Here is a 72,089-nt window from a genome sequence, read left to right as displayed (position 1 = left end):
GAACTTGTCTTGTCTTACGCTGTTAAGTCGTCTCCGACCCATAGCAATGCCATGGACACTTCTTTTCCAGAGCATCCTGTTTCCATCTGCAGTCGTTCTGGTAGTGTATCCATAGAGCTTTCTTGGTAAAAACATGGAAGTGGTTTACCAATGCATCCTTCTATGCAGTTAACCTGAGTCGTCGCCCTCGACACTTTCCCATGCCGCTGCTCCCCAACACAGGTGAGTTTTGGCTTGTTGCAGATTGCCTTCCACTCGTTAGCCACTGCCCAAGCTAGGAATTGAATGGATATGCCTCTGTTCGACTCTCCCTCCCATAGCTGAGAGGAAAGAGTACTGCAAACTCTCCACGTTTGACCCTGAGAGGGGGAGAATCAACTAGGAGTAGTTGATTGGGTGTAACTTTTCCCTATCTAGGGAGTGCACTGAAGATGTCAAACCGTCCTAAGAGAACTGTCATTTTGATGCAATGTGGCCAAGTGGAAGGAACACAAACCTAGGATTCAGAGGATGTGGGTTCTTATCCGGGCTCTGCCACTGAACAATAATAATAATAATAATAATGATAATAATAATAACAATAAACAATAAACAATAACAATAATAATAACAAACAGTCGTATTTGTTAAGTAATTTGTGCCAAGCCCTGTACCAAACACTGGGGTAGATCAAAGGTAATCAGGACAGACCCAAATCCCTGTGCCACAGGCAATCCCTCAGCCGCTTTGCGACCTTGGGCAAATCACTTAACTACTTAAATTATCTGTGCCTCAGTTTCCTCATCTTTAAAATGGGGATTCAATACTTGTTCTCCCTCCCACTAAGACTGTAATTTCCATGTGAGACAAGGACTGTGTCCGACCTGATTATCTGGTATCTGTCCCAATGCTTAGTACAGTGCTTGACATACAGTAAGCACATAATAAATACCACAGTAATAGTAAAAATAATAATTTGCTTTGTCCTCCTGTCAACCAATCTCTTCATCCAATTCAACCCAAATCATACCCCCTTTTGGGGTTGGGGATCTGGTGCTGGCCCAACTCTAGTAGAGTCTGACATTAGGAAGCATGATAGAGCACAGGCCTGGGAGACAGAAGGTCATGGGTTCAAATGCCGGCTCCACCACTTGTCTGCTGGGTGGCCTTGTCAAGTCACTTCACTTTTCTGTGCCTCAGTTACCTCATCTGTAAAATGGGGATTGAGACTATGAACCCTGCGTGATACAGGGACTGGGTCCAACCCGATTTGCTTGTATCCACTCTAATGCTTAGTACATGCCCGGCCCATAGTAAGTGCTTAAAAAATACCATAGTTATTCTATACCTTTCCTCTGTGAAAGCTGCTGAAGTTGGGCTTATGTGGTCTTACTTCAGTTTGTGACCTCTAATACGGTGATTTGGGGAAAGGTGTGGTGGGATGATCTCTTTTGACTAAACAGAGCTGGACAGGAAGATTTGACATATGTTATAAAAATCAAAGGCCTAGAAAAACATAGATAATTATAGGCTGAGGGAAACTAGCTTTACATTCATTTGAGCACACAAAACACAATTACTGCTCACTCTCCACTGGTTCCTTCCCCTCTGTCTTCAAACACGCCCACGTCTCCCCCATCCTAAAAAAACCTTCTCTTGACCCCACCTCCCCATCTAGTTATCGTCCTATCTCCCTCCTACCATTCCTTTCCAAACTCCTTGAACGAGTCGTCTAAACGCGCTGCCTCGAATTCCTCAATGCCAACTCTCTCCTCGGCCCCCTCCAAACTGGCTTCCGTTCCCTACATTCCACGGAATCTGCCCTCTCAAAGGTCAACAATGACCTCCTGCTTGCCAAATCCAACGGCTCCTACTCTATCATAATCCTCCTCGACCTCTCAGCTGCCTTCGACACTGTGGACCACCCTCTTCTCCTCAACATGCTATCCAACTGTGACTTCACAGGCTTTGTCCTCTCCTGGTTCTCCTCTTATCTCTCTGGCCGTTCATTCTCAGTCTCTTTCGCGGGCTCCTCCTCCCCCTCCCATCCCCTTACTGTGGGGGTACCTCAATGGTCAGTTCTTGGTCCCCTTCTGTTCTCTATCTACACTCTCTCCCTTGGTGAACTCATTCGCTCCCATGGCTTCAACTATCATCTCTACGCTGATGACACCCAAATCTACATCTCTGCCCCTGCTCTCTTTCCCTCCCTTCAGGCTCGAGTCTCCTCCTGCCTTCAAGATATCTCCATCTGGATATCTACCCGCCATCTAAAACTCAATATGTCCAAGACCAAGCTCCTTATATTCCCTCCCAAACCCTGCCCTCTCCCTGACTTTCCCATCACTGTAGATGGCACTACCATCCTTCCAGGCTCACAGTCCCACAACCTTGGTGTCATCCTCGACTCTGCTCTCTCGTTCACCCCTCACATCCAATCCGTCACCAAAACCTGCCGGTCTCACCTCCGCAACATCGCCAAGATCTGCCCTTTCCTCTCTATCCAAATCGCTACCCTGCTGGTTCAATCTCTCATCCTATCCCGACTGGAGTACTGCATCAGCCTTCTCTCTGATCTCCCATCCTCCTGTCTCTCCCCACTTCAGTCTATACTTCACGTTGCTGTCCGGATCATCTCTGTGCAGAAACACTCTGGGCACGTTACTCCCCACCTCAAAAATTTCCAGTGGCTACCAATCAACCTACGCAACAGGCAAAAACTCCTCACTCTCGGCTTCAAGCCTCTCCATCACCTCGCCCCCTCCTACCTCACCTCCCTTCTTTCCTTCTACAGCTCAGCCCGCACCCTCCATTCCTCTGCCGCTAACCTCCTCACTGTGCCTCGTTCTCGCCTGTCCCGCCGTCGACCCCCGGCCCACGTTCTCCCCCTGGCCTGGAATGCCCTTCCTCCTCACATCCGCCAAGCTAGCTCTCTTCCTCCCTTCAAAGCCCTACTGAGAGCTCAGCTCCTCCAGGAGGCATTCCAGACTTAGCTCCCTCCTTCCTCTCCACCTCCTCCCCCTCCCCACCCCCCCGGCCCTACTTCCTTCCCCTCCCCACATCACCTGTCTATATGTTTGTACATATTTATATTCTATTTATTTTATTTTGTTAATATGTTTTGTTTTTTTGTCTGTCTCCCCCTTCTAGACTGTGAGCCCACTGTTGGGTAGGGACCGTCTGTAGATGTGGCCAACCTGTACTTCCCAAGCGCTTAGTACAGTGCTCTGCATACAGTAAGCGCTCAATAAATACGACTGAATGAACGAATGAATCAGTGAGATCACAAGGTCATGTTATAATCAATCACTCAATCAATGGGATTCATTGAGCATTTACTATGTATAGAGCATCGTACTAAATGCTTGGGAGAGTACAACACGCGAGAATTAGCCGACACATTCTCTGCCCACAGCAAGCTTACAGTCTAGATTGGGATAAGGACCAGATGAAGGTATAAAATACAAAATTTGGGACAAAGTTGGATGTGTCTCACCACTCCTGGAAAGCAGCGTGGAAAGCGGGGCAGTAGTGTGGCTCAGTGGAAAGAACACAGGCTTGGGAGTCAGAGGTCATGGGTTCTAATCCTGGCCCTGCCACTTGTCAGCTGTGTGACTTTGGGCAAGTCACTTCACTTATCTGCGCCTCAGTTACCTCCTCTGTAAAATGGGTATTAAGACTATGAGCCTCACGTGGGACACCCTGATCACCTGTATTCCCCCAGCGCTTAGAACAGTGCTTTGCACATAGCGCTTAACGAATACCATCATCATCACTACCTTAGCTCACTGATCTTCTAGAACCCAGCCTTCACACTTCACTCCTCACTCCAGTTTACTCTCTTTACTTTTATCTCATGTATCTCAATGCCAATCCTTTTCCCATGATCTCCCTCTGGCCTCAAACAGCCTCCCCCTTCATAATGATCTCACATCCTCCTGTCTCTCCCTGCTTCATCTGTTCACTCTGCTGCCTGGATTATCTTTGTACAGAAAGGCTCTGGCCATGTCACTTCCCTCCTCAAAAATCTCCAGTGGTTGCCTATCAACTTTCGCATAAAGCATAAACTTCTCACTATCGGCTCCAAAGCTCTTCATCACCTAGCCCCCTCCTACATCACCTCCCTTCTTTCCTTCTACAGCCCAGCCGACACACTCCACTCATCTGCTGCTAACCTCCTCACTGTGCCTCGTTCTCGCCTGTCCTGCCATCGACCCCCGGCCCACGTCCTCCCCCTGGCCTGGCATGCCTTCCCTCTGCACATCTGCCAAGTTAGCTCACTTCCTCCCTTCAAAGCCCCACTGAGAGCTCACCTCCTCCAGGAGGCCTTCCCAGACCAAGCTCCCCTTTTCATCTGCTCCTCCTCCCTTCCCCATCGCCCCCAATCCATTCCTCTGTCCTACCCCCTTCCCTTCACCACAGCACTTTCGTATATTTGTACGTATTTATTACTCTATTTTATGAATGATGTGTGCATTCCCGCCCGAGGACACCGAGGCCCCTGAGCTGCTCCCCCCACCCCCATCATCACTAGACTCACGCCTCGAAGCCACCTCCACTCTGTCCAAGTAGACAACTGGGAGGGCGGGACATTGTATCCCACTGCTTCCGCCCCCCGCCCCATAAGCGACCTTCTTTGAGGAGCCCCTAACTTCCTTCTTCCTGGACCAGATATGACTGATTTCCCCTCCCCGCTCCCCTCCCCGGGGAAAAAGGCACTTCTTATCACTGAGTTATTTTAACAAAAACTCCATTCGCCCCTAGTCAGCCCACCCATGTTCTTTGGCTGTTTACTCCTCTTCCCAGGTGTTTCCTCTCCAATGACACCCCTTAAAAAGTTCTGCTCTACTCCAGAACTGCCGTCCATAGGATTCCATCCTCCACCACCTCAGAGACATTTTTGCTAAGAACCCCTGGACTCTCCTTGCCATTAGCATTTATTTGATTTGACTGACCCATGGACAATTCGTCCTTCTGTTTTAGGCATCTTCTGCCTATTTCATGGATGCTTCTGCATGTTAATTGTTAACTGCTTTCTGTGATGTTATCATCTGCTTATTTTATTATTCCTAGCGCATGTTAATTATTAACGGCTCTCTGTGATGTCATCACCTGCTTATTTTATTGCCATCGCATATTAATTAACTGATCTCTGTGATGTCATTATCTGCTAATTTTATTACTGCCATCCCATGATAATTGTTAACTATTCTCTGTGATGTCATCTTTTACTTATTTTATTATTCTTACTGCATTATTGCTACTGCATGTTAATTGTTAACTACCCGCTGTACTGTCATTTACCTTGCTGACCTCACCATGAACTATCAATTCCTCTGCTCCTAAATCCCCTTCCCATTCCTCACCTTCCCCTACCCCTCTTCCACCCAGCTCTTTCCCTGCCTTTCCCCTGTCCCCCACTCTTCACCTTCCCCCCTGCCCAGAATCCCTCTGTACCAGCTCCAACCCTCAGCCCCTCAACTCCAATCCCCTCCCTCCACTCCTCCCCGCCCCCACCACATCCCAGTTATCATTTCTCATCGCCACCCCTCTTCCCCCTCTCTCCGGCAAAGGTCCCCGCCAACTCATTCCAATTCAAACCCTCCCCACCCCTCGTACCATTCCCCCTCCCTCCTCTCCCTCCGCAGCTGCTGCCAAGTGTGGCCTTTGGAACCCCCGCTCCAATATAGGTAAGCTTCCTTTCATCCTTGACCTGTTCCTTTCCAGCTCTCTCTTCCTCCTCACCCTACCTGAAACATGGCTCACTCCAGATGACACAGTCTCTTCTGCAGCTCTCTCCAGCAGAGGACTCTTCTTCTCTCACGCCCCCAGACTCACCAGAAAAGGAGGAGGTGTAGGCTTCCTTCTCATACCCCAATTGTAAAATGGGGATTAAAACTGTGAGCCCCATGTGGGACAACCTGATTATCTTGTATCTACCCCAGTGCTTCAAGCGCTCAATGAATATGATTGAATGAATGAATGGATGTCGCTTTCGCACTATCACTCCTCCCCTATCCTTTTCCTTCCCCTCCTTTGAAGCCTATATTATTCGCCTCTACCACCCACTCCAGATTCTTGTAGCCATCATCTACCGCCACCGGGCCCCACCTCCAACGTTTTTAACAATTTTGAACACTTTCTCACCTTTCTTCTCTCCTTTTCCATGCCCACTCTGATCCTTGGAAACTTTAACATCTATATGGATGTTCCTGGTGACTCCTCTGCCGCCCACCTTCTTTCTCTCCTTGACGCTGCAAACCTCCTGCTCCACCTCACCTCGCCCACTCACCAACTTGATCACACCCTCGACCTCATCATCTCCTACCGCTGCACTATCGCCACCCTCACCAACTCTGAAATCCGTCTCTCTGATCATAACCTTCTCACCTGCCTCCTCACTCACACTCCTCCCCCTTGTAAATCTATATTAGTACCCCACAGAGACCTCTGCTCTCTCGACCCCATCCATCTTTCACAGCGCATCACACCCTACCTCGCCTCCCTATCCTGTGTACCCAATCTTGATGACAAGATTACTGCTCTCAACTCCACCCTCTCTACTCAACTCAACTCGCTTGCTCCCCTTTCCCTTCACTGCTCTCGTACCACTAACCCACAGCCTTGGATCACTGCCACTGTCTGCCTCCTTCGTTCTGATGCTCGACCTGCTGAACGCTGCTGTCGAAAGTCTGAACACCAAGCCAACCTTGTTTACTTCAGGTTTATCCTTTCCTGCCTTATCTCTGCCCTCACCTCTGCCAGGCAAAACTATTTTCCTCCCTTATTGACACCCATGCCCATCATCCCTGTCAGCTGTTCTGTACAGTTACCTCCCTTCTCAGACCCCCTGTTCCTCCCCCTCCTCTGTCCCTCAACCCGAAAGATCTGGCCTCCTACTTCATTAGTAAAATTAACTCCATCAGGTCTGAGATCACCCAAGTCACCCCTCCCCCCTCAATCCCCCCCTGCTCTCAACGCTCTCCACTACTCTCCCATCCTTCCCAGCAGTATCTTCAGATGAGATCTCCTCCCTCCTCTCAAATGCTACTCCATCCACCTGTGCTTCACACCTCATTCCCTGTCATTTTACTGTATCAGCCTCCTCTCCGATCTCCCATCCTCGTGTCTCTCCCCACTTCAATCCATACTTCACACCGCTGCCCGGACTGTCTTTGTCCAGAAACTCTCTGGGCATGTTACTCCCCTCCTCAAAAATCTCCAGTGCCTACCAATCAACCTACGCATCAGGCAGAAACTCCTCACCCTCGGCTTCAAGGCCTCCATCACCTGGCCCCCTCCTACCTCACCTCCCTTCTCTCCTTCTGCAGCCCAGCCCGCACCCTCTGCTCCTCTGCCACTAATCTCCTCACCGTGCCTCATTCTTGCCTGTCCCGCCGTCGACCCCCGGCCCACGTCATCCCCCTGGCCTCCCACCCCACATCCGCCAAGCTACCACTCTTCCTCACTTCAAGGCCCTACTGAGAGCTCAACTCCTCCAGGAGGTCTTCCCAGACTGAGCCCCCTCTTTCCTCTCCCCCTCCTCCCCCTCTCCATTTCCCCTGCCTTACCTCCTTCCCTTCCCCACAGCACCTGTATATATGTATATATGTTTGTACGTATTTATTACTCTATTTATTTATTTATTTTACTTGTACATATCTATTCTATTTATTTTACTTTCTTAATATGTTTTGTTTTGTTCTCTGTCTCCCCCTTCTAGACTGTAAGCCCACTGCTGCGTAGGGACCGTCTCTATTTGTTGCCAACTTGTACTTCCCAAGCGCTTAGTACAGTGCTTTGCACACAGTAAGCGCTCAAGAAATACGATTGATTGATTGATTGATTGATTTTATGAAATCTCTCGGCCCTTCCCTCCTCCCCTCCTTAGCGTCCATATTCAACCGCTCCCTATTCACTGGTTCCCTCCCCGCTGCCTTATCTTTCATCCCAAACCCTGCCCTCTCCCTGACTCTCCCATCACTGTAGACAACACTATCATTTTTCCCATTTCACAAGCCCGCAACCTTGGTGTCATCCTCGACTCCGCTCTCTCGTTCACTTCTCTAATCCAATCCGTCACCAAAACCTGCCAGTCTCACCTTCTCAACATCACCAAGATCCGCCCTTTCCTCTCCATCCAAACCGCTACCTTGCTGGTTCAGTCTCTCATCCTACCCCGACTGGATTACTGCATCAGCCTCATCTCTGATCGCCCATCCTCCTGTGTCTCCCCACTTCAGTCTATACTTCCCCCTGCTGCCCGTATCATCTGTGTGCAGAAACGCTCTGTGCATGTTACTCCCTTCCTCAAAAATCTCCAGTGGCTGCCTGTCAACCTACGAATCAAGCAAACACTCCTCACTCTCGGCTTCAAGGCTCTCCATCACCTCGTCCCCTCCTACCTCACCTCCCTTCCCTCCTTCTACAGCCCAGCCCACACTCTCTGCTCCTCTGCCGATAACCTCCTCACTGTACCTCGTTCTCACCTGTTCCGCCATCGATCCCGGCCCACGTCCTGCTGGCCTGGAATGTCCTCCCTCCCACATCTGCCAAGATAGCTCTCTTCCTCCCTTCAGAGCCCTACTGAGAGCTCAGCTCCTCCAGGAGGCCTTCCCAGACTGAGCCCCCTTTTTCCTCTCCTCCTCCCCATCCGTCCCTCTGCCCTACCTCCTTCCCCTCCCCACAGCACTTGTATATATTTGTACAGATTTATGACTCTATTTTATTAGTACATATTCACTATTCTATTTATTTTGTTAATGATGTGCATTATAGCTATAATTCTTTTTGTTCTGACGATTTTGACACCTGTCATTATGTTTTGTATTGTTGTCTGTTTCCCCCTTATAGACTCTGTGCCCGTTGTTGGTTAGGGACCGTCTCTATATGTTGCCAACTTGTACTTCCCAAGTGCTTAGTACAGTGGTCTGCAGACAGTAAGCGCTCAATAAATACGATTGAATGAATGAATGAATATATAGCTATAATTCTATTTATCCATTCTGATGGTATTAACACCTGTCTACTTGTTTTATTTTGTTGCCTGCCTCTCCTTTCTAGAATGTGAGCCCATTGTTAGTCAGGGACCGTCTGTATATGTTGCCGATTTGTACATGCAAACGCTTAGTACAGTGCTCTGCACACAGTAAGCGCTCAATATGTACGATTGAATGAATGAGTGAATGAATGAATGAATGAATGACAGGCTACCTCTCTCCCAAACTTTAAAGCCCCACTAAATTCATATCTCCTCCAAGAGTACTTCCCTGCTTAAGCCCTCCTTTTTCTTATGTTCTCCCTCCCTTCTATATTGCCTATGCACTTAAATCTGTATGCTTTAAGCACTTTGATATTTACCCCCACTCAGCCCCACATACCCTTATACTGTATTGCTTCCCATACCTGTAATTTACATTAATGTCTGTCTCCTCCATTATATCGTAAGCTCCTTGAGAGTAAGGATCGTGTCTACCAATTCTTCTGTACTGCATTTTCCCAAGTGCTTAGTACAGCACTCTGCACACAGTATTTAGCAATTGCCATTGATTGATTAATAGATTGATTATGTGGGGAACCAATCCCTTGGTAACAGAAGGAAAAATAAGATAACATAGAAGGCATTAATGCTAGAAAAATCCCAGGGAATGTATATATGCATTGTTTTTGGACCAAAGATATCCTTCAGGACTGTTGTTAGAACTGGTCATTCCCGACCTTCATTTAAATGATTTCCACCTAACAAATAACCGAAGAGATTTTAGAGTACAAGAATAGGGGTTATCCTGACCAACCTTTGATTTAAAATCCTAAAGTCTCTTGAGAGATAAAGATCTCTAGAAGGAGTATACTTTCTCATTACTTTCATCTGAACCAGAGCTGGAACTTCTGGTCAGCCTTCCAGAGGGTTCCTAATAGGTTTTTAACTACAAAATTTGTACAATCTACAAATTACAGAACTACAAAATATTCACGGGCTTGGGAGTCAGAGGTCTTGGGTTGTAATCTCAGCTCTGCCACTTGTCAGCTGTATTACTTTAGGCTAGTCACTCAACTTCTCTGTGTCTCAGTTACCTCTTCTGTAAAATGAGGATTGAAACTGTGAGCCCCATGTGGGACAACCTGATAACCTTGTATCTATCCCAGTGCTTAGGACAGTGCTTGTCATATAGTAAATGTTTAACAATTATTATTATTATTATTATTACTACTACTATTATTATTATCACTACTATTATTATTATTATCTTTATCATTATTATTAAAGAATGGAAAGAGAACCGGACTGGGAGTCAGGAGAGCTGGATTCTAATTCTGGCTCAGACACATGCCTGCTCTGTGGCATTGGGCAAGTCACTTAGCTTTTTAATGCCTCTATTTCCTCATCTGTAAATTGGGGATTCATTGAGTGTTCTGCCTCCTAACTCAGCTGTGAGCTCCATGTGGGACAGGGACTGCATCTGATCTGATAATATTATATCTTCTCCAGTGTAGAGTTCAGGGGCAGGGACACAATAAGCATGTTACAAATAATACCATTACTGTCATTGATTGCATGGCTCCACAGTGGTCTGCCTGCCAGAGTTTTCATTAGAGATGCAGTTTTATCTGAGGCTTTGTTTTATTGCATCACTGAAGCACTTCATCCACTTCGCTTGCCAAAAGGCTGCCCAGTTTCAGCTCACTCCAGAGCAGCAGCTGACTCAATCTTGCAATTCCACATCTCCACTCCCTAGGGAGACCCTCACTGACAATCAATCAATCAATCGCATTTATTGAGCGCTTACTGTGTGCAGAGCACTGTACTAAGCGCTTGGGAAGTACAAGTCGGCAACATATAGAGACAGTCCCTACCCAACAGCGGGCTCACAGTCCAGAAGGGGGAGATAGAGAACAAAACCAAACATACTAACAAAATAAAATAAATAGAATAGATATGCACAAGTAAGATAAATAAATAAATAAATAGACTAATAAATATGTACAAACATATATACATATATACATATATACTGGTGCTGTGGGGAAGGGAAGGAGGTAAGATGGGGGGATGGAGAGGGGGACGAGGGGGAGAGGAAGGAAGGGGATCAGTCTGGGAAGGCCTCCTGGAGGAGGTGAGCTCTCAGTAGGGCCTTGAAGGGAGGAAGAGAGCTATCTTGGTGGATGGGCAGAGGGAGGGCATTCCAGGCCCGGGGGATGACATGGGCAAGGGGTCGATGGCGGGACAGGTGAGAACGAGGCACGGTGAGGAGATTAGCGGCAGAGGAGTGGAGGGTGCGGGGTGGAATGTAGAAGGAGAGAAGGGAGGTGAGGTAGGAGGGGGCGAGGTGATGGAGAGCCTTGAAGCCCAGGGTGAGGAGTTTCTGCCTGATGCACAGATTGATTGGTAGCCACTGGAGATTTTTGAGGAGGGGAGTAACATGCCCAGAGCGTTTCTGGACAAAGACAATCCGGGCAGCAGCATGACGTTTGGATTGAAGTGGAGAGAGACACGAGGATGGGAGATCAGAGAGAAGGCTGATGCAGTAGTCCAGACGAGATAGGATGAGAGCTTGAACGAGCAGGGTAGCAGTTTGGATGGAGAGGAAAGGGTGGATCTTGGCAATGTTGTGGAGCTGAGACCGGCAGGTTTTGGTGATGGCTTGGATGTGAGGGGTGAATGAGAGAGTGGGGTCTAGGATGACACCAAGGTTGCGGGCTTGTGAGACGGGAAGGATGGTAGTGCCGTCAACAGAGATGGGAAAGTCAGGGAGAGGGCAGGGTTTTGGAGGGAAGACAAGAGTTCAGTCTTGGACATGTTGAGTTTTAGGTGGCGGGCAGACATCCAGGTGGAGATGTCCTGAATGCAGGAGGAGATGCGAGCCTGGAGAGAGGGGGAGAGAGCAGTGGCAGAGATGTAGATCTGGGTGTCATCAGTGTAGAGATGATAGTTGAAGGCGTGGGAGCGAATGAGGTCACCAAGGGAGTGAGTGTAGATCGAGAACAGAAGGGGACCAAGCACTGAACCTTGGGGAACCCCCACAGTAAAGGGATGGGAGGGGGAGGAGGAGCCTGCAAAAGAGATGGAGAATGAACGACCGGAGAGATAAGAGGAGAACCAGGAGAGAACGGAGTCTGTGAAGCTAAGGTCGGAGAGCGTGTTGAGGAGAAGGGAGTGGTCCACAGTGTCGAAGGCAGCTGAGAGGTCGAGGAGGATTAGGATAGAGTAGCAGCCGTTGGATTTGGCAAGCAGGAGGTCATTCATGACCTTTGAGAGGGCAGTTTCTGTGGAATGTAGGGGATGGAAGCCAGACTGGAGGGGTTCGAGGAGAGAGTTGGTGTTGAGGAATTCGAGGCAGCACGTGTAGACAACTCGTTCAATAATTTGGAAAGGAATGGTAGGAGGGATATGGGGCGATAACTAGAAGGTGAGGTGGGGTCAAGAGAGGTTTTTTTTTAGGATGGGAGAGACATGGGCATGTTTGAAGGCAGAGGGGAAGGAACCAGTAGAGAGTGAGCGGTTGAAGATGGAAGTTAAGGAGGGGAGAAGGGATGGAGCTAGAGATTTCATGAGATGAGAGGGAATGGGGTCTGAAGCACAGGTGGCCGGAGTAGCACTTGAGAGGAGGGAGGAGAGCTCCTCTGAGGATACTGGTGGGAAGGATGGGAGAGTAGCAGAGAGTGTTGAGAGCCGGGGGGTTGGACAAGGAGGGGAAGTGACTTTGGGGAGGTTGGACCTGATGGATTTCATTTTGTTAATGAAGTAGGAGGCCAGATCGTTGGGGGTGAGGGAAAAAGAAGGGGGAGGAACCGGGGGCCTGAGAAGGGATTTGAATGTACAGAAGAGCTGGCGGGGATGATGGGCATGGGTGTCAATAAGAGAGGAGAAATAGTTTTGTCTGGAAGAGGAGAGGGCTGAGTTAAGGCAGGAAAGGGTAAACTTGAAGTGAACGAGTTTGGCATGGTGTTTAGATTTTCGTCAGTAGCATTCGGCAGCTCGAGCATAAGAGCGAAGGAGGCGGACAGTGGCAGTGATCCAGGGCTGTGGGTTAGTGGTACGAGCACAGCGAAGGGAAAGGGGAGCGAGTGAGTCTAGCTGAGTAGAAAGGGTAGAGTTGAGAGTGGTAATCTGATAATCAAGACTGGGCAGAGATGAGAGGGAGACGAGGTGGGGTGTGAGGCGCTCAGAAAGATGGATGGGGTCAAGAGGGTGGAGATCTCTGTGAGGGAGTAATATGGATTTACAGGGGAAAGGAGTGTGAGTGAGGAGGCAGGTGAGAAGATTATGATCAGAGAGAGGGATTTCAGAGTTGGTGAGGGTGGACACAGTGCAGCGATAGGAGATGATGAAGTCGAGGGTATGACCAAGTTGGTGAGTGGGTGAGGTGAGGTGGAGCAAGAGGTTGGCAGCGTCGAGGAGAGATAGAAGGCGGGCGGTAGAGGAGTCATCAGGGATATCCATGTGGATGTTGAAGTCTCCGAAAATCAGAGTGGGCATGGAAAAGGAGAGAAGGTAGGTGACGAAGGGGTCAAAATCGTTAAAGAAGTTGGAGGTGGGGCCTCGGGGGGCGGTAGATGACAGCTACAAGAATCTGGAGGGGGTGGTAGAGGCAAATAATGTGGGTTTCAAAGGAAGGGAAGGAAAGGGAAGTGGGAGGAGGGATAGTGTGAAAGCGACATTGGGGGGCGAGAAGGAAACTGACACCTCCTCCTTTTCCGGTGAGTCTGGGGGAATGGGAGAAGAAGAGGCCTCCACTGGAGAGAGCAGCAGAAGAGACCGTGTCGTACGGAGATAGCCATGTTTCAGTTAGGGCGAGGAGGAGTAGAGAGCTGGAAAGGAATAGGTCCAGGATGAAAGGGATCTTACTTAAAACGGAGCGGGGGTTCCAAAGGCCACACTTGGCAGTAGACCCCGAGGGAGTGGAAGGAGGGGGGAGGGTGCGAGGGGTGAGGAGGGTTTGGATTGGGATGAGTTGGAGAGGGCCTAGGCGGGGAGAGTGGGAAGAGGGGTGGCGATGGGATAGGAGGACTCGGATGGGGTTGGGGCGGGGAGAAGGGGAGGGAGGGGGCTGGGAGAGAGGAGCGGAGGACTGACACTGGTACAGAGGGATCCTTGGTAGGGGGTGTGGGGGAGTGGTCTTGGTGGGGGAGAGGGAGGGAAAAAGCTGGGTGGGAGAGGGGAAGGGGAAGTTGAGGAATGGGAATGGCAGTTGGGAGCAAGGGAATTGAAAGTTCATAGTGAGGTCAGCAGGGCGAGTGACAGTACAGTGGGAGGTTAGCAACTGAGATGCAGAAGCGATAAAACAGTAGCAATGATATAAGTAGGCGATGGCATCACAGGGGGTAGTTAAACAGTTAACATGGTACGGCAATAACAAAATTGGCAGATAATGATGTCATAAAGAGCAGATACAAACTATTAGGTGCTGGAGTAGGGTGGACCTGTTAAGGGGGTCAGGGAGCAGAGATACCTGCGGGGAGGAGTGAACAGCCAACTAGCATGGGAGGGCTGAGAAGGCGCGAATGAGGTTGTCGTTAATGTAACTTGGTGATAACAAGGGCCAGAACCAGGCCAGGATGAACATAAAGACAAACATTAGGCTAAAGGTCAGGGGCACAAATTCCCAGAAGCCCCCTATTTTCTTCCTTGAGTCAATAATTCTAATCCTGGCTGCTCACCACTTGTTTGTTGTGTGACTTTGTGCAAGTCACTTTACTTTTCTGTGCCTCAGTTACCTCATCTGTAAAAGGGGATTAAAAGTATGAGTCCCACGTTGGACAACCTGATTACGTTGTATGTACCCCAGTGCTTAGAACAGTGCTTGGCACATAGTAAACACTTAACAAATATCATAATTATTATTAGAAAAACATTTAAGTTGAATCTACAACTATGCATAACACGGGAGTGACTTACTTAGTTTTCTGCCCTCCTGTTGCAAGGATCTGGATCCAGGTCCAAAGAGAGCCTCTTATTCCTTCCTGTAAATAGGCTCATCCCTCAATCCCACTTTCCCCTCCTTGGAGAGTACCCATTAGAAAGCCCAGTGTGAACTCAAATTAAAATACCACTCCAAACACATCACTCTCCTCATCAAAAACCTCCAGGGTCTATTCACTTCATCTCACATAAAATGAAAACACCTAACACTGGTTCGAGGCTAATCTAATAGCTGTCTTCCTCTGCTCTATTTTACCTCTTCTACCCTGATAGCCCAACTCACTCTTCACTCTTTGAAACTTCCATTTTTGCCCCATTGTGCAGGTCTTTATCCTTGAATGGCATTTCCTCCCCACTCAAATGTATCAATCTCCAACTCTTCCAGGAGGCATTCCCTGACTAATCCCCCACATTCCTGATCATGTTAACCATCAGCCTCATATAATATTTACTAGGTGCTTTCCTGTGCAAACCATTGTGCTAATTGGATTTATTATTCACCTGATTGCTTTCCTTTTAATCACTTGCAGCTATACTTTTGTTCTTCTCTCTTTTGCATATTTGGTAGTGAACATCCGCTTCTGTCCCTCATTATATCATTATCCCCTCAAACACAGAATTTCTGTCCTTTGTTACATCTTCCCAAGTCCATAATAGAGTGCTCTGCATAATTATAATGATGAAAATAATAATGATAGTAATAATGGCATTTGTTAAGCGCTTACTGTCTGACAAACACTGTTCTATGCTCTGCAGAAGATACAGCGTAATCAGGTTGGACACAGTCCCTGTCCCACATGGGACTCACAGTCTCAACCCCCATTTTACTGAGGCATAGATAACTGAGGCCCAGAGAAGTTAAGTGACTTGCCCAAGGTCATACAGCAGACAAGTGGCAGGGAGCAGGGATTAAAACCCACAACCTTGCAGAAGGTACTCAATAAATAATGTTGATATTGATACTGCTGCTGTGCATTGGGAAACTTCCATTAGCAAAGGGTTTAAGCTTATTTCTCTCAGGTAGAGAAGGTAGCCTTGAAAAGATACTTTGATTTAGCCAACCCACAAAAGTGGAAGTGGATGGGGCCAACAGAGTTGAGTCCTGCAGAAGCTGGACATGTATCACAAAATTTCTCTTGCCACATTAATTTATTCAAAATCAAAGTTCCTTTTTCTCCCCACTACCTATCTCACTCCTCTCCCTCTACAACCCAATGTGCCTACTTGGTTCCTCGAATGCCAACCTTCTTACTTTACCTCACTCTAATCTCTCTCTCCATCAACCTTTTGCTCACACTTTCCCTCTTGCCTGGAACTCTCTCCCCCTTCACAACTGGCAGGTCTCCACTCTCTCCATCTTTAAGGTCGTACTGAAGTCATATTTACTCCAGGAAGACTTTCTTGACTAATCTCTCATCCCGTCATCCTATTTTCCCACGTCACTATGTCATCTATGCACTGGAGAAGCAGCGCAGTTTAGTGGAAAGAACATGGGCTCGGGAGTCAGAAGTCGTGGTTTCTAATCCCAGCTCCACCATTTACCAGATGTGTGACTTTGGACAAGTCACTTAACTTCTCTGTGCCTCAGTTACCTCGTCTTCAAAATGAGGATTAAGACTGTGAGCCCCACGTGGGACAAACTCATTACCTTGCATCTACCACAGAGTTTAGAACAGTGATTGGCACATAGCAAGCACTTAAGAAATACCATTATTATTGTGTCCTCAACCCCTAAACATTTTGATATGCACTCCACTCTCCCCCCGCAGCACTTGTTATGTATCTTTATACACTGTTGCTGCCCCTTACCTATAAAGTTTCCTGTCTCCCTTGCTAGATTGTAAGCTTCTTCAGGGCAGGGATCATGTCTCCCCATTCTATTGCATTCTCCAACATGTTAGTATTGTGCTCTTCAACAATAAATAACCCTCTAGACCGTAAGCTCATCCCCCTAGACTGTAAGCTCATTGAGGGCAGGGACTGTGTTTATCATTATATTATACTCTCCGAAGTGCTTAGTACAGTGCTTGGCCTATGGTAATAATAATAATAATGATGATGATGGCATTTGTTAAGCACTTACTATGTGCAAAACACTGTTCTAAACGCTGGGGAGGATACAAGGTGATAAGGGTGTCCCATAAGGGACTCACAGTCTTAATCCCCATTTTACAGATGAGGTAACTGAGGCACAGAGAAGTTAAGTGACTTGCTCAAAGTCACATAGCTGACAAGTGGCACAGCCAGGATTAGAACCCATGACCTCTGACTCCCGAGACTGTGCTCTTTCCACTGAGCCACATTGCTTGTGCTCAATAAATATGATTGATCGATTGAATGAATGAATGAATGAATAAGCAGCATGGCTTAGTGGATAGAGCCCAGGCCTGGGAGTTAGAATCCATGACCTCTGCCTCCTAAAACCAGGTTCTTTCCACTGAGCCATGCTGCTTCTACCTGGCCAATAGACCTCCAGGGATAGAGGAGGACCTACTACTGAGTGATTTCTTTTCCATTTGTGATTTTCCCACTTAAGACAGTCTGTGGGGTACTATATGGCACACCAGAACCTATGACTAATGAAGTACAGGGATATTTGAAATGGATAAGATTTTAAGGATACAATTGATAGAATGTAGATTGTTTCCTGCTAAAAAGAAAAACCCAAAGAAATTATTGTACAATACATAGTGTATTGAAATATAAGGTTTAATCAAATACATGCTATTTTTCTTATCAAACTAGGAAGATGAAAACTAGAACAAAACAGTAAAATAAATCAAGGAGATGAGATTTACGAAACATGAAGACATGTCATGAGGTGCTGCTGCAGACTTACTTGTAGAAGAACTCATTTAGGACAGATAAGATGAAAAGGATAATTTAAATCGTTTTCAGTAATGAAAGCTGATAACACAATTTCATCACTGGAACCAGACTGTTTTTAATGCTTTTTAAAAGGCTTCCTTCACATCCTTGTTCCTCAAAATATAGATTAACGGATTCAACACTGGAATCACAATGGCATAAAATTACACTACCATGCCATGCTTCAGAGTGTAGCTTGAACTGTGTTTGATGTATGCAGAGAGTAATGTACCGTGATATATGGTCTCTCCCTCCAGGTGGGAGGTGCAGGTTGAGGAAGCCTTGTGTTTCTCTTGAGTGGAGCAGATCCTCAGGATTCTCAAGATGGCATCCAGGATGTAGTCATAGGAGATGAGCAAAATCAGGATGGTGACGACCTCAATAGCACTCACAATATTGAAGAGTAACAGTTTGTTGATGTGTGTATCAGAGCAGGAGAGAGATAAGAGTTGGTGGGGGGGGATATCACAGGAAAAAAATGTCTGATTTCATTGGAACCACAGAAGGATAAACTGAAGGAATGTGAGGAGAGTAATTGTTGGATATAAGGAGGGAGGGTGTTCCAGGCCAGAGGCAGGCCATGGGCGAGAGGTCAGCAGTCAGATAAAGGAAATCTAGGTACAGTAAGAAAGTTAGCATTAGAAGAGCGAAGTGTGCTGGCTGGATTGTAGTAGGAAGGTAGCAAGGTGAGGTAGGAGGGGACAAGATGATTGAGTGCTTTAAAGCCGATGGTGAGGAGTTTCTGTTTGATGCGGAAGTGGATAGACAAATACTGGAAGTTTCTATGATGGGGTCAGAAACATAGCCTGAATATTTCTGTAGAAAAATAATCCAGGTAGCAGAGTGAAGTATGGATTAGAGAGGAGAAAGACAGGAGGGTGGGGTGTCAGCAAGGAGTCTGATACCGCAGTTAAGAAAGGATAGGATAAGTGATTGGATTAACGCAGTAGCAGTTTGAATGGAGAGGAAAGGGTGAATTTTAACTATGTTGTGAAGATCAAACCGACAGGATTTAGTGATGAATTGAATATGTGCATAGGCACAACTTAGACTAAATCTACAGGGGAAAAATGACCCCAAAATTAGGTAATGATGATCAGTCTAAAACCAAATTCAGCACTGGAACAACAGCTCATATTTTTCCACATCACTGTACTACTCATTTTTCTGGTAGCCGCAATTTTTGCCTCTTCCCCAACAGTTTCAACAAATTCTTTAATTTCCCAATCATTTCAATGTTTTGTTCAGGATTAGAGGTTTAAATGTTTACATTGTTCACTATGCTGTAGTGCCAAAAATACTTTGGCCTACATCATCTGCACTATTGTATCTTTCTCTTATTACTAACCTGCAGGCTAGATTATCATTATTATTATTATTGGCCTACATCATCTGCACTATTGTATCCTTCTCTTATTACTCACCTGCAGGCTAGATTATTATTATTATTATGAAGTGCAGGTTAGAACAATGGTTTAAATGGACATAAATCCTAGTTTGGGGGGATTTGTTGAAGGGAATGAATAGTAGTTTTATTATTTTCATTGAGCATTTATTTTTCAACAGAGTTCATTGATTAGGTGATACATTACTTTTATATCACAATCAGTGATAGGCAAGATAAAGCAAATTATTAGAATTCACATTTCTACAAATATGCAGTTTCTGGTGAAATGTTGCTTACATGAAAACACAGATTCATTTTTTGATAAAAACAAATGAGGGTTTATTGTGCCAAACGTGGAAATACTGATGTTTTGGGATTTGATTTTAAATTCACTTGATTTTCTTCTTTCTCTCATTCATTCATTCATTCAATAATATTTATAGAGCACTTACTGTGCAGAGTACTATATCAAGTGCTTGGGAAAGTTCAATGTAACAATAAAAACATACATTCCCTGCCCACAATGAGCTTTAAGTCTCATGACAGGAAAATATGGTTCTTTACTTACTTTAAGATCATCATCATCATGAATATTAAGGGCTTACTCTGTGCAAGGCATTGTTCTAAATTTTTCCTTCTTTTTCTAAGTGCTGGTGTGATTTCATGAAACTCAACTAAGACAAGATTGAGAAGCATGGTGGCCTAATGGAAGGAGCATGGCCCTGGGAATCAGAGGACTTGTCTGTTGTGTGACCTGGGTTAAACCACTTAACTTTTCTGTGCCTCAGTTCCCTCATCTGCAAAATGGGGATTCAATACCTCTTTTCCGTTCTAGTTTGATTGTGAGCACTAATTGGGGCCTGTTTATCTTGTATCTACCTCAGCACTTTGTACAGTTCTTGGAAAATAGTAAATGCTTGACAAGTATCATTATTAGTATCAATATAATGATTGCATGTCTGCTAATTCTGTTGGATTGTACTCACCCAATCACTCAGTACAGGGCTCTGCATATAGAAAGTGCTCAATAAATATCATTGATTGATATTATTATTATTAGAAGTAGTAGTAGTAGTAGTAGTAGTACTGACCCAGAAGAGGAAGGAATAAGTATATGGAACAAACTGCAAGCACACCATCTGGAAAAAAAATATGAAAATTTAACAATTCAAATCCAAAACCATAAATATTTAAACTATATAGAAATGAATCACAGCTCACTGCTTGAGAGGCGTAGTCCTTGGTCCCTCACCTCTTCAGATAAGAGACACCTTGGGGAATCAAAACCACAGCTTCACTAGCGTTCGAGCCATTGCTTCCCTGGAAATTTGTACATTATGCTTAAATTGTAATAATAATAATAATGATGGCATTTATTAAGCACTTACTATGTGTAAAGCACTATTCTAAGTGCTGGGGAGGTTACACGGTGATCAGGTTGTCCCACGGGGAACTCACAGTCTTAATCCCCATTTTACAGACTAGTCCAATGTCACACAGTTGACAATTGGTGGAGCTGGTATTTGAACCCATGACCTCTGACTCCGAAGTCCGGGATCTTTCCACTGAGCCACGCTGATTCTTGTATCTACCCCAGTGCTTAATACAATGCTTGGTATATAGTTAGAGCTTAAAAAATACTATAATTATTATTAGAGGTTTCTACTCTCCCTCTCATCTTACTGGACATCAATCAATCAACCAATTGTATTTACTGAGCACTTACCGGGTGCAGGGCACTGTACTAAGCACCTGTTAGAGTTAAAATATAACAATATAACAGACACATTCCCTTCTAAGCCTTCTCTTGTAGAAATGAGGGGTGTGTGAAAAGACAAACATTTCCCTAGTATCTAAGGAGACCTCCTCAAACCCCAGCCTCCAGAATCAGGATTAAGGAGTCAGGGCTGTACAGTTCTGAGCTTCTCCTTGCCTACTGCTCCTGCTTTTGTGATTCCTCCAAGCCTAGTATTTCTATCCCCTACTTCCTACCTGTTGTGAGAAGGTCCAGGAAGAACAGTTCTTATTGATAATGACTAAATAATGAGATGGGGTGACTGTACTGTACAGCAAGAGACTGGCCATTTTGCTATTGCTTTTGAGATAATCAATCAATCATATTTATTGAGGACTTTCCATATGCAGAACACTGTACTAAGTGCCTGGGAGAGTACAATATGAATCATTAAGTGTTTGAGGACCCTGACTTGCTCCCTTTGTTGATTCCCCCATCCCAGCCCCACAGCATTTGTTTCCATATCTGACATTTATATGTCTGTATTGATGTCGGTCTGACCCCTGTAGACTGTAAACACATTGTGGGCAGGGAATATTTCTGTTTATTGTTGTATTGTACTTTCCTAAGCGCTTAGTACAGTGCTCTGCACTTGGTAAGCACTCAATAAATGATTGAATGAATAAATGAGTGAATGAAACTAAGAGGGTTGGTAGACAAGTTCCCTATTCACAATAAGTATTCTTCATTCCAGATTAGTTAATTCACTATGGGTGAATTGAAAGGAATTTAAATACGTTCCTATCATTGAAAACCGGAACATAGATTAGTTTTAAAGCAGTTGTTTTTACTAATGTTGAGTTGTGGTTAGTTGTAATATTAATGAATATTATGGCATTTGTTAAGTGTTTATTATGTTTTAAGTACTGGGGTGGACATAATGTAATCAGTTCAGATACAGTCCATGTCCAACATGGGGTTCGAAGTCTTAAGAGGTGAAAAATAGGTATTTAATTCTCATTTTACAAATGAGAAAAACGAGTCACAGAGAATTTAAATGACTTGTCCAATGTCACACAGCAGATAAGTGTGGAGGCCTTCCCAGACTGAGCCCCTTCCTTCCTCTCCCCCTCGTCCCCATCTCCATCCCCCCATCTTACCTCCTTCCCTTCCCCACAGCACCTGCATATATGTATATACGTTTGTACATATTTATTACTCTATTTATTTATTTATTCTACTTGTACATATCTATTCTTTTTTTTTATTTTGTTAGTATGTTTGGTTTTGTTCTCTGTCTCCCCCTTTTAGACTGTAAGCCCACTGTTGGGTGGGGACTGTCTCTATGTGTTGCCAATTTGTACTTCCCAAGCGCTTAGTACAGTGCTCTGCACATAGTAAGCACTCAATGAATACGATTGATGATGATGATGATGATGATGATGATAGGTGGTGACACTGAGATTAGAACTCAGGTCTCCTCATGTCAAATTGTGTGTTAGAGTCATAGCCCTGTGAGGAGTCTATTGTTCCTTATATGCTTCATCACTGAAAATGTTTCTCTAAATCTTTTTTAAAAGCATCCTTCACATCCTTGTTCCTAGACTGTAAATTACTGGATTCATCATGGGAATCACAATGGTATAAAATAGACATCACCATGCCATGCTCCAGAGTGTAGCTTCAACTGGGTCTGACGTATGCAGATAGCATCATACTGTTATATATGGACACTCCTGCCAGGTGCGAGGTGGAGGTTGAAAAAGCCTTGTGTTTCCCTTGAGCTGAGCGGATCCTCAGGATGGCATCCAGGATGTAGCCGTAGGGGATGAGCACAATCAGGACGGTGACCACCTCAATAGCACTCACAAAATTGAAGAGTAACAGTTCATTGATGTGCATATCAGAGCAGGAGAGGGATAAGAGTGTGGGGATATCACAGAAAAAAATGTCTGATTTCACTGGAGCCACAGAAGGATAAACTGAAGGTGGCAGCTGTATGTAAGTTGCCAAGCAGGAGGTCACCAATATAGGAGTCAATGATGAGCAACACATAGATTCTGGGTGACATAATGGACATGTAGAGCAGAGGATTAGAAATGGCCTCATAGTGATCATAAGCCATGGCAGCCAGGAGAAAACACTCAGTGGTTCCAAAAGTTATGAAGAAAAGCATTTGTCTGACAGAGCCAGAAAAAGAGTTGGATTTATTCCCCACCAAAAAATTCACCAACATCTTGGGGGTGACCACTGATGACTAGCAGGCATCCAGAAAAGATAAGACACTCAAGAAATAATACGTCCAGGTTCCCCACCAAAGTGAAAAGATATATGGCTAGAAACAGCAAGAACAGGATGATCTATAACTCCTCAGGAATCGGGAATCCCATCAGAACAAACTCAATTATAGTAGAGTCATTATTCATGTTCACTGGCACCATGTTCAATCTGTAAATTATGCTGAGTATTGAAATAAAGAACTAAGCCGAAATGATCATTTAATCATTTGTAAAATGATTTAGCCTTACATGGACTTTTATCAGACATTTATTTATGAAATCAGTGTATTTATTCAATGTGTCAAACTTCTGTTTTCTTTATTTTCCTTAAATGAAAACGACCCGATTCAGTAGACAGTTTTAGACTAAAATATGGACTGGATTCCCTTGAAAGCATCCAGTCCATATTGTCTACATTTCAAGGTGTTTCACAAATTTCACCTTGACTTCAAACTTTCTCTGCTTAAACATTCTTTCTTCTTATTTATTCTCCACAAGCACAGAGAAATGGCATAATGAGTAAGCTGGGTGAGTTTGAGTCCTAGACAATTTAGATAAATGAGAATTTTTTTAAAAAACCCACACAACTCCATTCACCATCATTCACCATCCATTCATCTTTCACAATAGGTTTTGCACCTGAATGTTACTTCTCTCCCTTATGCCTCTCCAATTTTTCCTTCATACAGTTGACATATCACCTTTTCAATGTGGCATTTGTAAGATATCATTCTCATCCTTCCAAACATCCAATTTCTTCTTACGTGAAAGAAAAGTCACATTTTCCTTCAAGGTCCTCCATCAGTTGCTTCATTCTTAGTTATCCACTCTTCTCCTGATACTCTGCAGGTAATACTCTTCATTTTGTGGCCATGAGAAATAGGATGTCTATGAGAAGCAGCAGGGTTTAGTGGAAAGAGCCTGGGCTTTTGAGTCAGAGGATATGGATTCAAATCCCAGCTCCACCACTTCCCTGATGTGGGCCTCAGTTATCTCATCTGTAAAATGGGGATTAAGACTATGAGCCCCACATGGGACAACCTGATTACCTTATATCTACCCAGTGCTTATAATAGTGCTTGGCACATAGTAAGTGATTAACAAATACTATTATTATTATTATTATGTGTTTTTCTAACTGTGCCTAGCTCACTCCTTTCTCACATCTGTTGTTCAAACCTTCCCTTCTTCATCATACTCTTCCTCCTACCAGTCCACTAAACCATGTATCTCCCTCTCAAAATGTCACCTTCTTTAGGAGACTTTCCCAACTAATTCATGATTTAACTGGGAATGCCACCTCAATTCTAATTGTTACATGACTATTACTATGTATCCATATTAGTTATTTAATGGCTTTTGTTTTCTAATTTTACTTCAATGTTCTTTACTCTTTTGCTGAATGTAAATTTGACAATATGTGTCTGCTCATCTCCCATGGTTTGTAAGCTTCTCCAGGTCAGGAAATGTCTTTAAGGCCTATTGTATTTTCCCAAACAGTTTGTTCAGTGCCAGTAAATGCTGAAGATATCCTTATACTGCTGCTGGTGATAATGATAATGATAACAATATAAATTTAAAAGTCTACTTCACCTAGCCCATGTGGACATAGTCTTGGCCAGACACTTTCTCAATACACTTCAAAAATACAAATATTGCCAGAACGTGAAGTTTCCTAACCTCATTGAATCTGAACAGTAACACATTAGCATTAATATTCATGCCCAATCACACTAACTGCTTAATAAATTCTATTATTACTACAACTACTACCACAATAAAAATACCAGAGAAGAATTATGGGAATGATCGCAACCATTTATATAAACCTCATCCTCGGCCCATACTTCAATCAAATCTTCCAGACATTTGTTCATCCTTAAAACAAATCCGATTTTCAAATTTTGCACTAGGCAAGTTTCATACTAATAAGGACATATGCTATTAATCTGAAAATCCATACAGCCACATATAACTTACTAAAGGATGCCTTTCCTGGTAGCCAGGGAAAAACTTCGAGTACACAATGCCAATTTTCCTCTCCTTTGGCCCCTTTGCATAGCTAGGTGTGGATGGAATAGCATCATGTAGGAGAGGAGAGGAAAATGAATTGATATTTACCAATCCTGAGCTGAATAATTATGTTTGGGGCCTTTCAGTTCATGTGTAGCCCCACAAACGTTGGCCTAAAGCCGCCTCCACCAAAAGACTATCACTTTAACCTTCCCGACTTCTTTCTGTCCTTGATCATTTCAGGCTCAGTACCTCGGTGAAACCCCCTCCTCCTTGATCTATCTATTTTCTTCCCCTTTTTCCCCATAGAAGAGTTGAACTAGGAGACAGGGTTTCCTTGTTCCACATTCAGGACTGGCAGGTGACCCCTTTCCCTGATAGCCCACCTCTCAGGATCCTGAAGTCATCATTGGTCTCTCTATACTATTTCTTTTCCCCAGGTTTGAGCTGTGTCATGCCCCACAGTCTTTCAGTATCCTGACTGAGCCAAACACAACATTTGATGCTCACAGTCTTTAAATCAATCTGATTCTAAAATGTTAGATGTGAAGAATCTAGAATTTCCACTCAGAGTTATCTCTGGGGCTATATTTATTCTTTCCATGAGTCTTTGGGAAGTATTCTCTTACATACCCATGATTTACATAGCTTGGGGGAGTTGCCAAGACAAACCAGGTACATTAAGTGTCCTTTGTGAAGAATGAGTGCATCAGAAGCACATTACAGAGATCTATTCTGTTCAGGTTTCCTATTGAGTTTATCCAACATGCAAGATGCCATTAGTGGTCCTTTGATTATAACCTTTCATCACCGATGGTGCTGAATCATTTTTCTACAAAATGCTTCCCTGTTTACCCACTCCTCAATAAACTCCAGTGGCTTCCCATCTACCTTCGCATCAAACAGAAACTCCTTACCATCTGCTTTAAAGCACTCATTAACCTTGCCCCCTCCTACCTCACCTCACTGCTCTCCTACTACAACCCAGCTCACACATTTTGCTCCACTAATACAAACTTTGAACTCGTCTATCTTGCTGCTGACCTATGGCCCACATCATGCCTCTGACCTGGAACATCCTTTTCAAATCCAACAATTACTCTCTCCATCTTCAAAACACATCTCTTCCAAGAGGTTTTCCCTGGCTGAGCCCTCATTTCCTCTTCTCCCACTCCCTTCTGCATCACCCCGATTTGCTTTCTTTATTCATCTCACCCATAGACCCACAGGACGTATGTACATATTCGTAATTTATTTACATTAATGTCTGTTTCCCCCTCTAGACTGTGAGCTCGTGGTGGGAAGAAAGTGTGTCTACTGACTTTGTTATATTGTTGTATTGTACTCTCCCAAACACTTAGTACAGTGTTCTGCATGCACTAAGCACCAAGTAAATACAATTGATTCGTTGTTTGATTTATTGATTAACAAGTACCATAATGATGAAACCACCACTTTGTACCTTTTGAGCTACGCTGCATTTACAGAACTAGAAATATGACAGAGCAGATCAGTAAAATTGGAAATGATGAATAGATTATAGGGAAAGGAGAACCAAAAAGAAAGACATAAAACATGGGAATCATTTACCTTGGAGTAGATTGTAATTGTTTCATTATTATTAAGTGCCGTCGAGTCGTTTCTGATTCATAGTGACTCCATGGATGTACTTTCTCCGGAACATCCTGTCCTCTGCCATAATCCATAACCTTTCTAATGGTTCTTCTGTTATCATTGTTATGGTCTCTATCCATCTAGCTGCCGGCCTGCCTCTTCCACGTCTTCCCTGGACTTTTCCTAGCATTAGTGTCTTCTCCAAAGAATTATTTCTCCTGATTATGTGTCCAAAATGTGCTAATCTAAGTCAAGTCATTTGGCCTTCCAAATTGTCACCTCATAGAGATTTGAAAAATCCCTACACTTCAGCCATCCACAAAGAAATGACGTAGAATAATTTTGAAAAACTACAGTACCATTTTGTGGGAATGTTAGGGATATCATTATTAAATCAATTGTTGATAAAAAAATTATATTGGGCTGAAACACCTTAATTAGAATATAGAGTGTGGATCTCGCCTCATTCTTAAAACAATTTATATGAAAATTTACAAATGATGAGCATAATCTCCAAACCACTATGAACTACAGTGAATAGAACATATTTCAATGCTTCAGGTTTCACAAGCACCCATTTCATATAAGTTCCACGAAACTAGAGCACTAAAACAATAAAACATTACAAGAACCCTTTTTCTACTGACTCTGTTTTTATTAAGCAGTTCTTAAATTCATATTTTTAAAGATTTATAGGAATTAGTCAAGAGTCTTTTCAAAGCATCTTTTACTTCCTTGTTCTTCAGGCTGTAGATCAAGGGATTCAGCATGGGGATCACCAGGGTATAGAACACAGAAGCCATTTTATCTGTATCCAAGGAGTGGCTGCCTTGGGACAGCAGGTACATGAAAAAGAGAGTCCCATAGAAAACTGTTACAGCCATCAAGTGAGATGTGCAAGTGGAGAAGGCTTTCCACCTCCCCTCAGAGGAGCGGATCCTCACAATGGCCAAGATGATGAAAGAATAGGACACTAGAACAACTGTGAGGGTGAAAATCAAATTACAGCCAGAAAATATTAAAATGATTGTCTCCGGTATATGGGTATCAGAGCAGGAAAGTACCAGCAGAGGGAAATGATCACAATAGAAGTGGTTGATTACATTTGAGGAACAGTAGGACACTGAAAATGTGTAAGTTGAGACAATCACTCCTTCAATGAAGCTATAGGTGTATATAAGAATAACCATTACGATGCACACTTCTCTCGAGATAATCACCCTATAAAGCAATGGCTTCCAGATAGCCATGTATCGGTCATAGGCCATAGTAGTGAGCATGAAAATCTCTGCAATAATTAAAGTTGAAAAACAGCCTGTCTGTGAAGCACATTCATAATAGGAAATGGTTTTACTCTCTGCTAAGAAGTTCACCAACATTTTGGGGGCAATGGTGGTGGAATTACCTAGATTGATGAAAGCCAAATGCCTGAGGAAAAAATACATCGGAGCTTTTAGTAGGGAATCTATATTGGTAATCGTGATTATCCCAAGATTTCCTATTGCTGTAATAAGATAGATGATTAGGACCACCAGGAAGAGAGGAATCTGCCATTCCGGACGGTTTGAGATTCCCAAGAGAACAAACTCAGTCACATAGGTCAGGTTTCTCTCTATTCCGTCTGCATCAGCTGCTGGAGAAAGAAAACATAGGTGTCTTAGTAGGCAAGTGTCTTCTGAGCAGGGTGATAGTTGCTTTTTGATGGTATTTGTTAAGCGCTATGTACTATTTGATAGTTTTATTATCAAATGATTAATAATTGCATTGGAGCAAAGTAGTACTCTCCCATGTGTTTAGTGAGGCCTTGGTCAAGTGCTTATCATAAAATATTAAATGTTAATATTGTATGAAATAGCTGCATTTTCTGTCAGGGTGAGTGTTCTAATGCTTATCTATATTAACATGTACATTATATGTCTATTTTGTATTGTATGCATATTACATATTAGAGAAGCAATATGGCTTTGCAGGAAGAGTAGAGACCTGGGAGTCAGAGGATCTGAGTTCTAATCTCAACTCTACGTATTGCCTGATGTGTTACCTTGGGCAAGTCACTTAATTTCTCCGTGTCTGTTTCCACTGTGAAATGGAAATTCAATATCTGTTCTCCCTACTACTTAGACTGTGAGCCCCATGCAGGAACAGGACTATGTCCAACCGGATTAACTTGTTTCTATCTCAACACTTAGTATAGGTATTGACACATAGTAAGCACTAAACAAATACCATAATTATTTATTGTATTTTCTATTATTGGTACTATACAACTTGATTAATCACTAAATCAACCTTAAAATACTTAACTGCAGTTTTTGTTAAATGCTGGCTGTGAACATGGGGTTCACAGTTTTAATCCCGATTTTACATATGAGATACCTGAGGTGTGAGGAAGTTAAGTGAATTGTCCAAGGTCACACAGCAGACATGTGGCAGAGCCGAGATTAGAACACATGTCCTCTGATTCCCAGGCCTGAATTAAATCACAAAATTGTGGTCAGTGATTTATCTGTCTCGGTATAATCATACTTAAGAGAATATAACTTCTTTGGAGTATCAGCTAGTAACCTGAACAGGAGTTGTTCAAACCCTGGGTAAACCTCTGAGCATACATTTCAAGAAGGCTCTATGGTTGATAAAGACATTGAGAGTGGCACTTCTTCATGTGCTTCCAATGTGGGATCAATCATTGGTTGAACCTCAGTCATTTCAACCTCACTAGTGTGCATGGATAGGTTTTCACCATATTCTTTTGGGCGGTGGGGAGGGGGTCCGTGTGCAGTTTATGTATGCAACAATAATGATAACTGTGGTAATTGTGAAGTGCCTTCCAAGTTCCAAGCACTGAGAAGCAATGTAGCCTAGTGAACAGAGCACAGGCCTGGGAGTCAGATGGATCTGTGTTCTAATCCTGGCTCTGCCACTTCTCTACCGCAAAAATTCCTCACTATTGGCTTCAAAGCTGTCCGTCACCTTGCCCCCTTTTACATCACCTCCTTTCTTTCCTTCTACATCCCAGTCTATACACTCCGCTCCTCTGGTGCTAACCTTCTCACTGCGCCTCGTTCTTTCCTGACACTCATTCATTCATTCATTCATTCACTCATTCAATCGTATTTATTGAGAGTTTACTGTGTGAAGAGCACTGTACTAAGCACTTGGGAAGTACAAGTTGGCAACGGGGTCCAACCGTCGACCCATGACCCATGTCCTATGCCTGGCCTTTAACGCCCTCCCTCTTCAAATCCACCAATCACACTTACCCCCTTCAAAGTCCTACTGAAGGTTCACCTCCTCCAAGAGGTCTTCCCAGACTAAGCCCCCCTTTTCCTCTGCTCCCCCTCCTCTCCCCACCACCCTGACTCATTCTCTTTGCTCTGCCCCCACCCCCCACCCCACAGCATTTATGTACATATTTACTTATATATAATTCTATTTATTTATGTTAATGCCTGTTTACTTGTTTTATGTGTGAACATATTGATGCTATCAAAGTCTGTTTACTTGTTCTGATGACTGTCTCACTCCTAGACCGTGAGCCCGTTGTGAGCAGGGATTGTCTCTATTGCTGAATTGTGCTTTCCTAGTGCTTAGTACTGTCTCACGTGAGCCAAGAACAATATTTGTACTTTGGCACCAGGCTGTGTAGATTTGGAAACTCATCCTGAGAACTCCATTAAAAGAATTCTTTCTGACCCCACCATTCCCAGAATCACTTGTGGCTCACACAGAATGACTAGCAAAAAAAAAAATAGCAACTCCCCTTCCTTCCTTCCTTTATTCATTCATTCAATTGCATTTATTGAACACTTACTATGTGCACAGCACTGTACTAAGCACTGGAGAGAGTACAATGCCCCTAACGTGGATCCTAGTTACTAACAAAGTCCCAGCAGTTACATAAGACATCAACTGGGCTGGAGGCAGATGTAGACTTCATGGAGAGAGGAGAAACAATTCCTGGGGCATAGGGCTCTCTGGCTAGCTGGGTCTTGACCACAGTAGGAATAATAGTAATAATAATGATAATAATCGTAGTAAGCACTTAGCAAACCACAATTCGTATTGGCACCCCTCCTCCACCCCCTCCATCTCCGATAATAATAATAATTCATAATTATGATACTTGTTAAGTGCTTACTATGTGCCAAACACTGTACTTAGTGCTGGGCTAGATACAAATTAATTAGGTTGGACACAGTCTCTACCCCTCATGGCCCTCACACTCTTAATCCCCATTTTACAGATGAGGTAGTTGAGGCCCAGAGAAGTCATGATTTATCCAAGGTCACATAGCATACTTGTGGCAGAGTCATGATTAGAACCCACGTCCTGCTGATTCCCAGGCCCATGCTATATAATAATAATAATGGTATTTGTTAAGCACTTACTAATGTGCCAAGCACTGTTTTAAGTGCTGGTGGAGATACAGGGTAATCAGGCTGTCCCACATCGGGCTCCGTCTTAATCCCCATTTACAAAACTCCTTACTCTTGGCTTCAGGGCTCTCCGTCACCTCGCCCCCCTCCTATTTCACCTCCCTTCTCTCCTTCTACAGCCAAGACCACACCCTCCGCTCCTCTGCCACTAACCTCACTGTGACTCATTCTCACTTGTCCCGTTGTTGACCCCAGCCCACATCCTTCACCTGGCCTGTAATGTCCTCCCTCCACACAACCGCCTAGCTACCTCTGTTCCTCCCTTCAAAGCTCCAGGAGGCCTTCCCAGACTGAGCATCCTTTTTCTTTTTCTCCTCCCCATTGGCCCCGCCCTACCTCCTTCCCCTCCCCACAGCACTTCTATATATTTGTACAAATTCATTACTTTATTTATTTTACCTCTAAATATTTACTATTCTATTTATTTTGTTAATGATGTGCATATAGCTATAATCCTATTTGTTCTGACGATTTTGATACCTGTCTACATGTTTTGTTTTGCTGTCTGTCTCCCGCCTCTAGCGTGTGACCCCGCTGTTGGGTAGGGACCGTCTCTATAAGTTGCCAACTTGTACTTCCCAAGGGCTTAGTACCATGCTCCGCACACAGTAAGTGCTCAATAAGTACAATTGAATGAATGAATGAATTTTTCAGATGAGGTAACTGAGGCACAGGGAAGTTAAATAACTTACCCAAAGTCACACAGCTAACAATTGATGGAGCCAGGATTAGAACCCACAACCTCTGACTCCCAGGCCTGTGCTCTTTCCACTAAGCCATGCTACTTCTAAGCGCAGATGATTTTCAGATGAGGTTCACAGTAAAGTAGATACCCATTGAGGTCAAGTTTGAAAGTAGGTCCTGTGGAATACTAATACAGGTTGCCAAGGAAGGATAATCTATTGTTTATGTTAGCTGGTTAAGGTACTCTTTGGCCTCGAGGCTGGAGGCTAAACTAGGTGGACCCTGTATCTGTTCTCCAGCCATGATTCTATGACTTTTCCTTTCTGTAAGAGCAAATGTAAATGCCACTCAGAGGCTCCCGCAGAAGGAAAAAGACTCATCTACAAATGTACTCCAAATTTCTTTATAACTTGAATACCGTTAATCCTCTATAAATCTGGGCATTCTGGATAAGGTTTGACTGGACTAACTCAGCCCAGCTACAATCTGCATTGCTCAACTGATTTGTGGATATCCTGGCTTGATCCTCATAGAATCTTTTTTATTTATGGTATTTGTTAGGCGCTTACTATTTGCCAAGCTTTGTTCTAAGCGCTAGAGTAGATATAGGTTAATCAAGTTAGACACAATCCCTATCCCATATGGAGCTCACAGTCTTAATCCCATTTTACAGATCAGGGAACTGAGGTCCAGAGAAGAAAAGCGACTTACTCAAGGTCACACAGCAGACAAATGGCAGAGCCAGGTCTAGAACCCAAGTCCTTCATGACTCCCAGGCCCGTGCTGTATCCACTAAGCCACGCATGGGCCTGGGTGTCAGAGGATGTGGGTTTTAATCAGTCTTTGTCACAGGCCTGCTGTGTGACCTTGGACAAGTCACTTCACATCTCTGCACCTCATTTTCCTCATCTGTAAATTGGGAATTCAATACCTGTTTTTCCTCCCCCTTTAGACTTTGAGCCCCCAAACATCTTGCATCCAGCTCAGCACTTAACAGTCCTCAGCATATAGTAAGCACTTAACATATAATATTAGTCATTATTGTGAAGAAATTCCTTGACCTACTACAGAGGGGAGTTTTTGTTCTCCCGGAACTGACAGACACCAAAATATGAGAAGTCAGCAACCTGTCATGAATATTTTCATCATCTGGGCAGTGCTACAGAAATCTTTGATTAGGTTAACTTCAGGAAAGTTAGAATTCCTGTGATGAGCAAACCCATCCTGCAGCCTCCTGGGAATAACACAATCCAAGTGGGTCTCTGAATCTCATAGCTTCTTTTGATATTTGCTGCTCAGTGTGCCAGAAGAACCTTCTCCAGGTCCATCTGAGAACCAACCACATTGACTCATAAAAATCTGCTGCAAGGACAATTAGCATGTGACAAAAGTCATTCAAGAAAGAGATCATCATTTCAAGATGGGTCTTCCCTTTCATTCATTCAATCATATTTATTGAGAGCGTACTGTGTGCAGAGCACTGTACTACATGTTTGGGAGAATACAAAATAACAATAAACAGGCATAGTCCCTGCCCACGACAAGCTTACAGTCTAGAGAGGGAGACAGACAATAATCTAAATGAATAAATTACAGATACGGGCATAGGTGTTGTGAGACTGGAAGGGGGAATGAATAAGGAGAGCGAGTTATGGTGATGCAGAAGGGAGAAGGAGAAGAAAGAATGGCTGAGGCCTAGTCACATTACAAACAAGCAATATGCACAAAAAGGGGTTCTCAGGGAGAAATCGACTCCCTTGAGCAAATAGGGACCTGCTAGAGAACAATGTTTAATGACACCACTAAAAATCCTATTATTTTAGTACAAGGGTGCCAGAAACAGGGGTGTTCTTACACCTTGCACATTTTACAGAAAAGGGGATCAAAATACACATAAGCATGTACTTTTCCCTTTTAAAAGGATATAGGGTATCAAAACCTTTTAGGATAATATTAACACTTTCCAAGGAATGGTCATCTAATTTCTTTTCCCCTGAATAATAGTGCAGCAAAATCATCCAAGTTCAACAAGCAACCTGTCTGCAACACTTAAAATCCCAACCCCATTCCTCCCAAACCTGATGCTAGCCTTCAGATCCAGCCATACATTATCAACAACCACAAACCCCTATCTGAACCAATCGCTCATGCCTTTTCTCTCCTGGGCTTTGCCAAGCCTCCTGCCAAATCCAGGCAAGAACAATTAGGAATCTATGTAGAAAATCACTTCATTAGTGTTTTTTCTCCATGCTCCATTCTATCCTAAGGAGTGTTCTTGACTAGTGTTTTCTTGATTTGTCTTCTGTGTGACCTTGGGCAGGTCACTGAACTTCTCTGTGCCTCAATTTCTTCAAATGCATGCGAAATCAGGATTCAATATCTGTTAGCCCTCCTACGTAGACTATGAGTCTCATGTGCGACCTGTTTATCTTCTATTTTCCCCAGACGTTAGTTCATTGCTTGTCACGGAGTAAGTGCTTAACAAATGCCACAATTATTATCAATTACTATGGTGGAACCATTTGTCTCCTTGCGTGCTCTAACTTATTCATTCTAACTCCTCACTGCTAAAAGATAACCAAAGTCCTTATTTCAGCAAGTCTAAGTATTATATATTATATGTGACTACTATTTTTACTATAGTTGGATATCTTCCTTCAGTTTCCTTGAAGGAGATTCATATGGCTATAATTCCTCAAGAAACACAAATGGTAAGATCCTTGTGGCAGGGAGTATGCTTCTGTATCTCAGAACTTCAATCAACTGATCAATAAATCAGTGATATTTATTGTTTACTATGGGCAGAACTCTGCACTAAGTATGCAGTGTGTTACCTCTGGTAGGTGCTCAATCAATTGATCAATCTAATTTATTGGGTGCTTACTTTGTGCTGAGCACAGAATTAAGCACTTGGGAGAGTACAATACAACAGAGTTGGTAGATGTGTACCCTTCCCACAAAGCGCTTATAGTCTATTCATACATTCATTCAAATGTATTTATTGAGTGCTTACAGTGGGTAGAGCACTGTAATACGCACTTGGGAGTGTACCATTTAACAATATAACAGGCACATTCCCTGCCCACAGTGAGATTAGAGTCTAGAGGAGGAAACAGACATTAGTATAAATAAACTGTAGATATATACACAACTCTAGAGAGGAGCTTACTGGGTTGTTTTATCAATACCATTTCCACTACTGTGGTTGTGAACTCCAGAAAACTGGTGGGAGGACAGTGCGGAAGCTCAGGATTGTCAACAAATAGAAAAGACACGTTGGACTGGAACTTGTAGGAATGAATGATCTTAAATTATATTACATAACAAACTAGACAAGTTCCGTTGAATGAAGTGATTTGTAGAATATAGTGGCAAATTCAAATCCTCTCATTCTTCATAAATCAATCAAAAGATCAGTTGTATTCATTGAGCATTTACTGTTTGCAGAGCACTAAGAGTTTGGGAGTGTACAATACAAGAGAGTTGGTAGATACATTCCCTACCCACAATGAGCTCACAGTCTGGAGAGGAAGACAGACGTTTAATTTAAATGAAGAAATTATGAATATCTACATAAGGTCTGTACTGAGACTTTGAATCATATGTGGGACAGGAATTGTGTCCAACCCAGTGATCTTGTATCTACCCCAGTGTTTAGTATAGTGCCTGGCACACAGTAAGTGTTTAATAAGTACCACATTCATTATCACCATTATTATTGTTATTATTAGGTCAGAGTTTAGATGATGATTTGTACCTTGCTCAGCAAATTGCACTCATCTCTATGGACTCACCTGCTTTTTATCTTTTGAGATTGGTGTGAGATTATTATGACTGCAAAGATAATTATGGATTGTCAAAATATGGTGACACAAGGAAGGCTATTTTCCCCCTGGGCTGGAGGTGGATATGCTTTTCCTACCAGTGCAGCCTGAGGATGAATGAATCTTTGCCACTGTAACCTCCATACTAGGCGATACCATACATTCTCCCTAGTATTCACATTTGATGCCACTGTCCTGGAACTCCTATTGCATCTGGCGTGAAGTTCCACATCACCTTGTTCCCAAGAATGAGAAATCACTCCCATTTTGCATTCACATGTGACTCAGGGGAGTGAATCAGATTTTCCCAATGTCTAAGGAACTACCCTTGATTTCTTTAGAAGCTGAATTAACCTTCTAAGTTCCCCTGGAGCAAAAACTTCTAAATGGTATTCTGAGTGAACTGAAACTATGAAAACAGTTTCTCAAGCCTGAAGGTCACCCAAAGAGGAGTGCAGGGGCTGGGAGAAATTGTTTTTCAACTCTACTTCATGGCAAGATTTTAAAGCACAGTGAATGGGGATCAATCTCACTTTCCAGCTATTAGCTAGTTTCAACTAGACACAAAAGAGCTTGTATGAAGCCTAGGACTTCAGGGATGTCAGCCGATTGTGAGCCTGCTGTTTTTCCTGATTGCTCCACATTTTAGCTTCGGCCATTAGAGAATGATAAATCACGTAATCTTAGAGGTGGAGGGAACTTCGAACCTGCACCAGAAAATAATTTGCTAACTAATCAGCTGATTCATCCCATACAAGTCGGATGAACGTTTTGGAGAGTACAGGAGGATTTGGGGTGCTACGTACTGTTCCTAGGGAGCTTCTGAGTGCCTTGGTACCAATTTGATTTCAGAATCTGTAAAACTTGAATAAGGAATACTCCCCCATTTGCATTTAAACAGATGCTGGCCGTGTCTGAAAATCCAATTATGGGTTTGATTTTTGAAGCAAAACTGTAAGTGAAGTGACATCTAGTAATTGTCTGTATCCAAAAGAGCTCATGGAAGGTATTCTTCTAATTCCAAAAGAAAAATAATGTCATTGAATAGTAACATCTAGAGATCTACCATTTATTCAGTTCCACTAATCAGACTTTTCTTTTAATGGTACTAAGTGCTTACTATGAGCTAGGCACTACATTAAGCAACGGGGTTGATATGAGCTAATCAGGTTTTGCATAGTCCCTGTCCTACACACAGTCTTAATCCCCATTTTACAGCTGAGACAAGCTGAGGCACAGAGAAGTGAAGTGGATTATCCAAGGTCACACATTAGACAAGTGGTGGAGCTGAGATTAGAACCCAGGTCCTTCTAACTCCCAGGTCCATGGTTCTTCCACTAGGTCACACTGCTTCTCAATTCAGTTTAGTTAGACCAGGTTGTGCATATCCTGTTTTGGGTGGGGTTATCGTTTGCTAGACTGAAATAGAATTGAAGGTAAATTTGACCCTTTAGAAGGTGCTTCATGAACAAGAGAAAGAAATTCAAGAGGGATTCGAGGAAAGTAACACACTTAAAGAAAGAGCTTGGACCAATAATCAAGTCTCACATGGGGCTCACAGTCAGAAGAGAGAGAACAGGTGTTGCAGATGCACAGAGAAGGTCACAGTAACTAAATGTGCTGTACTGAAATTAGAACCCAGGTTCTTTGTCTCCAAGATCCATACCCTTTGCACTTTGATATGCTGCGACCAATAATGAAAATTCTTCTTTGGCTTGGGGGCTTGGCTTAGGAATCCACTTGTTGATGTATTAGTTTAAGAGTTGTGGTCCCCTCCTGTTATTTTCGGGCTGAGTATCAGCGGGTTAAATGTACGAGTAGAGAAGGAGAGCAGCTTGTCCACGTCACCTGAGTGGCTTGACATGGCCAGAGAATACATGAGAATAGTAGATCCAAAGATCAAGGTGATGACAATGAGGTGGGAGGAGCAGGTGGGCCAGGCTTTGTGCTTTCCCATGGCCTGAAAGAAGGAGAGATGATTTTGACATACTACAGGAGTATCAACAGGAAAGGAACCTTTACAATCAGCATAGTCACATCTTATGGCAGATGCTTATTGGGGAAAGTGTCCACATACGTCAGCTTCAGTACTGGTGCAAGTCACAGAAATAAATGGTCACTTTTATTCAAATCACAAAGGGCTGTATGGAAACTCAATGTATTTACTCTATCTGGACTGGAAGGGCCCTTTCATGTAGCAGCCACCAGCTGGACACACACTTTATAGCTCATGATAGGTGGGTAACTCAGGGGTTTACATATGGCCACATAACAAGAACATTCTCATAGCCTAGTAGAGGGAGTGTGGGCCTGGGAGTTTGAAGGACCTGTGTTCTAATCCCAGCTCTGCAACTCATCTGCTTATGTGACCTTGGGCTGGGTATTTCACTTCTAGGGATCTGAGTTCTTACGTCTGAAACCTGTTGTTGGGTAGGGATTGTCTCTATTTTTTGCTGAATAGTACTTTCGTAGTGCTTAGTACAGTGCTCTGCACACAGTAAGCACTTAATGAATATGACTGAATGAAGGAATTAATGAATGAATGAAAAAGATGGTGATGAAAGCTCAATGTGGGACATTAATTGTGTCTGACCTGATTAGTTTGTATCTACAACTGTGCTTAGTACAGTGCCTGGAACATAGTAAATGCTTACTATGACACAGAAATATCGTATACCATCACTGCCAAGAGGACACAGTCTGTAGCACCTAGAAAAATCAAAGTATACAGCAAAGAAGCACAAAGAGGGAAAGCAACAGTTCTGTCCTTTGTCCAGAGGTCCACCAGCATTCTGGGTAGAGTAACTGGGTAACAGATTTCTAATTGTTAACCTCCCGCTGTACTGTCACTCGCCCTGCTGACCTCACCATGAACTTTCAATTCCCTTGATCCCAACTGCCATTCCCATTCCTCACCTTCCCCTTCCCCTCTCCCACCCAGGTTTTTCCCTCCATCTCCCCCACCAAGACCACTCCCCCTCACCCCCTACCAAGGATCCCTCTGTACCAGCGCCAGTCCTCCACTCCTCCCTCCCAGCCCCCTCCCTCCCCTTCTCCCTGCCCCCACCCCATCCCAGTTCTCCTTTTCCATCGCCACCCCTCTTCCCACTCTCCCCGCCTAGGCCCCCGCCAACTCATCCCAATCCAAACCCTCCTCACCCCTCGCACCCTTCCCCCTCCCTCCCCTCCCTCGACAGCTGCATCCAAGTGTGGCCTCTGGAACCCCTGCTCCGTTTTAATTAAGATCCCTTTCATCCTGGACCTATTCCTTTCCAGTTCTCTACTTCTCCTCGCTCTAACTGAAACATGCTTGTCTCCGGATGACACGGTCTCTTCTGCTGCTCTCTCCAGTGAAGGCCTCTTCTTCCCCCACTCCCCCAGACTCACCGGAGAAGGAGGAGGTGTCGGTTTCCTTCTCACCCCCCAATGTTGCTTTCGCACTATCCCTCCTCCCCCTTCTCTTTCCTTCCCTTCCTTTGAAGGCCACATTATTCGCCTCTACCAACCCCTCCAGATTCTTGTAGCCGTCATCTACCGCCCCCCCCGGCCCCACCTCCAACTTCTTTAAAGATTTTGACCCCTTCCTCACCTTCCTTCTCTCCTTTTCCATGCTCACTCTGATTCTCGGAGACTTCAACATCCACATGGATGTCCCTGATGACTCCTGTACCGCCCGCCTTCTATCTCTCCTTGACTCTGCCAACCTCTTTCTCCACCCCACCTCACCCACTCACCAACTTGGTCATACTCGCGACCTCATCATCTCTTATCGCTGCACTGTGTCCACCCTTACCAACTCTGAAATCCCTCTCTCTGATCATAATCTTCTCACCTGCCTCCTCACTCACACTCCTTTCCCCTGTAAATCCGTATTACTCCCTCACAGAGATCTCCGCTCTCTGGACCCAATCCATCTTTCTGAGCACCTCACAACCCACCTTGCGTCCCTCTCCTCTCTACCCAATCTTGATGATCAGATTACTGCTCTCAACTCTACCCTTTCTACTCAGCTAGACTCACTCGCTCTCTTTTCCCTTCGCCGCTCTCGTACCACTAACCCACAGCCCTGGATCACTGCCACTGTCCGCCTCCTTTGCTCTTATGTTCGAGCTGCTGAATGCTGCTGGCGAAAGTCTAAACACCATGCCAACCTCGTTCACTTCAAGTTTATCCTTTCCTGCCTTAACTCAGCCCTCTCCTCTGCCAGACAAAACTATTTCTCCTCCCTTATTGACAACCATGCCCATCATCTTCGCCAGCTCTTCCGTGCATTTAACTCCCTTCTCAGGTCCCCGGTTCCTCCCCCTCCTCCTTCCCTCACCCTCAACGATCTGGCCTCCTACTTCATTAACAAAATTGAATCCATCAGGTCCGACCTCCCCAAAGTCACCCCTCCTTCTTCAACCCCCCGGCTCTCAACACTCTCTGCTACTCTCCCATCCTTCCCAGCAGTATCCTCAGAGGAGCTCTCCTCCCTCCTCTCAAGGGCTACTCCAGCCATCTGTGCTTCAGACCCCATTCCCTCTCATCTCATGAAATCTCTCACTTCTCCCCTTCTCCCCTCCTTAACTTCCATCTTCACCCGCTCACTCTCCACTGGTTCCTTCCCTTCTGCCTTCAAACATGCCCATGTCTCTCCCATCCTAAAAAAACCCTCCCTTGACCCCACCTCACCTTCTAGTTATTGCCACATATCCCTCCTACCATTCCTTTCCAAACTCCTTGAACGAGTTGTCTACATGCGCTGCCTCGAATTCCTCAACACCTACTCTCTCCTCGACCCCCTCCAGTCTGGCTTCCATCCCCTACATTCCACTGAAACTGCCCTCTCAAAGGTCACCAATGACCTCCTGCTTGCCAAATCCAACGGCTCATACTCTATCCTAATCCTCCTCGACCTCTCAGCTGCCTTCGACACTGTGGAACACCCCCTTCTCCTCAACACGCTATCTGACCTTGGCTTCACAGACTCCGTCCTCTCCTGGTTCTCCTCTTATCTCTCCAGTCGTTCATTCTCAGTCTCTTTTGCAGGCTCCTCCTCCCCCTCGCATCCCCTTACTGTGGGGGTTCCCCACGGTTCAATGCTTGGTCCCCTTCTGTTCTCGACCTACACTCACTCCCTTGGTGACCTCAATCGCTCCCACGGCTTCAACTATCATCTCTATGCTGAGGACACCCAGATCTACATCTCTGCCCCTGCTCTCATCCCCCTCTCTTCAGGCTCGCATCTCCTCCTGCCTTCAGGACATCTCCATCTGGATGTCTGCCCGCCACCTTACACTCAACATGTCCAAGACTGAATTCCTTGTCTTCCCTCCCAAACCCTGCCCTCTCCCTGACTTTTCCATCTCTGTGGACAGTACTACCATCCTTCGCGTCTCACAAGCCCACAACCTTGGTGTCATCCTCGACTCCGCTCTCTCATTCACCCCTCACATCCAAGTCGTCACCATAACCTGCCAGTCTCAGCTCCGCAACATTGCCAAGATCCGCCCTTTCCTCTCCATCCAAACCGCTACCCTGCTCGTTCAAGCTCTCATCTTATCCCATCTGGACTACTGCACCAGCCTTCTCTCTGATCTCCCATCCTCGTGTCTCTCCCCACTTCAATCCATACTTCATGCTGCTGCCCGGATAGTCTTTGTCCAGAAACGCTCTGGGCATGTTACTCCCCTCCTCAAAAATCTCCAGTGGCTTCCAATCAATCCGCACATCAGGCAGAAACTCCTCACCCTCGGGCTCAAGGCTCTCCATCACCTCCCCCCCTCCTACCTCACCTCCCTTCTCTCCTTCTACAGCCCACCCCACACCTTCCGCTCCTCTGCTGCTAATCTCCTCACCGTGCCTCGTTCTTGCCTGTCCCACCTTCGACTCCCGGCCCACGTCATCCCCCGGGCCTGGAATGCCCTCCCTCTGCCCATCTGCCAAGCTACCGCTCTTCCTCCCTTCAAGGCCCTACTGAGAGCTCACCTCCTTCAGGAGCCCTTCCCAGACTGAGCCCCTTTCTTCCTCTCCCCCTCACCCCCCTCTCCATCCTCCTCATCTTACCTCCTTCCCTTTCCACGGCACCTGTATATATGTATATATGTTTGTACATATTTATTGCTTTATTTATTGATTGACTAATTTTACTTGTACATATCTATTCTATTTATTTTGCTAGTATGTTTGGTTTTGTTCTCTGTATCCCCCTTCTAGACTGTGAGCCCACTGTTGGGTAGGGACAGTCTCTATATGTTGCCAACTTGTACTTCCCAAGTGCCTAGTACAGTGCTCTGCACACAGTAAGCGCTCAATAAATACGATTGATTGATTGATTGATTGATTGATTGAAAGTGAAAGGTGTATGGGGACATGGTGTTTGATTGACCTTGGTTTTATTTCTGTAGTAATAGTCATGTAAGTGACAATGAATAACCCAAAAAAATGGCCCTGCAATTTGGGGACACTGGGAAAATCCTCATGAGCATAAATTCCATAACTTTGGTATGATTTCCCATCAACATAATAATAATACAATTATGGTATTTGTTATGTGCTCACTATGTGCCAATCACTATTATAAGTGCTGAGGTAGATACAAGATAATTGGGTTGGACACAGTCCCTTGTTCCACAAATTGCTCACAGGCTCAATCTCCATTTTACTGATGAGGGAACTAAGGCACAGCGAAATGAAGTGACTTGCCCAAGGTCACACAGCAGAGAAGTTGTACAGTCATGACCTCTGACTCCCAGGCCCATGCTCTATCTGTATTTTGTCTGCAAAATGGAATAGTCCAAGGTTGGTACTTAGGAAAAGAATGCTTGAATTGAGAATCAATGAGAACATAGATTTTCTTAATTCTATACTATTAGCCCTTAATTCATTTCATATACTTTTTACATGCAATTCAAGGTTTCTGTCATTAAATTTATTAATAAATGTCATGTAACTTACATATTTTTCAAGTCATCTTGGTACATTGGAACGTTTTTACATGCCCCTGGAACAGTCATCCACTCCATCGTTTCCAAGATTTATGCAAATCCCCTTAGAATATTTAAGATATTTCCACACAAATTCTATGTCAGTTTTTATCCACACGTTCCCAAGAACATGGGTGAAAGTTTGTAAGCTCATTATGGGCAGGGAACTATTCTGCTAAGTCTGTTGCATTGTACTCTTCCCAGGACTTATCACAGTGCTCTGCACATAGTAAGGGCTCTGTAAATACAAACATTGATGTTACCTTAGTAACTTAGTAGGTGTTGAGTTTCATGTTCGACAAGAATTAGTGCCTGATTTTTATTAACACCTGTCTCCCCCTCTATTCTGCATGTTCGCTGTGGGCAGAGAATATGTTTACCAATTCTCCCATATGGTTAGCACCGTGGTCTGCACACAGTCAGTGCTCAATAAATAGCATTGGTGGTGATGATTTGGTGTACTTCAGTGCCTCCTTAGTCTTAGTTTATGCTTTGACATACACCAATTGAATGCCATAATTAGTATCCATAGAGGTTGTCTGAAATAACTCCATGAAAACTTCCCCAGTGAAGCAATACTTAAAGCAGTGCAGTTGATGAGTGTTGATGATGAGGATCTTAGATGTCATATTCATATTGGCCGAATCACATACACTTTAAGCTCCTTATAATAACAATAATAATAAAAAATAATGATGATGATGCTATTTGCTAAGCACTTACTATGTGCAAAGCATAGTTTTAAGCACTGGGGGAATATAAGGTGATCAGCGTGTCCCACGTGGGGCTCACAATCTTAATCCCCATTGTACAGATGAGGTAACTGAGGCACAGAGAAGTGAAGTGACTTGCCCAAAGTCACACTGCTGACAAGTGGCAGAGCCGGTATTACAACCCACGACCTCTGACTCCCTAGCCCGGGCTCTTTCCACCAAGCCACACTGCTTCTATAGGTAGGGAATGTTCCTACCACCTCTGTTAAATTGTACTCTCCCAAGTGCTTAGTACTCTGCTTCGCAGACATTAAGCACTCCATAAATATGATTGAGATTAATAATAAGAATTATAGTGAAAGCTGTCTTCTAGACTGTGAGCCCGTTGTTAGGTAGGGACCGTCTCTATATGTTGCCAACTTGTACTTCCCAAGAGCTTAGTACAGTGATCTGCACACAGTAAGTGCTCAATAAATACGATTAAATGAATGAATGAATGAATGAAAGTGGTATTTAACCACTTATCATGTGCCAGGCACTGTACTTAACAGTGGGGCAGATAGAAGATAATCAGGTCAGACACAGTCACTGTTGCACATGGTGCTCTCAGTCTGTCAGAGGGAGGATTATTGAACCCCAATTTTACAGATTCATTCATTCATTCATATTTATTGAGCGCTTACTGTGTGCAGAACACTGTACTAAGCGCTTAGGAAGTAAAAGTTGGCAACATATAGAGACAGCCCCTACTCAACAACGGGCTCACAGTCTAGAAGTGGGAGACAGAAAACAAAACAAAACATGTGGGCAGGTATCAAATCATTAGAATAAATAGAAATAAAGTTATATGCACATCATTAAAAAAATAAATAGAATAGTAAATATTTACAAGTAAAATAAATAGCGTAATAAATCTGTACAAACATATATACAGGTGCTGTGGGGAGGGGAAGGAGGTAGGGCAGGGGGGATGGGGAGGAGACGACAAAAAAGGGGGCTCAGTCTGGGAAGGCCTCCTCGAGGAGGTGAGCTCTCAGTAGGGCTTTGAAGGAAGAAGGAGAGCTAGCTTCGCAGATGTGTGGAGGGAGGGCATTACAGGCCAGGGGGAGGACGTGGGCCGGGTGTCGATGGCGGGACAGGCAAGAACGAGGCACAGTGAGGACGTTAGCGGCAGAGGAGCGGAGGGTGCGGGCTGGGCTGTAGAAGGAGAGAAGGGAGGTGAGGTAGGAGGGGGCGAGGTGATGGAGAGCCTTGAAGCCGAAAGTGAGGAGTTTTTGCTTGATTCTTAGGTTGACTGGCAGCCACTGGAGATTTTTGAGGAGATGAGGTAACTTACGCACTGTGACGTTAAGAGACTTGTCCAAGGCAACAAAGAAGACGAGTGGCTGCGTGAGGATTAGAACCCAGATCCTCTGACTACCAGCATTGGGCTCTTTCCATTAGACCATGCAACTTCCTGTGACCCTTGGCTTCTGCTGTTGCTCCTGAAACACTTTTTGTCACATCTTGTGGTTCAGGCTGCTTTCACTGTTTTCGGGCTTCCTTGGGTTCAGCACATTTCACTCCCCTGCTTCTTCAAAAGGGCAAAGCCCACCGGTTTGTACTCTGCATTCTACATGTGGGGACCAGAGCAGCTTGACTCTTGACTTTTCTCTCTGTGGTCAGTATGCATTCAACATCTTTTCACATCACGTAGCGCTTAATATTAGCTCTTAGTACACTACTCTGCACATAGTAAGCACTTAATAAATGTGATTCAGCTCCGCAACATTGCCAAGATCCGCCCTTTCCTCTCCATCCATACTGCTACCCTGCTCATTCAAGCTCTCATCCTATCCCGTCTGGACTACTGCATCAGCCTTCTCTTTGATCTCCCATCCTCGTGTCTCTCTTCACTTCAATCCATACTTCATGCTGCTGCCCGGATTATCTTTGTCCAGAAACGCTCTGGGCATATTACTCCCCTCCTCAAAAATCTCCAATGGCTACCAATCAACCTGCGCATCAGGCAGAAACTCCTCACCCTGGGCTTCAAGGCTCTCCATCACCTCGCCCCCTCCTACCTCACCTCCCTTCTCTCCTTCTACAGCCCAGCCCGCACCCTCCTCTCCTCTGCCGCTAATCTCCTCACCGTACCTCGTTCTCGCCTGTCCCGCCATCGACTCCCGGCCCACGTCATCCCCCGGGCCTGGAATGCCCTCCCTCCATCCGCCAAGCTAGCTCTCTTCCTCCCTTCAAGGCCCTACTGAGAGCTCACCTCCTCCAGGAGGCCTTCCCAGACTAATCCCCTTCCTTCCCCTCCCCCTCGTCCCCCTCTCCATCCCCCCATCCCCCATCTTACCTCCTTCCCTTCTCCACAGCACCTGTATATATGTATATACGTTTGTACATATTTATTACTCTATTTATTTATTTTACTTGTACATATCTATTCTATTTATTTTATTTTGTTAGTATGTTTGGTTTTGTTCTCTGTCTCCCCCTTTTAGACTGTGAGCCCACTGTTGGGTAGGGACTGTCTCTATATGTTGCCAATTTGTACTTCCCAAGTGCCTAGTACAGTGCTCTGCACACAGTAAGCGCTCAATAAATACGATTGATGATGATGATGATGATGATGATTGAATGGCTGAATGAGTGAATCACACCTCATCCTGATAATCTCACCCCTCAGTCCAGTAAGATGAGGAACATCCAAGCACATCAACTGCTTTCTGAAAGTAACCTAAAAACTTCATGAATGCTTAGAATATCAATTGATTAGAGGATGGGTGTTGTAACAGCGATCATGCATTTCCTCCTAAGATAATTGCTTGGCCCTCCAATTTGTTGTTATTACAACTCTTTATTTAGAAGAATGTATTCATCATTAATATTCATTGTGCTGGTAATCAGTTGTATTTATTGAGCATTTACTGTGTGTGAAGCACTGTACTAAGTGCTTGGGAGAGTCCAATATAACAATGTGAAAGAGTTGGTAGCTACATTCCCAGCCCACAGTGAGTTTACAGTCTAGCGGGGAGAGAGACATTAATATAAATAAATGAATAAATCACAGATAAGTACATAATGGCTGTGGGGCTGAGGGTCAGGGAGGGATTTATAGCGCTTTCTTAGGTGACTATGGTTTACATAGGGGAATCTTCAAATTACAATTCTACCTATTTAGAGAGAACCTCAGAGAGGGGAGAAACAGGCTAAACTTCATGGTGACATAAAACTACAGGAGGTAAATCTAAAGAAGAGAAGCCAATCAAATGGACTCTCTTCTCCCCCATTCCCCTCTCCATCCCCCCATTTTACCTCCTTCCCTTCCCCACAGCACCTGTATATATGGATATATGTTTGTACATATTTATTAATCTATTTATTTATTTATTTTACTTGTACCTATCTATTCTATTTATTTTATTTTGTTAGTATGTTTGGTTTTGTTCTCTGTCTCCCCCTTTTAGACTGTGAGCCCACTGTTGGGTAGGGACTGTCACTATATGTTGCCAACTTGTACTTCCCAAGCGCTTAGTACAGTGCTCTGCACACAGTAAACGCTCAATAAATACGATTGATGATGATGATGATGATGATGGACCCATGGAGATGTATAAAAGAGGATTAGGACTAGCCATTATTCAGTTTTTACATTTTTCATTTCCCATGCATGCAATCTTCAAAACTCTCAAACACAGGTAACAGTTTTTAGAACTTAGAACTGTTTGATACCTCGATTCTCCCAGAGTTCATGGTGGCTCATTGGAATGAGGTGGGATGCAACACCTGAAATAGTTTACAACTTCAGAGTAGTAGCATAGCCTAGTGAAAAGAGCAGAGGCCTCAGAGTCAGAGGACTGGTGTCCTAATCCCGGCTCTGCCATATGCCTGCCATGTGACCCTGGGCAAGTCAGCATGGCAAGAAGCAGCATGGTGTAGTCGATAGAGCACAGGCCTGGGAGTCAGAAGGTCATGGGTTCTAATCCTAACTCAGCCACTTGTCAGCCATATGATCTAGGGAAAGTAACTTCACTGTGCCTCTGTTATCTCATTTTAAAAATGGGGATTGATATTGTGAACCCCACATGGGACAGAGACTGTATCCAACATGATTTCCTTGTATCCACACAGCTGATAAGTGCTGGAGCCAGGATTAAAACCAACGGCCTCTGTCTCCCAAGACCGTTCTCTTTCTGCTAAGCTATGCTGCTTCTCTACTAACATCGACATTGGTCAGTTAGCAAATTATAAACATGTACACCTGAAGGGGAGGGCATCATAGAGAGACTATAGACCAAAAATTCAGAGAGATCATGAATGTAAGAATGAAAACACAAGCTAGTTGCTCAGGAGATTGAACCATTCTTGTGACCATGTAGCAGATTGATTGGAAAATGAGTGACACTGATAGGCAATCAAGCTTTGCCTGTGTCCAACCTATCTTGTATTTTCCCTATCACTTAGTACGGTTCCTGGCACATAAGTAATGCATAACATATACTATCAAAAAAAATCAGAAAATCTCTTTATAATCAAATCACATTAATAAGGTTCCAAATGTCTAGTCATTGCTAAATTGTTAAAGGTGGATTGGGTAGTAGGCTTTCCAATTATCATCAGCGGCAACATGCACATTCTTGTCAACATTAACCCCATGTTGCAACCTCAGAAATCTGAAGCAGTAACTCCCCATATTTCATTACAGGATTGCCTCCCCTCAGTTTAGTGTTGCCAGTTATTTTGAATTATCTGTGCGGCTGCTTGCCACCACGTGCATGGATGATCTAGAATTGACTAATTTTCTTTTTTAGATCAAACCTGAAGTTATGGGGGAAAAAGCACCAAACAATCATACTTAATTAGCATTTTCTGTGTGCAGAGCACTGTACTAAACACTTCAGGGGGAAACAATATGACAGTATAACAGACAAATTGCCCAACATGAGCTCCACGTTTGAGTAACTGGTGCCCAACCAGTTTTGGTTGGCACCACAGACTAACGTTGGCATTAGGGATTATGACTAGCCAATGGAATCATGATTGCCGTATTCCATGTTTAGATGTATTAACATCTTCAGGTCCCAGAATTAAATCCACTGGGAGGAATTTAAAAGCAGAATAAACTAGGAATACGTTTCACTGGCCTAGAGGGGAGATTGGTTCAGGTGAAAAAGAAACACGGATTTCAGGGTTTAACTTTTGCACAGTGAGAGGTATAATTTCTTATGCCTTGGGAAACAACACTGCTCATTAGAAGACCACATTGAAACCTTTGAAAGGCTAAATGTGATGTTAATTAGGGGAAGTAGCATGGCATAAGGATAGAGCATGGACCTGGGAGTAAGAATGTCATGGGTTCTATTCCCAGCTCTGCCACTTGTCTCCTGTTTCACTTTAGGCAAGTCACTTCACTTCTCTGTGCCTCAGTTGCCTCATCTGTAAAATGGGGAATAAGACTAAGAGCCCTATGTGGGACAGGGACTTTACTTGTATTCATCCCAGCGCTTAGTACAGTGCCTGGCACATAGAAAGCACATAATAATAATAATAATAATGTAATAATTATAATTGTCTACGTATGGCTCCCAGTCCTGCAGCCATTGTAATCCGAGTATTATTGGTGATTTCCATATCTGTTTTGCCTGTAAAAATTAAAATCCCAAAATCAATCAGTGGTTTTTACTGAGCACGTATTCTGTGCAGAGCCCTGTACTGAGAACTCAGGGGAAAGAACAAATCAATAAAATTGGTAGATATGATCCCTGCCCACAAGGAGCTTGCAATCTATAGGAAAGTCAAAGTCCGCCCTTAATCAACTAAAGGAAAGTTCAGTAGTGAATGAACAGCTAATATTAAATGTAATATTCAGAAATCTACAATGCCGAACAAACTCTGAGCGATTTTTATTTCACCCAGTCACCAAACATTTAAACACAGATGTGAAAATAGCATCAGAAACAATTCTATCAAGAATTTAGCTTTATAATTTACAGGGTACATCTAACATGAATACAATGAGGAATCCCAACAGTTATTTACCTGTCTTAAATTCAGGCAACAATTCAGATTATGTTTTTCTTTTAGGTGAGCAGACTTTGAAGGCAAGGCTTTTGAAAAATCCAAATCCCTAAAAGTTCAGGCAAACACTGTTTATGCTTAACTCCCAATGTGCACAATTAAAAATTCAATGATTTTACAACATCTTTCAAGTGTAAAAAAATCAAGCATCCCAAGGTCATGATTTATCCTAATGAAGCCTTCCATATTTCTATAAAGAAAGGTAAACAAAAGAATAATGATCTATCCCATTGCTCCCTTTGTTGTAAGCAATGTCTTGGGGACCACCTCTCAGGGGTCACCCCAAAATTTCAAAGAGGTCTTATCATCCAGAACATCAGCCTTTCAAATCAACCATGGAAGAACAATCTTCTTCAAGAGGCAGGTAATTTTCTCAATAAAGCGCTCACCATGTGTTAGTAAATAGTGGAGAAAGGACACCTGTCTAGAAAATGGCAGATCTGACTTCTAATCCTAGACCTCTCACTTCCCATTTTTCATCTTTCCTAGTTTTTGAAGTCTTGCATCTTGCAAGAAGGTTGGGAGGATGGATGAGACAATACTTTTAAGTTCCTCTAGACTGTAAGCACCTTATGGGCAGGAGACATGCCTTCCAAGTATGTTATATTTTACTCTCCCAAGTGCTTAGTGCTTAGTATAGCTCTCGGCATACAGTAAGTGCTCAATAAATATGACTGATTAGCAGCAGTGTTTGATGAGTTCCAACTCAGAGCAATGCCCTCTTCTAGGCACTGTATGTTGAATAACAAAGGAAGGATAAAATGTGGTTCTTTCCTTACAGGAGTTTGCAATCTAATGGAGGAGATAGATCCACTCTCCCCCTTTTAGACTGTGAGCCCACTGTTGGGTAGGGACTGTCTCTATGTGTTGCCAATTTGTACTTCCCAAGCGCTTAGTACAGTGCTCTGCACATAGTAAGCGCTCAATAAATACGATTGATTGATTGATTGATTGATTGATTGATTGATCCACTAGACAAGGATTAACATTTTATAACACTAGATAGGTGAACTAGGTGTTTAAAATTACATATACAACTAACAGAAATACACAAGTTGAGTGGACAGTGAGGGGAGGGGTATTGTGGGAAGGGCTCATGAGGGGTTGGAATTTGTAGGGCTTGAAGAAGTGGTGGAAATCTGGTTTCGGGAAAAAAATAAAGTGGGAAGGATTGGAACAGTGTACAGGCTTCCTTGGGTTGGGTAGAGAGAATGACCTAGGAAGAAGACAGTTGCCGGAGAGCTGTGAAGTCCAAAAGGAAAGGATTTTACTTGAAAATCATTGACGTGTTCCTGTTGACTTACAGCGATTCATTCATTCATTGAATCATATTTATTGAGCGTTTACTCTGTGTAGAGCACTGTACTTAGCGATTGTAAAGTACAATTCGGCAACAGAGACAATCCCTACCCAACAACAGACTCACAGTCTAGAAGCAATGGAGTGCCACCATCCAATGTGTTGAAGAGAAGAGACTTTCTTTACTGTGTAATATGTGATTGGACTGGGGACAGAGGGACAATAGGGGATGATTAATGAAGTTATTAAAATGATCTAGAGAAGCAGCGTGGCTCAGTGGCAAGAGCCCGGGCTTAGGAGCCAGAGGTCCTGTGTTCTAATCCCAGCTCTGCCACTTATTGGCTGCGTGACTTTGGAAAAGTCACATCACTTCTCTGTGCCTCAGTTCCCTCATCTGTAAAATGGGGATTAAAATTGTGAGCCCCATGTGGGACAAGCTGATCACCTTGTATACCCCCAGAGTTTAGAACAGTGCTTTGCACATAGTAAGTGCTTAACTAATGTCATCGTTATTATTGTCTAGTAATTACATCATAAGGGCTCTTTCTAGGGCAAAGTGATGGCGAGAAGGAGGCAGTTACATGGAAATATTCTTTCTGAACCTATTTCATGCCCAATAAAATAAACTATTCTTCATGGCATGTGAACAGAAAGTATTCTAATAATTTTGCAAACTCCTTCATTTTGGAGGGACAGATAAAACTACCCACGGCTTTTAGTTTAGCTAGACTACCGCACAGTTGACCACGTGATTAGTCGTCTCATATTTCAGACCCATATAAACAGCTAAACTGATTCTAGAAAACGGAACTGATCCTTACACACTATACGGTTGCCACGAGAAGGAGTCTCAAGATACATTTCGGCTTTTGTTTTATTCTTCTCTTTCACTTCACTAAAGTTATTCAAAAACGAAATCCTACATTAAAAAAATCAAGACAACAATAAACCTTTGTTATGGAAAGAATAAAGCTCTGGGCAGTTTAAATAATTTTCTTGGTTCCCTGATTTTGAACTATTCCTCCTCTCCCCAAAATCCTGTTGATAACACCTGTCTCTTACAAAAGTGAAGAAAGGAGTTGTACAGAAGTATTTCCAGGTACCTGAGAAGGCGAAGACAAATATTTTTGTCTTTTGGGACCATGTAGTTCCAAACCATCTTCTAGTTGTCTGCTGTGTGATCTTAGGCAAATCACTTCACTTCTGTATATCTCACTGACTTCATTCATAAAATGAGGATAAAGAAAGTGAACCCGGTTTGGGACATGGACTGTATCCAACCTCATTAGTTTGCATCTACCCCAGAGATCAGAACAGTGACTGGCACAAAATGCTTAAATACCATACAAAAAAATCCTCCAATTGCTAAAATTGTAGCACTACTTCCCTAAGGATGGGACTTGAGAGAGAAAAGGTGGTACGGACGAGTGGGTAGATTTTTGGTTGTTTTTTCTGTTTGAAAAATTCTCACCCAGTCACTGTTGGGCACATGAGCACCCTGCATGTATGCATGTCTGCATGTATGTAATTGTGTTTGTGTACAGATGGTTTTGAGTGGGAGGGTGTAGGTCGGTGTGTGGAGGTGTGTTTGTGTGACCAGAAGTTGAGGAAATTTCTAGGTGGGCATCATGGATCGGGGTGCTTTGTTCCCTGCAGAGAATCCATGATTATTCAATTCCCCCAGCAGACTTAGCTGCTATAAAGGCGACAACATGGTGTGGTGGGAAAAATGTTGGTTCAACAATGATAAACATCAATGGCAAGTGATGATAAAATGAAACTCTTTATTTATTCCTTTGCAGAATTTGTATTATTGGCTAACTTCACTTCTTCCCCAGTCTCCTGAATTTGCTTCTGGACACTGAGAACTTCGAGACCATATATTTCATGCTGTGATCACCTTCTTGATCCTTGACCAAATAAGCTACCCAAGTTCATTCTGAGAATTGTTCATATGGAAGACCTGGACTCTGAAAAAATTGCTACCTATTTTTTTCCCGAACGGAGAAGACACTGGGCCCAGACATTTGTGTACTTCTATTGCCAAAAAAAGCAAAAAAACATGCGAATGAGAGAAGCCAATCAGTCGCTTGTAACTGACTTCATTCTTTTGGGTTTCTCCAATCTCCATGAATTTCAGATCATCCTGTTTATGATTTTCCTTGTAGTATACCTAATAACCTTGATAGAAAGCTCCCTCTTAGTGTTGGTCTCCACTGTGGACCCTGCCCTTCAAACCCCCATGTACTTTTTCCTCAGGAACCTGTCCCTTATGGATATCGGTTACACCACTGTCATCATCCCCAAAATGCTCACCAATTTCCTGTCCAAGGATAAAAGCATTTCCTTTGGTGGCTGTGCAGCCCAGATGTATTTTGCCTTCTTTTTCGGGCTCTCAGAGTGTTGGATCCTGACAACTATGGCTTATGACAGACAGGCTGCCATCTGTGACCCACTCTGCTATTCGCTCATAATGAACCAGAGGTTCTGTTTGCAGCTGGCCCTGGCTTCCTGGCTAACAGGGATTCCAGTGGCAACAATACAGACTACCATGATGTTTACATTGCCTTTCTGCGGGCCTAATGTGATTAGTCATTTCGTCTGTTATAGCCCTCCTCTCTTAGATCTGGTGTGCACGGACATTTTTGCACTTGAGGTATACAGTATAACTGGAAGTGTGATCATCCTGATACTCCCATTTGGAGTGATCATTGTATCTTACGTCCGCATCCTCGTCACCATCCTGAAGATGTCCTCCGCCGAGGGCCATTGCAAAGCCTTCTCCACCTGCTTGTCCCATCTCATTATGGTCTCACTGTTCTTTGGGGCTGTGGGTTCGACTTATTTCCAAGTGAAAGCCTCCTACTCTCCTGAGATCAAGAAGGTGCTTTCTCTCTCCTATTCAGTCTTCACTCCCATGCTAAATCCCCTGATATACAGTCTGAGAAATCAAGAGGTGAAAAGTGCTCTGAAGAGGATTCTGGGTAGAAGGATATCTTCCCAAGATCTGAGAGGCTCTGACTTGTCAAGGTGACCTTTATATTGAGGTATAAAGTCAATGACTTTGCTCAGGAACTATTACTTGGCACATTCCTTTCTTTATCATTTGCTGAGGGCTCACTGTGCGCATGGGATATTCTGGGCTCTTGTAAAGACCATGGAAAAGTGTCAGAGGCCCATTCCTTGTTCTCAGAATTAAAATAGACAACAGCAGTAAGAACACAGGCTAGGATGAAATGAAATATCAAGACATCAACACATAAAATCGGACAATTGCTCCATCAATTAATGGTATTGATTGAGGGCTTATTGTGTGCAGAGCATGAGGACAATCTTTTATAGCATTACAGAATTACTGATATGTACTACTGTTTTATTGTTTTATTTTAAAAGTTTGAAGAGAAGATCAGAAAAGAATATTTAGGAGTTCCTGGAGGTTGAAGGTTAAGTTGATTTTTCATCTCATAGACAGGTTCCTCTGCTCCTGATCCACTCCTATTTACAGAATCACTACCCTGTTCTTCCAGGAAATACTCCCCCATTTGTATTTAAACAGATGCTAGCCATGTCTGAAAATAGAATTATGGATTTGAATTTTGAAGCAAAACTGTAAGTGAAGTGACATCTAGTAACTGTCTGCATCGAGCAGAGCTCAAGGAAAGTATTCTTCTAATTCCAAAAGAATAAAAATAAGCTCCTTGAATGTAACATCTAGAGAGCTACCATTTATTCAGTTCCTTTAATCATACTTTTTTAACGGTACTAAGTGTTTACTATGAGCTAGGCACTGTATGAAGCACCGGGGTTGATATGAGCTAATCGGGTTTAGCATAGTCCATGTCCCACATGGGGCTAATTGTCTTAATCCCTATTTTACAGATGAGACAATCTGAGGGCACAGAGAAATGAAGTGACTTGTCCAAGGTCACACAGTAGACAAGTGGTGGAGCTGGGATTAGAGCCCAGGTGCTTCTGACTCCCAGGCTCATGGTTTATCCATTGGTCACACTGCTTCTCAATTCAGTTTATTTAGACAAGGTTGTGTATATCCTGTTTTGGGTGGGGTTATAGCATTGAAGGTAAATTTGACCTTTTAGAAGATGTTTCATGAAAAAGTGAAAGAAATTCAAGAGGGATTCGAGGAAAACAACACATTTCAAGAAAGCCTGGACAGATAATCAAGTCTCACATGAGGCTCACAGTCAGAGGAGGGGGAACAGGTGTTGAATCCCCATTTTGCAGATGCACAGAGAAGGTCACCGTAACTAAGTGTGCAGAACTGAGATTAGGTCCCAGGTTCTTTGACTTCCAGACCCATGCCCTTTTAACTTTGATATGCTGCTATCTATAAATGAAAATTCTTCTTTGGCTTGGGGTTTGGCTTAGGAATCCACTTGTTGATGCATTTAGTTCAAGAGTGTGGTCCCCTCCTGTATTATCAGACTGAGTATCTGTGGGTTAAACATACGAGTAGAGAAGAAGTAGAGCAGTTTGTCCACATTCAGTTATTCATTCAATCATATTTATTGAGCACTTACTGTGTGCAGAGCAGTGTACTAAGCACTGGGAGGTACAAGTCGGCAAGATATAGAGACGGTCCCTACCCAACAACAGGCTCACAGTCTGAGTGGCTTGACTTGACCAGAGAATACATGATGATAGGAGATCCAAAGATCAAGGTGATGACAATGAGGTCGGAGGAGCAGATGGGGCAGGCCTTGTAACCTAAAAGAAGGAGAGATGACTTTGACATAGTACAGGAGTATCAAAAGGAAAGGAACAATTACAATCAGCATAGTCACATGTTATGTCAGAAGCTTATTGGGGAAGGTTTCCCCATAGGTCAGCTTCAGCACTGATGTAAGTCACAGAAAAAAAATGGTTAATTTTATCCACATCACAAAGGGCTGTGTGGAGACTCAATATATTTGCTCTATCTGGACTGGAAGGGCCCTTTCACATAATAAGTGGGTAATGCAAGGGGTTACATATGGCCACATAACGAGCATTCTCGTAGCCTAGTAGAGGCAGTGTGAGCCTGGGAGTCTGAAGGACCTGGAGTCTAGTCACAGCTCTGCAACTCATCAGCTTGTGTGAACTTGGGCTGGGTATTTCACTTCTCTGTGTCTCAGTTCTTGCATCTGAAACCCATTGTTGGGTAGGGATTGCCTCCATTTGTTACTGAATTGTACTTTCCAAGTGCTTAGTACAGTGCTCTGTACATAGTAAGTGCTCAATAAATACAATTGAATGATTCAGACAAAAAAACAAACAAGTAGATAGGTGTCAATGCCATCAGAGTAAATAGAATTATAGCTGTATACACATCATTAATAAAATAAATATGCAAATATGCACAAATGAAATAGAGTAATAAATATGTACAAATATTTACAAGTTCTGTGTGGAGGGGAAGGGGATAGGGCTGGTGGGGATGATGGGGAAGGGAGGAGGTGGAGGAGAGAAAAAAGGGGGGCTCAGTCACGAAGGTCTCTTGGAGGAGCTGAGCTCTCAGTAGGGCTTTGAAGGGAGGAAGAAAGCTAGTTTGGTGGATGTGTGGAGGGAGGGCATTCCAGGCCAGAGGAAGGACGTGGGTCAGGGTTTACGATGGGTCGGGCAAAAGTGAGGCATAGTAAGGAGGTTAGTGGTAGATGAGCAGAGTGTGTGGGATGGGCTGTAAAAGGAGAGAAGGGAGATGAGTTAGGAGGGGGGAGGTGATGAAGAGATTTGAAGCAGAGAGTGAGGGGTTTTTGCTTGATTCGAAGGTTGACAGGCAACCACTGGAGATTCTTTAGGAGGGGAGTGACATGCCTAGAAAGTTTCTGTACACAGATAATATGGGCACCAGAGTGAAGTATAGAGTGAAGCGGGGAGAAACAGGAGGTTGGGAGATCAGAAAGGAGGCTAATGCAGTAATCCAGTCGGGAAAGGATGAAGGATTGAACCAGCAAGGTAGCAGTTTGGATGGAGAGGAAAGGGCAGATCTTGACAATGTTGTGGAGGTGAGACCGGCAGGTTTTGGTGACAGATTGGATGTGAAGTGAATGAGAGAGCAGAGTCATGGATGAATGAATGAAAAAGATGGTGATGGAAGCTATTAGCTCAATATGGGACATTGTGTCTGATCTGATTAGTTTGTATCTGCAACTATGCTCAGTACCGTGCCTGGAACATAGTAAATGCTTAACAAATACCATAAAAAAAACATATACCATCACTGCCAGGAGGACACATTCTGTAGCTCCTAGAAAAATCAAAGTATACAGCAAAGAAGCACAAACAGGGAAAGCAGTACTTCTGTCCTGTGTCCAGAGGTCCACCACCATTCTGTGAAGAGTAACTGTGGGTAATAGATTTCTATGGGAAAATTATATGAGATGTGGAGTGTTTGATTTTGCCTCGGTTTTATCCCTGTAGTAATAGTCATGCAAATGACCAAGGATAACCTAAAAAGATGCCCCTGCAGTTTGGGAACACTGGAAAAATCCCATTAGAATAAATTCCATAACTTTGGTATGATTTTTCATCAACACAATAGTAATAAAATTATAAATAGAATCACTGTTCTAAGTGCTGAGGTAGATACAACATAATTGGGTTGGACACAGTCCCTTGTTTCACATAGAGCTCACAGGCTTAATCTCTATTTTGCTGACGAGGGAACGAAGGCACAGAGAAATGAAATAACTTGCCCAAGGTCACATAGCAGAGAAGTTGTAGAGTCCTGACCTCTGACTCCCAGGCCCATGCTCTATCTGTATTTTATCTGCAAACTGGAACAGTCCAAGGTTGGTACTTAGGAAAAGAATGCTTGAATTGAGAGTCAATGAGAACAGAAATATTTTTAATTCTATACTATTAGCCCTTAATGCCGTTCATATACTTTTTACATGCAATTCAAGGTTTCTATCATTAAATTAATTAATAAATGTCAAGTAGCTTACATATTATTCAAGTCACCTTGGTTCATTGGAACGGTTTGACACAACCCTGGACCAGTCATCCACTCCATCTTTCACAAGACTTATGCAAAGCACTCAAGATATTTCTACACAAATTCCATGTCAGTATTTATCCACACATTCCCAAGAACATAAGTGAAAGTTGTAAGCTCATTGTGGGCACGGAACGTTTCTGCTAAATCTGTTGTATTGTACTCTTCCAAGCACTTATCACAGTGCTCTGCACATGGTAAGGGCTCAATAAATACAAAGACTGATGTTAACTCAGTAGCATAGTAGGTGTTGAGTCTCATGTTCGACAAGGATTAGTCTGATTTTTATTATCACCTGTCGCCCCCTCTACTCTGTATGTTCGTAGTGGTCAGGGAATGTGTCTACCAACTCTCCCATGTGATTAGCACAGTGGTCTGCACAAAGTAAATGCTCAATAAATAACATTGGTGGTGATGATTTCGTGTACTTCAGTGCCTCCTTAGTGTTAGCTTATGCTTTGACATACACCAAATGAATACCATAATTAATATCCTTAGAGGTTGTTCGAAATAACTCCATGAAAACTTCCCCACTGAAGCAATACTTAAAGCAGTGCAGTTGATGAGTGTTGATGATGAGGATCTTAGATGCCAAATTCATACTGGCCAAATCACTTATACTGTAAGCTCCTAATAGGCAACTTATCTACGAACTCCATCATACTGTTCTATCCCAAGTGCTTAGTACTGTGCTTTGCACACATTAAGCACTCCATAAATATGATTTATTGAGATTAATAAGAATTATAGTGAAAGTGGTATTTAACCACTTATTATGTGCCAGGCACTGTACTTAACAGTGGGGTGGATAGAAGATAATCAGGTCAGACACGGACCCTGTTGCACATGGGGCTCTCGGTCTACCAGAGGGAGGATTATGAGGTAACTGAGGCACAGAGAAGTTAAATGACTTGCACAAGGCCACACTGCCGATGAGTGGCTGTGCAGGATTAGAACCCAGATAATATGACTACCACATCTGGGCTCTTTCCATTAGACCATGTAGCTTCCTGTGTACTTTGTCTTCTGTTGTTGCTCCTGAATCTCTTGTCACTTGTTGTGGTTCAAAATGTTTTCACTGTTTTTAGTCTTCCTTGGACTCAGCACAGCCCACAGCCCCGCTTCTCCAAAAGGGCAAAGCCCTCCGGTATGCACTCGGCATTCTATGGATCAGAGCATCTTGAGTCTTGACTCTTCTTGCCTATGGTCAATATGCATTGAACATCATTTCACATCAGTATTATTTCACATCAGTTAGAGCTTAATACAAGTGTCCCGAGGTGACCCTCGGGTACCGGCCATCTCAAGGTCGAGAGCTATCTCATGACCACCTGAGCCAGCGGGCGGAACTCGGAAGTGAGGGTGGGATACCGCCCCCACGACCAAATCTGCTAGATTGATGGCCCAAGCTGGGAATACAGAGGGTGTCCCTCGCCCCCGTGCCAATCAAATTAGGTATGGAGGAGGCGGGGAGGGCAGAGATTGGATAGACAGAGGCCGGAAGCTGGAATGGCCTAGGGGCACAGGCAATAAATACCTGTCGCCTCTGACCTTCGGGGTCAGAACACCAGGACACGCAGCAGCAGGAGCAGCCGCCGCTGCAGCAGCAGCAGCAGCAGCCCACGTGTCTCTCCCTGCCCAGAAGGCCAGACGCCCGCTCTACAACCAGAACCAACACACTGAGGCAAGGGCCGCGGGATGGGTGAGTGTCTCGTGGGTGGGACCCAGGTATCCCGCTGCTGATGGGAATTATGAGTGGATTCCTCCCGTGTAGGGAGAGCACATTGTGAGAGCTAGCTGCCCACCACGTGCGCGGGTAATGTAATGAATTCTTCCCATGTGGGAAAGTAAGTGGATTCTTCCCGAGTGGGAAGTGCACATGGGTGAGAGTTAACCAACTCACCCACGTGCGATTAACGGATGATTGTGTTCCTCCCGTGTAGGGAAGCTCTAATATTGCTAATTGATTATATTCCTCCCGAAAGGGAAGCTCAATCCATTGTGCCTACACAATTACATAAATTCAATTCACCTCGCGGAATAAATTTCATATAAAATTTAGGCTTTCCGTCCCCGGCCTCTCTCTCTCTCTCGCCTCGTCGATCACTGAACGAACCCGTCCCCGGACAACGGGTGACCAAAACAAGCTCTTAGTACACTGCTCTGCACACAGTAAGCTAATCATTGAGTTCTTTATAGAACTCAATATTTTTTATCAGTGAGCTCTTTATAGATATTGATATAAAGAACTATAAAAAATCACTCCAGCACTTAGTACAGTGGATGACTCATATTAAGCACTTTACAAATACCTTTATTATTATTATTGTTGTCACTTCTCTACATCTCAGTTAACTCATCTGTAATATAGGGATAAAGACTACAAGCCCCACATTCCCTGCCCTGTCACATCTCCTCCTGACAATCTCACTTCTCAGTGCAGTAAGGTGAAAAATATCCAAGCACATCAACTGCATTCTGAAAGTAATCTAAAAAACTTAACTTTGTGATTGCTCATGATCGGTTGATGGGTGCTGTAATAGTGATCATGTATTTCCTCCTAAGATAATTGCTTGGCCTTCCAATTTGTCGTTATTACAACTCTTTATATAGAACAAATTTATTCATCATTAGTATTTATTGTGCTGGTAATCAGTTGTATTTATTGAGCATTTACTGTGTACAGAGCACTGTACTAAGTGCTTGGGAGAGTCCAATATAACAATTTGAAAGAGTTGGTAGCTACATTTCCAGCCCACAGTGAGTTTACAGTCTAGCGCAGAGAGAGACATTAATATAAATAAATGAATAAATCACAGATATGTACATAATGACTGTGGGGCTGTGGATCAGGGAAGAATTTATACTAGGTATATTGCTTTCTTAGGTGCATATGAATTGCATAGGTGGATCTTCAAATTACAATTCTTCCTATTCAGAGAGAACCTCAGAGAGGGGAGAAGCAGGCTAAACTTCCTGGTGACATAAAACTATAGAAGGCAAATCTAAATAAGAGAAGTCAATAAAATGGGCCCAGGGAGACACCTAAAAGAGAATAAGGATTAGCCATTATTCAGTTTTTACATTTCTCCTTTCCCATGCATACAATCGTCAAAACTCTCAAACACAAGCAACAGTTTTGAGAACTTAGAACTGTTTGATTGCTCGATTCTCCCAGAGTTTAAGTTGGAATGAGGTGGGATGCAACACCTGAAATAGTTTACAACTTTAGAGAAGTAGCATAGCCTAGTGAAAAGAGCAGAGGTCTCAGAGTCAGAGGACCGGTTTCCTAATCACAGCTCTGCCACGTATCTGTTGTGTGACCTTGGGCACGTCAGCAGGGTGTACTAGATAGAGCACAGGCCTGGGAGTCAGAAGATCATGGGTTCTAATCCTGGCTCACCCACTTGTCTGCCATGTGACCTTGGGACAGTCTCTTCAATGTGCCTCAGTTATCTCATTTTAAAAATGGGGATTGATACTGTGAGCCCAACATGTGACAAAGACTGTGTCCAACATGCTTTCCTTGTATCCATCCTAGTGCTTAGTAAAGTGGCTGGCTCATTTTAAGCACTTAACAAATACCATCATTATCATTAATATTCTAATTATTAAGTCACTTCTCCATATCTCAGTTACCTAATCTGTAATATAGGGACAAAGACTATAAGCCCCAAGTAGGATATGGATTGTGTCCATATCTACCCCTATGCTTAGTATGTTGCCTGGCAAATAATAAGCACTTAACAAATGCTGTAAAGAAAGCGAATAAAATCAAAAGGTTCTGCCCTTGGCCATGTGACTGAGCTGGAAGTCATTGCTATTCAAAGTAAAGGAGGATCTAGCTCAATGTATTGGAATCCAAGAGAGTCTCACAAAAAATTGGCAGGCACAAAAAACAGTCCTATTCATATAATGAAATGGTTTAGAGACATGACTAGAAATTGGTTTAGATAATGAACTGTGTCCCCTCTCAGAATTGCACCTGGAGAGTTTCTAGTACTCTACTAGTCTTGGCTATGGGAAGGAGAATGAAGCAGAAGTAAACACATTCTATCCTATCTTGAGCGGTGGCTAACGAGTGGAAGGCAGTCTGCTGCAAATCAAAACTCACCTGTGCTGGGCAGCAGCTGCATGGGAGAGAGTGGAGGGTGGAGATTCAAAGAAGTAGGCTATGGTAAACCACTTCCATATTTTTACCCAAACTCTATGGATATACTACCAGGATGATTGCAGATGGAAGCGGGGCATTCTGGGAGAGATGTGTCCATGGACTCGTTATAGGTCAGAGATGACTCATTCATTCATTCAATCATATTTTTTGAGTGTTACTGTGTGCAGAGCACTGTACTAAGCACTTAAGAAGTACATGTCGGCAACATATAGAGATGGTCACTAGACAACAAGTGGCTCACAGTCTAGAAGGGGGAGACAGACAACAAAATAAAACATGTAGACAGGTGTCAGAATTGTCAGAACAAATAGAATTAAAGCTATATGCACATCATTAACACAATAAATAGAATAGTAAATATGTGTAAGTAAAATAGAATAATATATACGTACAAATATATGCAAATGCTGTGGGGAGGGGAAGGAGGTAGGGCAGGGGGGACGAGGAGGAAGAGAGGAAAAGGAGGGCTCAGTCTGAGAAGGCCTCCTGGAGGAGGTGAGCTCTCAGTAGGGCTTTGAAGGGAGGAAGAGAGCTAGCTTGGCAGATGTGTGGAGGGAGGTTATTACAGGCCAGGGAAAGGACGTGGGCCAGGGGGCGACAGCATAACAGGCGAGAATGAGGTACAATGAGGAGGTTAGGGGCAGACAAGACAATAAACTGTGTGCTAAACCTTCAAAGCATTTAGCGTATAAGATGCTATAAAGAATGATGTTTTTATCACCATTTTTGGGAGATATAAGAATGCTTCTATAAGACAATAGATGTGTTTTTGGTAGTAACATTAAGGGCGTGCTCCATATAACATTTTCCAATGTTAATAATAATAATAATAATAATTATGATGGATTCTATTAAGCAATTACTATGTGTCAAGCACTGTTCTAAGCACTGTTGTAGATACAAGCTAATCAGGTTGGACACAGTCTCTGTCCCACATAGGGCTCAAAGTCTTAATCCTTATTTTTACAGATGGTGTAACTGAGGCCCTGGAAAATTAAGTGACTAGCTCAGGTTCATACAGCAGACAAGTGGCAGAGTCAAGATTAGAACCCAGGTCCTTCTGACTTCTATGCCTGTGCTGTGTCCACTAAGCTAAATGAATTGAACATCACATTAAAATGGCTGTTACTCAAAAATGTAGTACTGTAATTTATTCCCAGTGGATTTGCTAATTAAATCAAATATCTGTAATTCTAATTCTGATATAGAGGGGTATAACAAGCCATCAATAGTACAGAAAATAAGATTAGGTTGTAAAAAAATTAGATGATAAAAAATTCAACGTAAAAATTTCAATTGTCAGCAAAACCAATCCCATTAATATTTTCTCTCTGACTCAGAAACTCGGATTTTCTTTCCTAGCTTTTTCTCCCCCTCCCCCTAATTTTGGATTATTGGCCTGGGAATATGGGACTGTAACTGTTCAGGAAGATCTAAACTATTGGTTTAAGATCAAGAAAATTTAATTCTGTCTACGAAGTTCAACGCCTGCAACCAAGGTTCAACTCCTGCAGCCAGCCCCTTGGTGCTTGAAATATTTGTGAGGATTCAGATCCCAAACTTATTTTTCTTCTGAAAAAAATCCTTTAAGATATTATATCAGCCCTAAGCAGACTTGGAAATCAAATAATCATATTTGGTTTGTGGGATTAAATCGAATGCAAATATGTACATATTATTTCTCGCCTGTCCTGTCGTCGACCCCCAGCCAATGTCTTCCCCCTGGCCTGGAATGCCCTCCCTCCACACACCCGCCAAGGCAGCGCTCTTCCTTTCATTCATTCATTCAATCGTATTTATTGAGTGCTTAATGTGTGCAGAGCACCGTACTAAGCGCTTGGGAAGTACAACTTCACAACATATAGAGATGGTTCCTACCCAACAGCAAGCTTACAGTCTAGAAGGGGGAGACAGACAACAAAACAAAACATATTAGCAAAATAAAATAAATAGAATAGTAAATATGTACAAGTAAAATAAATAGAGTAATAAATATGTACAAACGTGTATATATATATATGTATATATATATAAGGTGCAGTGGGGAGGTGAAGGAGGTAAGGCAGGGGGGTGGGGAGTGGGAGGAGGGGGAGAGGAAAGAGGGTGTTCAGTCGGAGAAGGCCTCCTGTAGGAGGTGAGCTCTCAGTAGGGCTATGAAAGGGAGGAAGAGAGCTAACTTGGCTGATGTGTGGAGGGAGGGCATGCCAGGCCAGGGGGAGGATGTGGGCTGGGGGTCGAAGGTGGGACAGGCGAGGATGAGGCACAGTGAGGAGGTTAGCAGCAGAGGAGCGCAGGGTGCGGGCTGGGCTGTAGAAGGAAAGAAGGGAGGTGAGATAGGAGTGGGCGAGGTGATGGACAGCCTTGAAGCCGAGAGTGAGGAGCTTTTGCCTGATGTGTATGTTGATTGGTAGCCACTGGAGATTTTTGAGGAGGGGAGTAACATGCCCAGAGCATTTCTGCACAAAGACGATCCGGGCAGCAGCGTGAACAATGGATTGAAGTGGGGAGAGACAGGAGGATGGGAGATCAGAGAGGAGGCTGATGCAGTAATCCATTCGGGATAGGATGAGAGATTGAACGAGCAGGGTAGCAGTTTGGATGGAGAGGAAAGGGCGGATCTTGGCGATGTTGCGGAGGTGAGACCGGCAGGTTTTGGTGACAGATTGGATGTGAGGGGTGAACGAGAGAGCAGAGTCAAGGATGACACCAAGTTTGCGGGCTTGTGAGACGGGAAGGATGGTAGTGCCATCAACAGTGATGGGAAAGTCAGGGAGAGGGCAGGGTTTGGGAGGGAAAACAAGGAGTTCAGTTTGGACATGTTGAGTTTTAGATGGCGCACATACACCCAAATGGAGATGTCCTGAAGGCAGGAGGAGATACGACCCTGGAGGGAAGGAAAGAAAGCAGGGGCAGAGATGTAGATTTGGGTGTCATCAGCATAGAGATGATAATTGAAGCCGTGGGAGCGAATGAGTTCACCAAGGGAGTGAGTGTAGATAGAGAACAGAAGGGGACGAAGAACTGACCCTTGGGGAACCCCTACAGTAAGGGGATGGGAGGAGGAGGCGGAGGAGCCCGTAAAAGAGACTGAGAATGAACGGCCAGAGAGATAAGAGGAGAACCAGGAGAGGACAGACTCTGTGAGGATAACGTGTTGAGGAGAAGGGGGTGGTCGACAGTGTCGAAGGCAGCTGAGAGTCGAGGAGGATTAGGTTAGAGTAGGAGCCGTTGAATTTGGCAAGCAGGAGGTCATTGGTGACCTTGGAGAGGGCAGTTTCAGTGGAATGTAGGGGACAGAAGCCAGATTGGAGCAGGTCAAGGAGAGAGTTGGCGTTGAGGAATTCGAGGCAGCGGGTGCAGATGACTCGTTCAAGGAGTTTGGAAAGGAATAGTAGGAGGGAGATAGGGCGATAACTAGAAGGGGAGGTGGGGTCCAGAGAGGGGTTTTTTAGGAAGGGAGAGACATGGGCATGTTTGAAGGCAGAGGGGAAGGAACCAGTGGAGAGTGAGCAGTTGAAGATGAAAGTTAATGAGGTGAGGCGGGACGGAGCGAGAGAATTCATAAGGTGAGAGGGAATGGGGTCAGAAGCACAGGTGGCTGAAGTAGCACTTGAGAAGAGGGAGGAGATCTCATCAGACGATACTGCTGGGAAGGATGGGAGAGTAGGGGAGAGGTTTGAGAACCAGGGTGTTGGAGAAGGGGAGGAGTGACTTTGGGGAGCTCAGACCTCCCTTCAAAGCCCTACGGAGAGCTCACCTCCTCCAGGAGGCCTTCCCAGACTGAACCCCCTTTTTCTTCTCCTCCTCCTCATCCCCCTGCCCTACGTCCTTCCCCTCCCCACAGCATGTGTATATATTTGTACAGATTTAGTACTCCATTTATTTTACTTGTACATATTTACTTTTCTATTTATTTTATTAATGATTTGCATATTGCTATAATTATATCTGTTCTGACAATTTTGACACCTGTCTAGATGTTTTGTTTTGTTGTCTGTCTCTCCCTTCTATACTGTGAGCCCGTTGTTGGGTAGGGACCGTCTCTATATTTGCCGACTTGTACTTCGCAAGCGCTTAGTAAAATGCTCTGCTCTGCATTAATTGTATTTGTACATATTTACTATTCTATTTATTTTGTTAATTATGCACATCTAGCTTTATTTCTTTTAATAGTCCCTCATTAATTTTATCGTGTCATACTCACATAGTGCATGTACATGTGTAAGCATTCATATTCAAATTAGAACAATTTCATAATGAAAATGTCCCTAAATTGAGCTAGTTAAGGGTAAAAGTTGCACATTTATTTTCTGATTTCATAAACTCTGTTTAAAGGAATTGGAAAGATGAAGCAGAAAATGGGTTGGAGAATATACCCAAATTAAGTAACACATGTAATGGCAAGAATACTGAAGCAGAGTTATTTTTTCCAGTGTGTTTAAATGTTCGGTGAGAACATGGAATCAATTAATCAATTTTGTTTTTATTGAGTGCTTATTGCATGTCAAGCACTGTACTAAGTGTTGAGAGTGTACAACATAACAGAATTGGCAGAAACATTCACTAGCCCAGAGTATTGTACAGTGTCAAGGGGAAGATAGCTATTGATATAAGTAAGTTATGACTATGTACTCCCTCTGCGGTGACTTTTCGGAGATCCATATTAACAAAGAAATATATTTAGATATAAATTCGCAAAGATCTGCTAGAAATTGCTCTGTCTCCTCCCAAATCTAACCAAAAGCCTGAAAAAATAACCTGTTTTTTAAAATGCAAACGGAGAAATTGAGGAAAAAATCTGACACATGGCTAAGATTATCAATATTATGAAGATCGAAATATGTAGTTTATATAATAAACTTAAAAATAATAATCTTGTAAATTTGCAGGTAGGAAATGTGACTGTTTATTGTTACATTGTACTTACCCAAGTGATCGGTACAGTGCTCTGCATACAGTAAGTGCTCAATAAATATGATTGAATGAATTAATTAATGAATTAACTATATGCTCCATTAAATAGCTAGCTGTGCTTTAATCTCTTCCATCTGCCAACTATTTTCTCAGAAAGACATTTGTGTGACATGATTTGATTTTCACTAACATTTGATCCAAAAAAAGAATATAAAAACTTTAATAAAGCTAAAAATTAGAATAACTTTTTGCTACTATAGCCACAGGAAGGAGGTAAACAAAAGTTTCTAACATGTTGAACAGTCAGTACTGCATAATTTTTTTTATCGTATCCACTCACCTCAATGAAGGGGAAAGAGGGATTCCTCTCTGCATTTAGAGGTTTACTCTGCCGATCAATTAAGCCAAGAACTTTCATTGGACTGTGGTGAGTGGTTCCTTAGCTGTAGAGATAGTGTGCCCCCATAAGCATAAGATCTGTACTTCATTCCAAGCATGGCTAGCATATGTCTAACATACTTAAAAAATCTTGGACTTCCATTTTGGGCAGAGCTGATGCTTGTTAAGGCTGCAGACTGATTTTACTTGTCAAAGTAGTGATGATGTTTAGCACTGGAGCTTCAATTTTGAAAAAATAATGTGACCTTTAATAACTGCTAAAGATTTGCATTCAGTTGCAGCACTCCATATATTTTTGAAACTTCTTACCTGTAGAGTGCCACTTCCCCTGCAAAACTGAACCAAGGCAATATATGAACTAAGTTATTTGGTAAATTTTTCTATTAGAATCACACTGCCTTTAACTGACTGCTCCATAAAAGTCACTTAAAAGAAATCTAGGCATAGCACTCAACCTTCTTTCTTGTAATTCTTAATTAGCATAGTCTCTTCAGTTTCAGTTGAATATATAGAGCTATATCATTCAAAGACTACAGTGTTGACGATGATATTAAATTCGTGAGTGCATGTCACACTGAGAATGAATTGTACTCTCTGCACCTAAAAATACAATAATTTCCAGGGAGAAATAGAGGTCGATTTCAAGTCTGGGAATGTTTAAATATGGGAGGTCAGATCAAAACTATTCTCTCTGTTCCTTAGGGATGCCTCCACCTCTCTGTCATTCCTTGAACGTTTTAATGAAGCAATGTTTTTCCTGGTTTCGCAGGGCCATTTGCTGCCATCTGTTTTTCTCTAGAAAATCTTCCAAACTTCAAAATACACAATCCTCATTCTAGAGAAATAAATCAAGAAACCAGGGTGGGTACTGTTTGATTGAATCTGGGCCCAATAATACAGTTCCTCCAGTTGTGTTTTGTCTACCTCCTCTAGAGGAGACAATCTTTTTGTTCAAAACTAATTAGCTTTTAAGCTCCTAGATGGCAGAGATTATGTCAATTTACTCTAGTCTATGCTCCCAAGTGCTTTGTACAGTGCTCAATTAATACCACTGATGGCTTGATTCCCAGTAAGGCTTTAAGTACTTCAAGGAAAGATTAACTCCACCTTCAGTGAGAGATGAAGCAGTGATTGTCAAAACTAAGCTTAGCAGCCAGGACAGAAATGCTCAGTCATCTGAATGTCTGATGGATGAATAAATAACAAATGAATAATGATGGCATTTGTTGAGTGCTTACTATGTGCCAAGGACCTAAGCGCTGGGGGAGATACAGTTAATCAGGTTGTCCCACATTGGGGCTCACAGTCTTCATCCCCATTTTACTGCCGAGGTAACTGAGACCCAGAGAACTGAAGTGACTCACCCAAAGTCACACAGCTGACAAGTGGCAGAGCAGGGATTAGAACCCATGACTTCTGATTCCCAGGCCCGTGCTCTTTCCACTGAGCCACGCTGCTTCTTATAAAGAGTTTCACCCTAGGATAACCACATTTTTCTGATGTAAAAAATGATTGTATTAGTTTTTACCAGAAAGTACATAGCTAGGAAACAGATTGTTGTCTAATTTCAATTCCCATACTGAAACTTTTTCAGACACTTGTAAGATAATATAATTTATTTTATAAAGTTTTACTACAGAGTTTGCTGAATTCAGATAGTGCCAGTGGTCTCTGCTTGTAATACGACAATGATAATTGTGGTATTTGTTCAGTGCTTACTATTGGCCAAGGCCTCTACTAAGAGTTGGACAGAACAGTTATTTAATCCCCTATTTTATAGATGAGGAAACTGAGACAAGGAGAAGTTAAGTTACTTGCCTGGAGTCTCAAACGAGCAAATGGCAGGGTTGGGATTAGAACCCTGATATCCTAGCTCTCCCAAGCAGTTGCTCTCACCAATACAGCATGTTACTTCTGAAGACAAATAACTCTTTAAATGAACCTTCCAGGGTACCGTTTCCTGACCAATCAATACTCCAAATCCTCATAACCGTTTAACCACCTCTTGCACATATGTGCCAAATTATTATTTAGTTATTTACTTAGGACAACTCTCATGTCTTGCAGCATATTTGGAAAAACCCCTTGCCCTTGCTATTGCAAATTATTGTTTAAAACGTCTAAGATTTTCTTGGAGACTGAAAGTTTTCTATGGTTTCACTGAAGGGAACTTACTTTTTGACTAGTATTTAATTATACTGGGTTCTTCTGAAATGAGATTTTGGTAGCTATGGAGCAAGTAAAATTACTAAATGAAGGAATACATCTATTACCAGGTATTTAGTAAATGCTTTGGTGAAGCTGGAAGTTAAATTGGTAAAAAGTTGAGCTGGACTCAATTTACAGAAATGACTTCATAGAAGAGGTGGGAATTTAAAGATGCTTAAGAAAGAAGGGAGGGAACAAAATCCATGGCACTGATCTCAGACCAACTTGTCGGGCTTCCAAATGACATCCAGTATTCACAGATAGAGGCAGTCAGGGAGGGTAATTTAGAGAAGCATTGTGACTTAGAAGCAACGGCATGGGCCTGGGAGCTGGAGACCCTGGTTTATAATCCTGGCCTGCATGCTGGGTGACCTTGCCAAAGACACTGAACCTCTCTGTGCCTGACTTTACTCTTTAAAATAGGAGTTCAATTCCTCCTATCCCTCCTACTCTCAACTACCCGCTTCTCCTGGAAACATTATCCTACCTCAGCTTCACTGACACTGTCCTCTCCTGGTTCTCCTGGGAGGGACAGGAACTGTCTTCAACCTGATTTTCTTGTATGTTCCCAAACGTTTAGTACAGTATTTGTCACATAGTATTTCACAATTATTATTACTATTAGTAGTAGTAGCATTCCCATGAATCTGCATGTGTACTGGTAGCCATTGTACATTTTACCTGCTCAGGTTGGCAGCCCCCAAATAGGAAGAGGTTGGGCAAGAGCCAGAGGCCACATGAAGCATTAATTCTTCTTGGCTACTGACAGGTGAAATCCAGCAAGAGTTTTTCTGTCATCCTTTGAAATTGCTTCAGTCTTGACAATTTTCTCATGTCTGTACACTGCTGACATATGTTATCTACAAAGGATAAAACAGTTTGAGGGTATAGACATGGATATTCACCTTTCCTTTTTTGTGTATCATAAATTCAAACTGAATATTGCTGATACTATTGGGAAAAAATACTTTGCACCTCAATAATAACACTTCTTTTCAGCTGGAACCATTTAGAGAACATCTCAAATTTCCTGTTCAATGTGGTTCTAAGTAGACTTGGTGAGTTCCATTTTCTAAGCAGGAAGTTTGTGAGGTGCAGTAGAAGGGAACAGGACGGATGAATGCTTTGAAGCCAATGGTGAGGAGTTTTTATTTGATGGGATGGGCCACCACCAGAGGTTCCTGAGGAGTGGAGAAACATGGCCTGAGCGTTTCTGTAGAAAAATAATCCGGGCAGGAGAGTGAAGTATGAACTAGAATGGAGAAAGACTGGAGGCAGGGAAGTCAGCAAGGAGGCTGATACAGTAATCAAAGTGGGAAAAGGTAAGTATTTGGCATAATATGCTAGCAGTTTGAATGGAGAAGATAGGACAGATTTTAGCAGTGCTGTGAAGTTTGAACTGACAGGATTAAGTGACAGGCTGAATATGTGGGTTGAATGAGAGAGAGGAGTCTAGGATAACACCAAAGTGACATCTTGTGAGGGAGGAAGGATGGTGGTGCTTCCTACAGCAGTGTGACTTTGGGGAAGCCATTTAACTTCTTGGTGCCTCTGTCACCTCATCTGTAAAATGGGAATTGAGACTGTGAGCCACATGTGGGACAGCCTGATTACCTTGTATCTACCCCAGTGCTTAGAACAATGCTTGGTGCATAGTAAGTGCTTAACAAATATTATTATTATTATTATTATTATTATTATTATTATTATTATTATTATTACAGTGATGTGAAAGTCAGGGGTAGGACAGGATTTGGGTGGGAAGATAAATAGTTCTCTTTTGGATGTGCTACGTTTGAGGTGATGGCAGGACATCCAAGTAGAGATGTCTTGAAGGCAGTAGGAAATGTGAGACTGTAGAGAGGGAGAGGGACCAGGGCTAAGGATGTAGATTTGGGAATCATCCACATAGAGGTGGTAGTTGAAACCATGGGAATGAATGAGTCCTCCAAGGGAGTGGGTGTAGATTGAGATTAGAAAGGGACTGAGAACTGAACCTTGAGGGACCCATACAGTTGGGGGATGGGAGGCAGAGGAAACATCCACAAAGGAGACTGAGAATGAGCGACCTAAGAGGTAGAAGGAGAATCAAGGGAGGAAAGTGTCAGTGAAGTGGAATTTGAGACATTGGAAGTATTCAACTCACTCAAGGAGTTTGGAGAGGAATGTTAGGAGGGAGATGGGGTGATAACTGGAGGGAGAAGATAACTGGAGGGGTTAATGGAGGGTTTTTTTAGGATAGCAGAGACATGAATAACCATGTGGAAAGGAGTGGGGAAGAAGCCAGTAGAGAATGAACAGTTGAAGATAGCAGTCAGGAAGGGAAGAAAGGATGGGGCAAGTGCTTTGTTAAGGTACAAAGGGATAAGATCAGGAATTCAGGTGGAGGGGTAGATTTTGAAAGAAATCAGGAGATCTCCTCTTGAAATACCACTGGGAAAGATGTGAAAGTTGAAGATCAGCAGGGGAGATTTCATTCATTCATTCATTCAATCGTATTTATTGAGCACCTACTAGGTGCAGAACACTGAACTAAATGCTTTGGAAGTACAACTCAGCAACAAATAGAGACAATTCCTGCACACAATGGGCTCACAGATTTAAGAGAGTTCACA

The 72,089-nt window shown here is 43.3% G+C and overlaps 2 protein-coding genes across 2 annotated transcripts; one reads left to right on the top strand and one right to left on the bottom strand.

Annotated features, from left to right (window-relative positions):
• Positions 1-27,469: 27,469 nt before the first annotated feature.
• LOC119921361 (olfactory receptor 8J2-like) lies at positions 27,470-51,944 on the bottom strand. Its single transcript, XM_038741625.1, has 9 exons — positions 51,889-51,944; positions 51,607-51,704; positions 48,985-49,050; positions 37,555-37,791; positions 36,546-36,653; positions 33,821-33,908; positions 33,135-33,243; positions 29,361-29,418; positions 27,470-28,428 (listed from the first exon to the last, which is right to left on the bottom strand). The coding sequence occupies exons 1-9, from the start codon at positions 51,942-51,944 to the stop codon at positions 27,470-27,472; spliced, it is 1,779 nt and encodes a 592-aa protein (XP_038597553.1).
• Positions 51,945-52,853: 909 nt separating this feature from the next.
• LOC119921360 (olfactory receptor 10A7-like) lies at positions 52,854-63,529 on the top strand. The gene is made up of 3 exons (XM_038741624.1): positions 52,854-53,799; positions 58,868-59,016; positions 63,434-63,529. Exons 1-3 carry the CDS (start codon positions 52,854-52,856, stop codon positions 63,527-63,529), a joined length of 1,191 nt encoding a protein of 396 aa, XP_038597552.1.
• Positions 63,530-72,089: the final 8,560 nt, after the last annotated feature.

The sequence above is a fragment of the Tachyglossus aculeatus genome, assembly GCF_015852505.1.
Source record: "Tachyglossus aculeatus isolate mTacAcu1 chromosome 12 unlocalized genomic scaffold, mTacAcu1.pri SUPER_6_unloc_2, whole genome shotgun sequence".
Classification (NCBI taxonomy): domain Eukaryota; kingdom Metazoa; phylum Chordata; class Mammalia; order Monotremata; family Tachyglossidae; genus Tachyglossus; species Tachyglossus aculeatus.
Note: the sequence above shows the minus strand (reverse complement) of the source record. Positions and strands in the feature narration are given on the sequence as shown.

Bases quoted from the DNA above. Each gene is read 5' to 3' on its own strand.
- LOC119921361 (XM_038741625.1), bottom strand. From the start codon at position 51,944: ATGGTTTGGAACTACATGGTCCCAAAAGACAAAAATATTTGTCTTCGC. The intron at 37,792-48,984 runs GTAGACAATTAT...TTCCCCAATAAG, and splicing joins TGCAGGACTGGGAGCCATAC to CATCTGCCATAAGATGTGAC. The intron at 28,429-29,360 runs GTTACTAGCTGA...TTCTTTCTCCAG, and splicing joins TTTGAACAACTCCTGTTCAG to CAGCTGATGCAGACGGAATA.
- LOC119921360 (XM_038741624.1), top strand. From the start codon at position 52,854: ATGAGAGAAGCCAATCAGTCGCTTGTAACTGACTTCATTCTTTTGGGT. The intron at 53,800-58,867 runs GCTCTGACTTGT...CACTGTTTTTAG, and splicing joins ATCTTCCCAAGATCTGAGAG to TCTTCCTTGGACTCAGCACA. The intron at 59,017-63,433 runs GTATTATTTCAC...CTGTCTACGAAG, and splicing joins TTGAACATCATTTCACATCA to TTCAACGCCTGCAACCAAGG.